Raw genomic sequence first — 72,089 nt, forward strand, 5'->3', positions numbered from 1 at the left:
AAGTGTTCCCATTAGTACCACATGTACTAAACATAAAACCACAAACATATCTTTGTACGATAAATTAGTATGTAATGAATGAGACATAGAGTGGATCCTTGTGGCCGAGGTTTATCATACCTTTGGGAGTTTCTTTTTGCATTTAAATCCACCCCCCCCCATCTAGAAGGCAAACACCCCTCTTAGTAATCCCTTAGTTTCTTTAGTTATTCTCTTTGTTATACGGGCATTGGGACTTCCCCTACTTACATACTGAAGATAGATAAATTGAAAAAGGCAAGTCCCCTAAGTCTAGGGAGAGGCTCCGCTTAATTATCTTATAACATCACGAATCCCCCCCCCCCTAAGGGGCTATGCTCTCATTACAACATAAGGGATTTACATGTTCCTTGATAAGGGTGTATTGTCTATGGTTGAGATGTGATTGATGCTTCAACGACTATGTTTTCTTTACCAGGTTGGTATTGAATCATAGGCTGAAAACTTTGAATAAAAGATGCTCACTTGATACGCCTTTTTGAAATCAATGGTTCAGACAACATTCAACTCTTTATCGCAAGCACTATAATTGCTCTCTGCTGGCTTTGACTTGTAATAAGCTGACTCAACTGTTGAGACGGATGGAAAGGAGCATATTTTTCATTGCGGTTTCTTTGCGACAACACCTGATGATGATCAATGAAGAGTGTTAGGCTCATTGTGGTGACAAGTGTGCTATCTCATTCACATCACTGACAACAGTTCCAATAGTTTCCATGGTTGCATCCAACGAGATATGGAGGACGTTTTCTACGAGGTGCATGTGTATCTACACTCTCTTAACTGTCTTCAAACGCAATTTAAAAAAGAAAAAAATTAAACGATTTATTGGTTAGTGCGGAGAAATGTGTTTGCGAGGGGAGGGGTATTTATGGTTGTTTTTACTTCCAAGCGGAAAGAGAACAGAAAGACGGGCACAGGAAATCAACTCAGAGCAGCTCTCGGAAATCTTCGTAATCTCTCCCATTGCAGAGCTTGGAAGTCATTAAATCTCAGTCTCTCCGTGATCTCCTTCCCTTTCGCCATGTCCAACCCCGACCTGTTCGACGCTTACTTCCGGCGAGCTGATGCCGACCGCGATGGCCGCATCAGTGGCCAGGAGGCCGTCACATTCTTCCAGGGTGCAAATCTCAACCGAGAAATTCTGGCCAAGGTCCACTGTCTCTAACCCTCACACAACAAGATCTGCTTGATTTAGATTGCCTTTGTTTTGATGGTTCTGCTGCATCGGAAGATCTCTAAAATGTCTTACTAGCTATGTTGCACGCGAAGCTGCCATTGCCATTGCCTTTGCCTTTGCTGTAGTGTAGCCTTGCCCTAGATTTTTCTAACATGTTCTAATGGATTTGCTGCATCAGAAGCTGTCATTACCATCGCTCTATTGTTGCCTTGCCCTTACTGGACCATTTTTTGTAGGGTAGCCTTGCCCTCAACATGGATTTCAAGTCGCCATTGCCATCACTGTAGCACAGCCTTTCTTCAGAATGTATGGGCAAACATACCATCCTTGTTCAGAAACACATGGGAGATTTTGGGATCTCTGATTAGTGTAGATTTTCCTCAGAATGTATGGGAAAGCATCTTCACATAGATACACATGGATGTTTTGACATGGGGGCACTGCAGCCTTTCCATATAATGCATGGGGAAACACAACACATGGGAGCTTTAGGAAGTGCTTTCACCTTCCCTCTTTAGGGCTACGAGTGGGATCTAATCAACCTAAAATGTTTGATTCATAACTATCCAAGTTGATGTTTTGATTGCTGTATTCTTAGAACGCTGGAAAACATAGAAGGTGTTCCTACTTAGCAAACTCTTACATGGGAGCTCTAGGAAGTGCTTTCACCTTCCCTCTTTAGGGCTGCGAGTAATCAACCTACAATGTTTGATTCATAACTATCCAAGTTGATGTTTTGATTGCTGTCACAATTCTTAGAACGCTGGAAAACATAGAAGGTGTTCCTACTTAGCAAACTCTTGAAAAGTAGACAGAATCTACAGCAAAATCCAGTAGCTGATAGCCAAAACATCTTCTAGTTCTTGCAGGCATCACTGCAATGTGGTACCATTTTGGTGATAGTATAGGGAACTGCTGCTTTGTGGTAATGGAAACCAAACTGCTTTTGCAGATTTTCTGTTTTTAGGGACCACTGTTCTCACTTGAATCTTCATTGGGATTGGCAGATTTGGCAGTATGCTGATCAAGGGCAAACTGGATTCCTTTCTAGACCAGAATTTTACAACGCACTTAAGCTGGTTACGTTGGCTCAGACTGGTTGGGAGCTGACACCAGCAATTGTGAGCCGTGCATTACAAGGGTTGGCTGCATCTCAAATCCCTGTTCCACAAATACAATCGGTTCCTGGTCCTGCACTGGTCCCGCAAGTGGCGGGGGGAGCTGCAAAGCCCGTTGGCCCTCTAGGACCTCCATTACAACAGTCTCAACAATATCCCACCGGAGCTTCCCAGCCCGGCTCATATTTGCCTCCAGGACCACATTAACATCTCAACCTAGACCTTCTGCCATACAAACCTCTGGCGGATCAACAGGCAACTCAGCTGAATGGGCAACCAGCAAGTCATCGTTGTGGCCAGGTCCTGCTTCCAGTACTAGTCTCACCAATCAAAATATCCAGGTAAAAGCAGCAAGTGCAGCTCCTTCTTCTCAAGGGGCATCACATGATGTATTTGGGGGAAGCACCCTTCAGGCGGGAGCTAACTTGAATGCTACGAAGGCCCCACCTTCTAGTAGTGCTGAGCCAGACCTCTTTGGAAGAGACATCTTTACAGCTGTTCCAGTGAAGCCACTGGTGGCTTCACCTCAGCAAAATATGTCAGCATTGCAGCCAAGTGTGACAGTACCATTGACAAACTTGTCAGCTACTCAGGCACCTCAGCCAAGGGGAGTACAACCACATGTTCGCACAGATCCAGCATCCTTTACATTGGTTCTTACTCCTGTTGCACCAGCTGCATCCAACCAGCTCCAACCTGTAGCCATGCCAGCCAGATTGGATTCGCAGGATCAAGGGTTTGGAACAACACCTGGAAATGATGGGGCAAAGATGTGGTCCAAAATGACAGATTCAGTAGTGCGGCGCTACACCAAGATTTTCTTTGAAGTGGACACTGACAAGGATGGGAAGATTAGTGGTATACAAGCTCGTGATCTGTTCCTCAGCTGGAAAATTCCCCGAGGTTTGATATGTTTTCTTTTCTTTGGACCAAAATTGTCACATTCTTATACCATTCCAAGTTTGTCATGCTTTTAACAATGCTCTTTACCATGCGGGCTTCTTGACAACACCCATTCTAAGGCATTGGCTCTTTTTCAGAGGTTTTGAAGCAGATTTGGGATTTGTCTGATCAAGATCATGACAGTATGCTGTCTTTGCGCGAGTTTTGCACTGCACTTTACATAATGGAACGGTATCGGGATGGCCATAAGTTGCCTGCAGCTATCCCGTCTGTCTATTGTTTTGATGAGTCTGGTATTCAAGCTCTTCGTATTGCTGAGGCCCAGGTTGCAGTTGCTCAGAATTCTGCAGGCTACACTATACCAGCTTGGCAGCAGAATGCAGGTATGATATGCAGTTTCTTTCGATGCGAAGTTGGCTTTTGCAAAGAGCTACATGATAAACCAAACATGCTGGTGGAGTGCTTTTATTACTAATAATAACTGTGATAGAAAGTATTGGATGCTCTTGTAGTTTTAAATTATAATATTGTTGACCTGTTTTTGTGTTTGGCCCTCATTCAGGTGTACTTCAGCCTCTAGGGCAGGCCATGCCTGGTTTACCACCCCGGCAAGTTCCTGTAGGTCGGATATTACCTCAAGGACCAGTCCCATCTCCTGCACCAACACCAGCACCAGCAGCACCAAAAGGACATGGTTTTATTCCTAGCCAAGCAGTACAAAAACCCAGAGCCCCAGTTCTGGAGATGAACCTTGTTAATCAATTAAATGCAGATGACCAGTTGACACTTCAGACCAAGCATCAGGGAGCAGTGGATGCTGAGAAGAAGGTGCACTTAAGTCCTTTGAACTGCATGAGCTTGTTTAGAGAAGTTTAGACCATGTACTTTCGCTGATGCCATATACAAATTTTTATGCTCAACTTGATTGTATTACTTTTTGTATGAGCAAGCCATTAGGATATTAAAGGCTTGTAGAAAGGGGCTGTAAGTACAGGGTAGATGCAAGACCTGGCTTGAAGATGTTGAGAGATGTAATCGCGGTGTTGTGTGTATGTGGGAAAGCACCCTAGAGGTGCAAGATATTGTGGCAAGATAAGAATGCCACATGTAATATTGTATGGTGTGTGAAAAGAGTGGAAAAGGAGTTGCCACTTGGATGATGACATGTAAAGTGAGATAAGGTTAGAAAGCCTATATCATTGTATGGTTCATTGTGAATGCAATAGTGCAATAGAACTTGTGTTGAGAACTTGAGTGTGCAATCTCTCTCTCTCTTATGGAGTTCTTAGTGTGGTTTAATTCACCCTAATTATGTTGCTTAATCTATGTCTATCACCATGATCAATCCCATTTTAGGATTGTTTAACATGGTATCAGAGCTCCAGTTGTATGGGTACACAGATGTTGATTGGGCTGGTAGTATTGCAGACAGAAGATTTACCAGTGGTGTGAAGTAGCTTGGTTTCAGAAGCTACTTGGTGACATGGGAGAGCCTGTGGATAGGGCAGTTGTCATATATTGTGACAACATGAGCAGCATACAGTTGGCCAGTAACCCAGTATATCATTCTAGAACGAAGTACATTGAGGTGCATTATCACTTTGTGAGGGAGAAGGTTCTAGCAGGAGATGTAGATCTGGTATAGGTCAGCACAGAGAATCAGGTGGCTGACATCTTCACGAAGGCATTGGGCACAGAGAAGCTCCACAGGTTTAGGAGCTTACTTGGAGTGTACAGTGTGGGATTGAGCTCGAGGGAGAGTGTTGAGATATCGAGCTCAACTAGTACTATGGCGGACATTGATGACCCGCCTGGGTGATAGCTTCCGCATTTACACCACTGACATGGCTAGTGAGATTATGAGTGATATGCGGCCAGTGGGATGACAGGCTGTGTGAGCCATGTTGGATTATCAGAGACTGGCATAGTTATAACACCAGCTCATTTAGTCGAGTTCACATTACGGACCGACCCTTGTATGTTGTAGTAGTTGAGTACTAACCCATACAGTGTATACTCTTATCTTTATGTTATGTTGGTTGAGTAGAGAAGAAGATGAAAGAAAATTCAGCTAAAAATAAAATAAAATAGCGATTGCAGTTGTGCAATGCTACATTGAGATGGGTGACGGGTGAGTTGTGGAACACCTCGATTAAGAGGGGGTGTTCAGAGATGTAATCGTGGTGTTGTGTGTGTGGAAAAGCACCCTAGAGGTGCAAGATATTGTGGCAAAATAAGAATGCCACATGTAATATTGTATGGTGTATGAGTGTTGACCAAAAGAGTGGAAAAAGAGTTGCCACTTGGATGATGACATGTAAAGTGGGATAAGACTAGAAAGCTTATATCATTGTATGGTTCATTGTGAATACAATAGTGCAATAGAACTTGTGTTGAGTGTGCAAGCTCTTCTTCTCTCCCACATTCTCTTTATGGTATCAGAGCCAACAAGCAGTTTGCAGGTTGCAGCGCAGGCGGCAGTAGTAGCAGCAGCAGCAGAGCAAAAGGCCCAAAGGCGGCTTGGCGTTGGGTAATGCAATTGGATGTAAAGTATGAGAGAAAGGCAACCAATAGTATATCATTGCACAGATGCCCACCCAGCAAGAGCTCTGCTGAAACTGGCATCTATAGAGAGACCGCCTCACGAACAGTAGCAAGCTGCACAAGGCCATATCAAGGCTGAAACTGGCCTCATCCAATGCCCATCAAGTGTCTGCAATGAGCAAACCGCTCCGGAGGCAAACTCTTTGTCAACAGATCAGTCGGGTTGTCATCCGTATGAATCTTAACAAGCTGAATTTGCTTGTTCTCTATCACCTCTCTGATGATGTGATACTTCACATCCACATGCTTCGTCTTTGCATGAAAGACAGGGTTCTTTGCCAACTGGATGGCACTCTGACTGTCACAATGCAACGATGGAATATCCCCTGTATAACCCAAATCAACCACTAACCGAGATAGCCATAATGCCTCCTTGCAAGCCTCTGTGGCTGCAATATACTCGGCCTCTATAGTAGATAAGGCTGTGCACTTCTGCATCCTGGATATCCATGACACAGCACCTCCTGTGAATGTAAACACATAACCGGTAGTAGACTTCCGGTTATCTGGATGACCGGCATAATCTGAATCCGTGTAACCATGCACTAATGCATCCTGTTTGCCAAAGCAAATACACATATCCTGTGTGCCCTTCAAGTATCTCATGACACCTTTCACTGCTTCCCAATGCTTCTTGCCAGGGTTGGCCATGTATCTAGAAACCACTCCCACTGCAAATGCAATGTCCGGCCTAGTAGCAACCATGGCATACATGAGACTGCCACAAGCTGAAGCATACAGAATCTTGGCCATATCAGCCCTGCCACTATCTGACTGTGGGCTCTCCATAGCACTGAGTTTCACATATGGAGGCAAAGGAGTACTAGTCTTCTTTCCCCCGTCCATATTGAACCTCTGCAAAACTTTGCCAATATATTCCTTCTGAGACAAATACAACACATGCTGATTTCTGTCCCGAAGTATCTGCATACCCAAGATGTGATTTGCATCACCCAAATCCTTCATATCAAAGGTTTGATGCAGCCTCTTCTTCAAGGCATCCATCTCTTTACGAGATTTCCCGGCAATCAACATATCATCAACATACAAGATGAGGATCAATAGACTGCCATCCAAAGCTTTCTTGGTGTATAAGCAGTGATCTATGTCACTTCTCCTGAAATTCTGGGATTTCATGAATGTATCAAATTTATGATACCATTCCCTTGGTGCCTGTTTGAGCCCATAAAGACTCTTTTTCAGCTTGCATACAAGCTTCTCCTTTCCATTTACTGCATAATCCTCTGGCTGTTGCATATATATCTCCTCATGGAGATCACCGTGAAGAAAAGCAGTCTTCACATCCATGTGAATCAAGTCCAGATCATCATGTGCAACCAAAGCTAACACAGCTCTAAGTGTGGTCATTTTGACCACTGGAGAGAAGATCTCCTCAAAGTCCACACCATATTCCTGCTTGAAGCCCTTAGCCACTAACCTGGCTTTGTATCTTGGCTTTGCATCTGGTGCAACTTTGAGCCTGTAAACCCATTTGCATGGCAAAACCTTCTTGCCTGCAGGCAAATGCACCAACTTCCATGTTCCATTTTTGTGCAGAGAATCCATCTTTGACTTCATGGCACGCTCCCAAAGAGCCTTGTCTGCCCTCTGTAAAGCCTCCTTATAACAAGAGGGCTCCCCACAGTCAGTGAGCATCAAGTAGTCAATCCCTGGAACAAACCTGTCAGGGGCTCTAGAGGGTCTAGTGGACCTCCGTACCCAATGACCATCATTTGCAGGTTGCTGTCCAGCCTGCATATCACCCATTGGTGGCTCCTGTTCCATGCCATAAGGCTGAAAAATCATGCCCGGTATCTCCTCTAACTGTGGTATATCCATAGGGATATCTTCTGCCATCTCTGGCTGTCCATTTGGACCATTTTCAGCACCATTTAAGGGCTGGTTTTGCTGCTGTAATGGTTGATTTACAGCCCTTGGTTGTTGTCCATGATGTCCATCATCATCAAAGATGACTCTGCCAGGCTCCTGTTGCCTTGTAGGCTCCTTATACATGCATGTTTCATCAAAAATGACATCATTGCTGCGTATAATCTTTCTATTCACGGGATCCCAAAGTCTATACCCCATTTCACCTCTGTCACCATATCCTAGAAATATGCATTTGTGAGACTTAGGATCAAGTTTGGTGCGCATTTCCCTGCGTATGTGCACGTACGCAACGCAACCAAAAACTCTCAAGTGCTTGTATGACGGAGGCTTCCCTGTCCATACTTCTTCTGGCACTTTCCCACCAAGCCTCGTGTTAGGTGACCTGTTTATAAGATGAACGGCTGTCATAACAGCTTCAGCCCAAAAACCATGAGGTAACGCAGCATGTGACAACATAGAACGGACCTTCTCCTGTATGGTCCTGTTCATCCTCTCTGCTGTCCCGTTTTGTGGAGGATCATAAGGAGTAGAGAGCTCCCTCTTGATGCCTTTAGCATCACAAAAGTCCTGAAACTGTTTGGACATATACTCTCCACTATTGTCAGAACGCAAAGCCTTCAGTGTTTTACCAGTTTGATTCTCAACAAGAGCAACAAACTTCTCAAACACTAAGAATGTATCACTCTTCAAACCATGGTTGATATATACGTACGTACGGATCTGATCCGTACCGTACGGCCGTACTGTACGGATCCGTACACGTACGGATCGATCCGTACGTGAGGTTTTTTTTGGCTGAAAATCGACGAGCGTGTATGAATGGGCGCCCGCCTGGCGGCTGGCCTTTGGGTACATACTAGGCCTTTCAACTTTGATTATTGGACTCCAGAGAGCGTGCGTTACAGAGAGGCGAGAGCAGAAAGTTTTCGAAAAAGACCAGGCGACCACAGCGTTGGAACTTTGGCGCCAGGCGTGCGTGTAGGTAAACTGAGCATCTTCCTCTCTCTCTCTTTCTCTCCCTCTTGAGTCTTGAGTCTTATCTCTTTCTCTTGCATATGTGCTGCGCACTTGGCAGGTGCAGACAAAAGTCTCAAGAGCCATCATGCCTAAGCCAACTAACCCGTATTGGCAAGAGCACACCAATGTGATCCGCATTGTCAACACGCCAGGGCAAGCTGGATCTGGCACGCGACGATGGCAATGCAAGTATTGCAACTTTCAGCTCACCAGTACCATTTCTCGCGTCGTTATGCACTTGACAGGCATTGGCACAACCAATAACTGTGCAGGGTGCAAGGCAGTACCAAAGGACATTAGGGATAAGTTGATTGCTGAGAATTTTCCAGCAATGGGTTGCAGGGAAAAAGGTGAAAGGTAGTCAACAGACACAGGATGCTCTCCATGATGCACTCTTGGGAGACTTGGGTGGTTCTTCACAGGTTCAGGAGGAGCAGCCCACTGGCAGTAGGAAGAGGGCTCGTACCATGCATGAGCAGTAGGACTATGTGGAGGATGATGGAGAGATGCATGCACCAAGGCAGACTACCTTGCCTTCTCGAGTGGCCTCTCTTTCTTGGGTGAAGGAGGGCCAGAAAGTGGCTGAGATGGAGATTGCTCGCACTCTCATTGAGTGCAACATCTCCTTTCATGTCTTGAGGACTGAGCAGTGGCAGAGGATGGTCAGAGCCATAGCCCAGGTTGGACACACAAAGGATTGGTCGGGGTTGGAATACAATAAGATGCGGACCACTACGCTTGAGGAGCAGAAAGCATTGATAGATAAGGCATTGGTACCAGTGAAGGCAGGTTGGGGGCAGTTTGGGTGCACCATCATTTCAGATGGCTGGAGTGACATTCGTAGGCGACACATCATTAATATTCTTGTGTCGTCTTGCCTTGGCACGTACTTCTTGCGTGCTGTTGATGCAGGAAAGGCTGGAGAGCGGATCACAGGTGAGTTTATCTATGAGCACATCCGGCAGGCTATACTTGAGGTTGGCCCAGAGAATGTGGTGCAGGTTATTACTGACAACGCCTCCAATTGCAAGGCTATGGGTGAGATGATTGAGGCAGAGTTTAAGAACATTGTTTGGACTCCATGTGCAGCTCACTGTCTTGACTTGTTGATGGAGGACATTGGGAAGTTAACATGGGTGTTGCCTATTGTTTCCGATGCACAAAAATGACTACTTTTTTCCGCAAAAAGCACAAGGCATTGGCTATCTTTAGGAGTCACAGTACACTTGACATGGTGCGGCCCTTGAAGACCAGATTTGCATATATGTATCTTGTGTTGGAGCGACTCTATGCAGTGAGGGATCCACTTCTACAGACAGTAGTGGACCCGAAGTGGAGAGAGATGCATCACGCACAGGAGGAGTCCACTAGATACATACAGCGGCGGGTGCTTGATGAGTCCTTTTGGTCGGAGGTGCAGGCTATGATAGTAGCATTGCAGCCAATTTATGTTTTGCTGCGTGTCACAGACATGGAGGGCTCCACCATGGGCCTAGTCTATCATCTCTTCTCAGAGATAAAGACACACATCAGAGGCTGCAGATCACTGGCGCTTGATCGGTATGTACTTGCTTCTGCAATGATTACTCTAGAGTCTAATTTAGTATAATACTATAATGTATAATAGTAAATACTATAATCAAAATTCAGCCTGTTAACTAATGTTGCGTCAATGCTTTTACAGTCGGGAAGAGATCTTGGCTATTGTAGACAAGAGATGGACATTTATGAGTCGGCCCATTCATGCGATGGCTGCATTGCTTCATCCTTTCTACAAGAAGCCAACTCTTTTTAATGACAGGAGTCTACTACAGGGCAAGGATGCGTACATTGGCTTGATTTGCGAGGAGGATGAGCAGTTGGACATTGATGCAGAGCTCGCTAGCTATGAAAATAATTTAGGGTCATCCTTTACTAGAGCTGTGGCGTTGAGGCCGGAGGCAACGAAGTTCTCTCTTACATGGTGGCAGAGTTATGGAAGACAAGGTCTTCCAAAGCTCACTCGTATCGCTTTACGTGTCCTCTCACAGGTAAAGTTTTCTATCTTTACATTTTCCATACATGTGTTATGGACCTGGGACCATGGTTCATTGTCCAATGTCTATTGTCTATGACCATGTCCAATGTCCATTGTAATTTGTCACCATTGACACGTCACAATGCACATGTGACATGCAGGATTGCTCTGCTGGTGGATGCGAGCGCAATTGGAGCGCTTATTCGCTAATTCACACGAAGATCCGTAATCGACTCAGCACTGCACAGCTAGAGAGATTAGTCTACTGCCGAGCAAATATGAAGCTTGTGCGAGATTACCACGCTTTGGGGACACCCAAGCAGGTTAGAAAGTTGAAACTTTGGGCTAGCGTTTATACATATTACAAGCGAATATTTGTAATTACTAATTACTACTTTCTACGCTGTTAATAATGTGAACACTGAATTGCATTTTGTTTTTTAACAGACAGATCCATCAAAATTGAAGTTGGTCTCGGAGGGGAGTGCAGAGGAGACTGAGCAGCAGCAGCAGCAGCTTGTGAGAAACGATCAGGAGGAGATTATTCGCATGCTGCACAGAGAGCTGGAGAGTGTGGATCGACGTGTGACGAGGTCACGTGCGCGAGTTCTCAGTCTCCCGTTAGTCGGGCGAGATGCAGGTCCAGAAGTTTCACGACGAGAGACCATTCGGCGAGGAAAGCTTCCTGTCCGTACTCCTCGGAGACGGGCAAATGAGGCTGTTCCTCTCATTCAGCCTACGGAGGATGATGATCCAGGACAGCAGAGTATGATGGCAGAGCCAGAGTATGATGAAGAGGGCAACGTCCTGACAGATGGGGACTTGCTCTCTTCAGGAGTGTCATCATCCTCATCCGATGAGTTTTGAGATTCAGAGAGTAGAGTCTCGAGAGTCGAGTCGAGACTCTTTGTTATTGCTTAGTGTTTTTTACTTTTGAGTCTTGACTCTTGACATCAGACATTTATGATTTGTTATTTGTATGCTCTAGTATGAGCCTTTTAGGTTGACATCAGACATTTGTTATTTGTATGCTCTAGTATGAGCCTTTCTACGTCTATTTTGTCTTGACAGCCATTGTGTCAAGTATATGATGTGTGTTTTGAAATTAGTACATACTACATGCAAATTGGTTTATTTTGATTCTTGAATGTTTCAAACTTTTATGTACCTTAAATGCAGAAAGGTGTTGAATGTCCTATTGTTTGCCAATGGTACGTATTTTTACGTACATAAAAAATTTTACTGTACGGAACACCGTACAGTACGTACATATACACAACGTACAGTACGTACACATCAACCTTGCTTCAAACGAAGAGGATAAACCCACACCTTGCGTGTGGCATCATCAATAAAAGACACAAAGTATTTTGCTCCTCCCAAAGAAAGCTGAGGCATCTCACATACATCAGTATGCACAAGCTCTAACTGAGCATCTTTCTGTCCAAGAGCTTTCTTGTGGGGGCACTGTAGTTGCCTACTATATATACAATGCTCACAAAACTGAAAACTTGAAAACTTTAGAGAAGGCAAGTAACCCAAACGAGACAATTGCTCCATTCCTTTGACACTCATGTGTCCCAACCGGCTATGCCACATAGAGATTTCCGGCAGCTCGGTTGCATTTACATTAGCATGGTGACAAACACCTGCATGCATGAAGTAAAGAGTGTCCACCTTAGAGCCTCTGGCAACAACCAGTGAGCCCTTACTAATCTTTCACTTTCCACGACCAAATGTGGTAACATAATCAGCATCATCAAGCTGTCCAGTAGAAAGCAGGTTCTTCTTGATCTCAGGCACATGCCTGACATCATGGAGCATAAGCTGTGAGCCATCTGAAAACACAAGCCTCACATCACCTCTGCCAAGAATCTTGCATGCATGGTTATCACCCAAATAAACCACTCCTTCATTGCCAGCAGTATACCTGACAAACAAGTCTCTGCAACTTATGACATGAAAGGAGGCACCTGAATCAATGATCCATGAGTGCATACCATGACCACCTGTAAGAAGTGAATGGGCATCAAGTGAAGACGTAAATAGGACCTCATCCTCACTGCCACCTGCATGTGACACATTGATTTCTTCAATCTTGACTCCACTTTTGCCCTTTGGCTTTACATCTTTGGCTTCATCTTTCTCTTTGTCTTTGCCTTTTCCCTTTTCCTTTTGATCATTTTTCCATTTGTAGCATTGCTTTTTAATGTGTCCCTTCTTGCCACAATAATGGCATTCCAAATCCTTTTTGGAGCGAGACTTGCTCCTTCCCCTTTCTTGGCTTTTACCCCTTTGCTGGGATCTCCCACGTGCATTCATTGCATTGGACTTTCCAACAGAGTTGTTTTTCCTGTTCATCTCTTCTTGAAGAAGAGCACCCTCAACATCTGCATATGACAGCATAGCATGCGAATTGCTAGTGGCTGTCCTGAATGTGTTCCAACTCTCTGGCAAAGTGCATAACAGAAAAGTGGCTTTGAACTCATCGTCCATTGCCAACTTTTGATTAATGACCTGGCTGACAATACCATTAAACTCATTTAGATGGGCTGCCATAGACGCCCCTTCCTTCATCTGAAGACCTATGAGTTTCTTCAACCAATACACTTTGCTTGAGGCACTTTGTTGGGCATACAAGTCCTGCAATCTCTGCCACATTCCCCAAGCTGTCTTCTCTTCACGAATGTTGAAAAGTAATGAGTCTGACACAGACACATGATAGTAGATCTTGCCAGCTCATCCATATCTTCCCACTCTTCAGCAGTAAGAGAAGCGGGCATTACACCCCTTTCTTTGATAGGCTTGTGCTGCTTTTTCTGGAGCAACACATTGTAGCACTGGGTTTGCCAAATATCATAATTATGCGAGCCTTCAAGCTTCTTGATGTGAAGCAATGAAGAGCTCTCACTTGTGGTTGCCATAGCAATATGCAACCTGTCAATGCCTGACTCCCTGCAAAATGTGCAAAAACTGCACCAAAAGCACACAAAGTGCTCACAGTTGTTCTCCCAAGCTTTATCTCCCACTGCGGAAGCAAGAATGCAACTTTTCTCCCACTTTATGTGATGAAATCACCAAAATCTGGTTGCTGCAGATTTAGGACAGCACCTTAAATGTGCTCTGTTGCCCTTCCAAAGTACTGTACAGCAATACTAAGTGCTCACCTGTGATGTACCAAACCTGTACCGACAAGTACAGCAGCTGAAATTGAACCTTTTCCTCACTCAAATCAGTGTACAGCCATGCTAAAACTTGCACAAAGCTGTGCCAAATCTGTACCAGCAGGTACAGTAGCAATAAATGCTCTCCTGGCTGTCCAAATGAGTGAAAATCAGACTTTTACAGTCCCAAACACTGCATACAACAGTTCGGAACAGAAATTGGTCAAAAGCCCCTTTGACTGCAAGCTGATTTATGAGGATTCAAGGCATAAGAGTCTTGCCTGCTGCTTTGCCAAGCTTAACAAGCATAAAATCTTGAAAAGCCCCTTGATTTTAGATCAATTGCTGATCATACATGGTACATTGACGCACATGAAGGCATCCAGAGTGTTCACGATGCTTCCCCCTGGCCACATATACATCAAATACATGAAATCCCCTTGATTTACAGGCACATTGAGTGCTTAACAGGCATCAACACATTGCCCAAAGCATCAACTGTGAGTGCCTGCATGCAAATCAACCAAATTGGCACAAAAGCCCCTTGATTTGCACTGCAATTTGCTGCAATTTTGCCCGAATGTGCGATTTCTCACATCATACAGCATGTATGAGTGCTTAATTGCACAATTACATCAAAAGCCCCAAATTTCGACATCCAATTTCCTGCAAATTGATCCTGATTGTGACCAATGTCACCCAATTTTGCCAATTTTGCTCAAAAATTGAGCAATTCGGCACCTGTACCTGCTCAATTGATTGATTGTACTTGCTCAATTGCAAATCCCCAAAAAAAAATTGAAGCAAGATACCTTGTAATTTTTGATTTTTTTTTTTGTTGCAGAAAAAAAATTTGGTGCTGCTATTGATGCTGATGCTGATGCAGTTGTAGTTGGGCTTGGGCTGGTCATAGACGTGGCCCTGTTTGGGCAGGCGAAGGACCAGACGGCACTACCACGCTTGGCGAGTCGTCCATAGTCATCTTCTTGCCGAAGATGCCAGCGGGGTTCACAGGGGGCCCGGCCTATGTCGTGAAGCTGGCAGAAGAGGGGATTGGCGGTGGTAGCTACGGCGCCTGTTGAATTGATGCACGAAAAAGCCTGCGTACGCCTAGTCACGCAGACCACCACCCGGATGCCTCAACGCGCTCGAATTTGCGCTTCGCCTGAATGCGCTGGCCTCCTTTAGTGGCTCGCTCGCCAGCCGATTAGCGACCAAACGCCTTGGCTTACGTGTCCGCTTGTGTAGTGCGTGTGTTGATTCTGCTGCTCGCTTTAAGACTCTCCGCAGCCTGTTCTTTTCACGTGTTCGCCCAGCCCTAGACCACGTGCTCGCCCAGCCCTAGACCACGTGCTCGCACAAAGGCTCTTCACGACTGCTGGCTACCTTCCTAAACCGATTGCTACTGCACAGAGATTCGAAGGCTGTGAAAACGAAATCTATGCAGCAGAGAGATTCAAAGTATGTGTGAAACGAAATCTATGCAGCAGAGAGATTCAAAGGGCACCGGCTCTGATACCAGTTGAATGGGAGAAGAGAATTAGGGTTAGAGTTTCATGTGGGAGACATACACAGAGAAGAAGGGAGAGAGAGAGAGAGAGTTGTGGGGATAAGTCAACTCATGGGAATGAGTGTGTGACTCCCCTATCACACATGTATATTGCACTAGTACACATAGTGCACTTAGTACATTAAAAGTACTAAGTGTACTATGTACTATAACTTATGGGCTTGTACACACTATAAGGGTGGGCATAGTGCCTTTACCCCAACAGCTGCGAGCATCAAAGCAAATGATAATATTTTCTCACAGATATCGTGAGCAGTGGCAACGATTGCGGGGCGCTATATGATGTTGTAGAAGCAGCGAACAACAAAAGAAAATCTTGTCATGTAAGCTCAGAGCTTGAGCTATGGTGGCAAAGCACCAGAAGGTAGTAGGCAGGAACAAAAGTAGCGTAAAGAAGCGCATTGTAGCAAACACCTTACAGAGCATAGAGAAGCTTGAAGGAGATGAAGACCACGTGATGCAAGGCCCATGGCATATAAGGTGAGTTGGATTTGTCATGTATACTAGAGAAAATGTCTGGTGTCACGCATGTTGCTTGTAGCAACATCCACATGTTGCGCATAGAGATTATCCACAAAGTGAGAGACTTTCTCATCTCCTTTAAAGTTTGAATTTTAACCCTTAGTCAATGTAAGGGTGCATTCACACCATTGAAGGTTAAACCTTGTTCACATACTCCAAAGGCAACTGAGAGCATTAATAATAAGTGATCAATTTTGTTTTGGAAAATGTAAAGATAAACATATGTGTTCACACATGGGTCCCTTGCTCCGACTATAGTCAAAATGGACCTGTAAAATGTTTTAACCCATGGTATAAAGGTAACCGTGCCCGAGCATGCGTGCTCAAAACGAGAATTTTTATATTCATCCATTGGTATAAGGGTTGTCCTGCCCGAGCTCACCGAGAAGCTCAAAATGGTTGTCGCATGATGTGTGCATGAGCGATGCACGTGTGAGGTGCATGCGCATGGGTTGGTTCTCACCTGAACTTATATGTTCAAATTGGACTCAGTGGTTCCGCTGTGAGCGAGTCGGCTCAAAATGGACTTGGTGTCTAAGATGGTAGACACGGGCACATGTTTAGTTGATGGACACTCCAATGTATCATTAAGGGGGAGTGTTGAGAGGTAGCGATTGCGGTTATGCAATGTTACATTGAGATGGGTGATGGGTGAGTCGTGGAACACCTCGATTAAGAGGGGGTGTTGAGAGAGGTAATCGCGGTGTTGTGTGTATGTGGGAAAGCACCCTAGAGGTGCAAGATATTGTGGCAAGATAAGAATGCCACATGTAATATTGTATGGTGTGTGAGTGTTGACCAAAAGAGTGGAAAAGGAGTTGTCACTTGGATGATGACATGTAAAGTGGGATAAGGCTAGAAAGCCTATATCATTGTATGGTTCATTGTGAATGCAATAGTGCAATAGAACTTGTGAGTTGAGTGTGCAATCTCTCTCTCTCTTATGGAGTTCTTAGTGTAGTTTAATCCACCCTAATTATGTTGCTTAATCTATGTCTATCACCATGATCAATCCCATTTTAGGATTGTTTAACAGAAGAGACTTGGGATGCTGAAAGAAGTTTAGAGCATGTGCATGGGGTGATGTCACATAGTGTTTTGTGCACAAGATGATTGTATCTGTTATCTTTTTTTACATCCTTTGTAACCGGGATCTAACCAGGCTTGTGTTAGGATCTTTAGGTTTTATAGTAAGTGCAAAGAGTGCTACGGCAGAGTTAGGATCTTGAGCGAACAGACCAGGGAAGTACTTTGGACTAACAAAAAGGGCTCTTTGGGTAGCATTAGGACCTGATGTGAAAAGACTTGAGAGATGCAAAAGGCAAGACTTTGTCCACTTGCTACATGCTATGGAATGCATTATGTAGAAGTCCTTCAAGGGGGAAATCTCAACCAATCAGGTTCCTCGTGTTGCTAACAAGGTCTCATATGAGTGGCAGTGAAAAACCTTTAAGGAGATGCATCTGGAGAAGTTAAAAAAGCATGTCTTGTGTATGTAAAAGTCCGTACTCTCCGTCCCTCAAATTTTCTGTAGCTGCACAAGCATGTTATATTATCTGAAAAATATATGGAGTTCTATTGGTGGTACTTTTTCCTTACTGCATTCGGTTTTCTGTGTTCAATTGAAGCTCAGTTGTGCTCGTTGTTCTAGGTCACCGCGTCTTCAAATTTATTTTACATATTGGTGAAGTGCCATTGTGCTGGAGCAGGTACTTGAATTGGAAAAGGAAATCATGGACTCAAAAGAAAAGATGGATTATTATCGCTTGAAGCTGCAAGATATTGTATGGTTCACTTGCTTTATTCTCTTCATATTTCATTTGGTTCTCCTAGCAGTCTTTTTTTTTTGGAATGTTGCAGATCTTGGTGCAATACATCGAGTGTTTATTACAAATATGTTGGTCAATTTGCAGGTGCTTTTTAAGACTAGATGTGATAATCGCCTCAATGAAATAACTGAAAGAGCTGCTGCTGACAAGCGTGAGGTTGGGTCTATCTAGTCTCTTAACTTGTTTTTTGTTCTTGTATGTTGTGGAGTAGGTGAATCCTTTCACAACTGCAACTTTGATCAATCATCATGTTCAACCTTGAAGGCTTGCTTGTCTAGTTGTGTGAGTCAATCAAATTACATGTTTTTGCTACCAAACGTTATCAAACTTCCATTGGGCATCACGGAGCTATGTAATATGTGGTCTCATGAAAAGAAAACCTTCTTTCATGGAAAGGGATTACATCACCAGGATCTTACTTTCATCAAGATATGCGTTTAAACCTCTTTTATGTTCTTCTTTCATGGATCACCAGGATCTTACTTTCATCAAATGCTTATGCATATGCGTTCCTCTTTTATGTTATGTCAGAGTGAGAACTTTACCTCTTTCTTTGAAAGAGTTGTCAATGATGATGTCATGTGAGGTGTTCGAGCATGTTGCTGGAGTGTGCCAACAGAATAAATCACCATGAACTGCAAAACTTATGGAGAAAGTCATTGCCCATTTGTAGATTCAAAATGACACATGGCCAAGATAAGAGGGAAAATTTAAAGAGTGCATTTGTGTGTAGCTTTTTCGCCACAAACTCAGCCATGCTATGACTATGGCCTTCAAGGCTTCTATAGTGTGAGTTAAGCAGAGCAGTCTACATCCATGAAAGAGACTTGTACACCAGTTTCGAGACAGTGAACAAAAAGAGAGAAGGCTAAAACATATCCTTTAGGGGACCACAAGTGAAAATCCTATAGGAAGGAGTGCTGCAAATATTTGTACAGCGGCCGCCGCCACAGCCAGACAAAAAACTGCTTGCTGATTGCAGGCTGCTGGTTGCTATTATATATTTGTCATGCCTTGCTGATTTTCTTGCGAGAATCCTAGCCCTTGGATTGGTGTGGAGTCTAGAAGAAGAAGAAGAAGAAGAAGAAGAAGAAGAAGAAGAAGAAGCTAACCTTAATTGATAGGCTTGGATGTAGTTGTACGGTGCATGAATCCTATTCGCATTATTGTGAGATTTGTGAGTTAGTTTGATTTGTTGGTTGGAGTTTGTTTGTTAGAAGTATAGTGTCCTGCATAAAAAGGTACTCTTTCTGGGGTCTTTGAGCGGAGGAGGGGGAGCGCATACTACTTGCATTATTGAATGTGTTTTTTTTTCCTTGGAAAAAGATCCTTCAATTAGTTTAAGAAAAACAGCTTTCTTGGCTGAAAGCTGTCCCACATTCTCTTCCAGAAATCTGAAAGGAAACGCTTTGAGAGGCCCTTAGATTGCCAATGTGCTGTTGCTGCCGGTGCGCCATCTATCTCAGGCATCTGGATCCTGCGGCCTAGCCGTGCAGTATATGCAAAGAAGGGGGCATCCAAAGTCTCCTCCTGATCCACTAGATCATGCCAAGTCCACTCTCCTAGGTCCCACTGAAGGCGCGTGAGGTCGGCACTCCCATATCAATAGCTGCCATAATCTCTCCCTGGCCACCTTGGCTGGTGCTAGATCAATATGCCATTCCCGTGCCCGAAAACCAATCACCCTCACCCTCTGCAAGGTGTAGCCACTAAAATCCTCCAAGTGAAGCTCAGATCTCTCTAGTCTGCCATGGGATCCAATAGAGAAAGTGAGTAAACCACTGTCCTCATCTGCTCTATGGACCGCCACAAGGATATCGTGTTTGGTAAACACGCCTAGCCACATTGGGGGGGTGACGGGTTGGGTCTGGGGGAGTCAGCCACTCTTGAGGGATAGCCGCGTCAATGTTGATGCTGAGCCTATCTCTACCCCGGATCCCTGTCAGGCCACTCTCCTGCACCTCCGAGGGTAACTGCCTGTGGGCAATTCAATCCCCAAGAAACATGCGGTTGGGCCCCTAGCATGTGGCCACTGGGTAAACGGATCAAAGGGTTCCAGTCCAAAGGCTACCGAAGCCGCTCCTCTGAAGCAACTGGAGCTATCTATCTGAGGGCAGGTCTAAGATGATCCCAAGCATGAAGTAAATTGGCTACAAATTTGTCCTCAAAAGCCGGTCTAAAACCACGAGCTCGCATCTCTCTGAAGATCCATCTGGTACTCTGCGGGCCAAGGGCCCCCAAGACTCGAAGTGTGGGCTGAAATCCTGGCCAATAGGAAATCCTTCCAGGGCTCACCACCGGGAAGGACGCCTCAACAATCAGCTTGCCCAGCAGGGCGCGGCTCTGGATAGCCGGGTTGATGAGGCCTAGCCCCCCTCTGCGACGTGGCTGAATGATCACTCTCCTTGCCACCTTGGCCCGGGCTGGCCTCCCATCACTTCCGAGTCCCGACCCATAAGAAGTTCCGGATCAATTGCTGTACCTGGCCAATACATGCCTGAGAAAAGGCCCAGCACGAAGTGATGTACCACATGGTGGCAAGAAGTACCTGGATCGCCACCACCCTGGTGCTTGCTAGGGAGAGCCTTGTCGGGCTCCAATATAGAAGCTTCTTCCGAATACTCAGAAGAAGTGGTGGCGAGCTGCTGCTCGGGAGAGATATCAATGCCAACTTGGCAATCGAGATAACAAACTGGCGTGCCCCTCGGGATCCACTGGAAATCCTCAAGTGGTTGCCAAGTCGGGGCGGGTGCTGAGCCAACACAAAAACCACACGACTTGTGCCAGTTGATATGTGACCGTGATGCACGGCAGAAAATCTCGATTGCCTTTGCAAATCTTTGTAGATTCTCCACATCTCCTGTAAGGAAAGCTGTTGTGTCGTTTGCAAACTCTGAGTCCAGCAGCTCCTCTTGCGTGCGGAGGGGAAGCCGCAATCCTTGAAGCCCGGTCTCCTGGGCAGAGAGAAAACTACTCATGGCCTCGGTGACAAATAGGAAGAGGTAAGGTGCCAAAGGACAGCCTTGTCTAACCAAGCGGGAGAGGGGGAATCTTGTTAGTAGTCATCTCCTATTTGTACACTATGTCAGGGCCTCTGTTGTGGGTGTGCCCGCCCGTTTTAGTGTCTTCCCATTTTTCCTCACTCTCCGTATATTTTTTCCTATTTTTTTGGAGGTGTGTATGGGCTGTCGGCTGCCTGCAGGTGTTGCCTGACTCTTCTGGTGTTGCCCGACTATCCCTCAGTGCTGGCCGACTGCATATCTTCTAGCTGACTGAGCCTTTTGCTGGTCGTGGGCAGCCTATGGGCTGGCCGACCAGCAGCCAGGGGACATATAAAATGGCCCCTTGCCCCCACACTCGAGATTTTAGTACATTTCCGGGATTTTATGTGGTATATATAGCAGAGTTACACAGCTTCTCTCTCTCTTTCATCTGTGTATTGCTCTCTACAGCAGTTGTCTTCATTTCCGCTGTGCATTCTGACATGGTATCAGAGCCCCAGGTGGCTTGAAGCTTGGAGATAGGGGGACGTCGAGGGTTTGCTGATTTGAGGTGTTGATTGGAGACTGTTTGGGCTGTATGGGACTTGGAGATCGGGTAGAAGGCGGCCATTACCGTTGGACAGCCACCTTGCATTTTATTTGCAGCCTCTTCTTCTTCTTTTTTCCCACCCACCCTGCCTTCACAAGGCCTTGTGAACCCTTGAGATGGCAGATTTGCTTGAGATGGCTGAGAAGCACGTGAAGATCTCCACACTCCCCACTTTCCCGGTGGACCGACAGTTGGACGGGAACAACTACAACATATGGAAGGTAATGATAGAGTTTGTTTTGGAGTCTTATGACTTGGCTGATTTCATTGTTGTTGGGGTTCCACGGCCGGAGTTGGAAGATGGGGAGTTACCCTCTATACGGAAGGAACGGGAGGCACATGCACAGTTATGGGATCGTGTTAATGCTCGCGTCGGTTCTTTCATCTTCCTGAATTGCACACCACAGGTGATCAATCATATAAAGCATATGACGTTGGCTGGAGGGATTTGGCAGCATTTGGCTTCTCTGTACAATAGGGTATCACCCATGAAGAGGATCTCCTTGGAAGTTCAGATGCGGGTGATGAATCCTGCAAAGTTGTCGACGATGCGGGAGCACATCAACAAGTTGCAGGCTCTTCAGCAGGAGGTTCTCCAGGCTGGGAAAGAGATCGTCAGAGGATATGGCCATCACGTTGTTGTCCCATTTGCCCTCTCTGTACTCAGCATTTTACTCCTCTTTGATCACCAGTGGCAGGCTCAATGGCCTCACATGGAAGGAGCTTGTGCCAATGGTCTTGGACCAGGAAGAGCGATTTACGAATCCTCCAAAGGTGGAGGTTCTGAGGCCTTGACTGGCCAGCGGTCGAAAGGCTGTAACAACAACAACAAGGGAAAAGGTAAGCCTTTATCAGAGAAGTCTTCTGAGAAGAAGCCTGATTCAGATCGTGAGAAACTGAAGGCCGAGAGGACCTGCAATGATTGTTACGAGAAAGGCCACTATTGGAGGAAGTGTCTCAAGCGGACTGGGAAGAGTGCCGATTCTTCAGCTTCAGCTGCAAAGACTCCAGCCTTAGTGCACTTGGAGATGTTGGACACCGATGCTTCATCTTCTTCGAGCAAGGAGGCAGTTGGCTTCACCGCCAAGGATACTCGGGAGTGGATTCTTGATAGTGGTGCTTCCAGGCACATGACTCCTTCCCGTGACTTCCCTCAGGATCTGAAATGGCAGTCAGGTCACATTTTCATTGGCGACAATTCTACCATACCGATTCACAGTGAGGGCCGGATGGAGATCATTCCCGATGGCAGAGGAGGGAAGCATTCCTCTCGTGTTCTTTACGTGCCCGCACTTGGTTTTCATCTGTTGTAAGTGCATGAGGTTTGCAAGACGTGGAGTTTGAGGAGCATTCTATTGCTCTAAGGGACCAAGAGATTGGCGAGGTTGTTTGGGAAGGCGGAGTGGAGAATGGTATATACAAACTCTCAGCACTCTCCTCATTGACAGGCTCTTAGATTGGTGACTTGTGGCACTTTTGGTTTGGCCACTTGAATGTGGATGCGCTGTGGCGAGCTTTCCGGGACTAGATGGTGGTTGGCTTGCCAAATGTTAGCAGCAGGCAGGGACGCTGTAGTTCTTGCATTCGTGATAAGTAGCATAGGGAATCTTTTCCGAAGCAGGCTTCCAGGCGGGCTTTGAAACCTTTGGAGTTGGTACACACTGACTTGTGTGGACCTATGCAGATGCCATGCTTGGGAGGTTCTTTGTATTTCATGCTGCTTGTGGATGATTGTAGTAGATTCTCTTGGGTTTATTTTCTTTCACAGAAGGACCAAGCTTTTGCTCGGTTCAAGGAGTGGCATGTGATGGTGGAGAAAGAGTCTGGCTTGCAGATAAAGACTCTTAGGGCTGACAAAGGAGGAGAGTTTTCTTCCAATGCATTCGTGCGGTTTTGTGCGGAACATGACATCAAGTGGGAGTTGGCCAATACAGGTTCGCCTTCGGAGAATGGAGTAGTTGAGCGTAAGAATAGGACTATGGTGGAGATGGCGAGGACGATGTTGGAGCATCGTGATCTTCCTCGGCTGTCCATATCCTCAACCATTCTTTGACGACTTCAGTACCGAACATGACTCCCTTTGAGGGGTATTTTGGTAGGAAACCAGATGTCTCCCATTTTCGTGTGTTTGGGAGTGATGCATATGTTCACATTCCAAAGAAGCAGAGGGGGAAGCTTGACTCAAAGTCCCAAAAGCTTGTTTTTGTGGGATATAACTCTCTTTCCAAGGGATACACGTATGATCCAGAGAGGAACGAGGTCGTCGTCAGTAGAGATGTGGTTTTTGATGAGCATGTTCCAGTTTCCTCTGTTGATGAGCCGCCACTTCTTGGAGACCCAGATGATTGTGATGATGATTTCCAATCAATTGTTCCAGCTGGACAGCCTCAGTCAGTTGAGGAGGTTTAGCCCGAGGCTGGAGATGTGTCCCCGCAGCAGCAGGAGGCTCCGCGTTGTGTTCGAGTACCCAGGTGGTTGGTAGGCACCCTTTGGGAGTCAGGTGTTTCGGAGCTTCTCTCCGAATGGACCACAGACGACGGACCTCGAAGATCGCACAGAGTTCGTTACAAAAGTCATTTAGCGGAGCTCTTACAGGTAAACTATGCTGTGATGTCTCATATCATGCGGGACATAGAGTCCACTTCCGTCAAGGAAGCCCTTGCATAGGATACTTGGAGGAAAGCCATGCAAGTGGAACTGGATGCCATAGAGAAGAATAAAACCTGGGAGTTGGTTCCAAGGCCGTCGAAACGGTCTGTCATTGGTGTCAAGTGGGTCTTTAAGACCAAGTATATGTCAGATGGGTCAGTGGACAAACACAAAGCCAGAAAGGTTATGCTCAGCAGCATGGCATTGACTATGATGATACCTTTGCACCGACAACGAGGATGACCACGATTCGGAGCGTTCTTGCCCTTGCTTCTTCTTAGCGGTGGCTCGTATTTCAAGTGGATGTGAAATTTGCGTTCCGTAATGGTGACGTGCAAGAGGAGGTGTATGTTGAGCAGCCTCCAGGCCAAGGTTGCATTCAATGCCATTTGGATCTGATCCAAACGTTTAGAACGATACGTTCACTAACGTTTGGAAACGTTAGTGAACGTGGGTCCTTGGGATTTTGATTAATGTAGGTTAAAAAAACCCATGCTCCAAACGTTAGTGAACGTGGGTCCTTGGGATTTTGATTAATGTAGGTTAAAAAAACCCATGCACGTCAACATCAAGTTTTTTTTTCCCTGTTTCTTACGTGCGTGCGGCTCTCTCTGTGTTCGGCGGCGGGTGCTCGTGGGCTGGTCGTGCCGACATGCTGGTCTTCTCTGGTCGTGCTGCAGCCTGCGCTCGTTGCCCAAGGCCCCAAGTCACTCAGAGTCACTCTCTCTCTCTCTCTCTCTCTCTCTCTCTCTCTCTATCGAGAGGGTTTTGGGCCGTTACGCAGGGTCATGGAGTTTGAGGATCAAAGATGCATGGGATTGTTTCTACTTGAGCTCAGGAGACACAGAGAGACCCTCTTGGCAGACAGGAGGCCGAGCCATGATGTACCTAGACAGAGGACCCTGACAGATTTCTTCGGCACGAGCACTAGCAACCCAGCCCACACACCTCATGATACCTCCTCCATTGGGCCATCAAGGCACCGACCACGCTCCCAGGGAGTCACCACTGATAGAGCAGTTATCTTATGTTGTGCTTGTCGGCCATGCCCACTAGGATCCCGACCACTGTATCCTCACCATTGCCAGATCAGAGCCATTATTGCTCGGCATCGGAGGCGCCTACCTCGCTTCTACGACCTCTCCATTCTAGACAGCCCCATGGTGGCGGAGATACTTGACGATCTAAGGAGAGGGCAACACTTCAACTGATCAGCATACATGGATCTACTTGATATACATTTTTCAGTATTTTCTACTTAGTATCATCTCGGAGTCTTACAGTTCTGTTCTTATAACTGTAGGACAATTAGTTTATTGTACTTTTTAGTCTCATTTAGTTGTTCTCTTTGATGAGACACCAACCTCAGATGTACTCTCAGTTTTGGTCTCATAGGCCATTATGGCCTCTTAGAGACGTTAATATATTATTTCATTTCATTTCTCTCTCTCTCTCTCTCTCTCTCTCTCTCTCTCTCTCTCTCTCCCCCACAAGGCTCTCTTTGCTGCACCTCCCCGGACCCCTTCACACAGGCTGAAATTTTATTCGCTGACTTCATTGACTTCACTGACTTGTAAGTTGTAAGTTGTGCAAAATTGAAATCCCTACACACAGGCTGAAATTTTTAGCCTTCTAGATATTCCAGGCTGAGATGCTAGCGATAATCTCCCAAGAACTGTCTAACCTTTGTGCCGGAGGGACAAAGTGTGAAAGTGGCAAATCCTGAAGACAACACTGCCGAGCAACTCCTTGCCTAACCATAATGGCCAAGCTCCTGTCAGTCCCCTCGAATCTCAGTTGTGGCCCAGACTGTGTCAACCAAATGATAGAACCAAAAGAAATGATAGCATCCCTCTTAATCCTACCAAAGAGGTGAGCAATCGCAGACCAAACCCTCTGTGCTTCCCTGCATTCCCATAAACAATGGTAAACTGACTCCCCACTCTTGCACATCTAGGGCATGCTGGGCAAGCACCAGTAACTGACCTCCACTGATTGGTGGCCAGACCACCATGAAGAGAAACCCAGGTAAAGGAGGAAATCTGTGGCTTCCTATAAGAATGCCACAATCTCTGCCAAAAAACCCTCTGAATGTCAGTCAAAATGCCGTAAGATCCCCAATGGGGTCTAAGAGGAGGGACACTCTGAATGTGTCCCAAGATAAGATGTCTGGCATTCCGCACCGTATAACTGAAAAAAGGCATGCTTTTCAAGGGGTTACAAGCATCCTTCCACACCCACTCACTGGGGTCCCAATGCAAATGTTTGATAGGGCAGCCACCATACAACCAAAGGCTAACACTCTCTGTGATCATCCCGGGGGGGGGGGGGGGGGGGGGGGGGGGGGGGGGGGGTCAACAAAAACGTGCTTCCCTAACCTGCCAACAACTCTGACTGGACGAATCTGGGGGCCCTCAATAAGGTCTTGCACGTCACATCTCTCCAACTGCCATCCATCATGTACAGAAAAGAAGACCGGTACATCATCCTCCCTAGGCAAGGGGAGACCCATAACCTTGAAGAGGAACACCTGTCCCAGAAAAAACCCCAAACCAAGAATGATGACGGTCTTCTACGAAAAATCCAATAATCCAGTGGTTGGGAATGGCTGCGTCAATCTGTGCAATGTTCCGACTAGAGCCTGGGGGTCAACAAAAACGTGCTTCCCTAACCTGCCAACAACTCTGACTGGACGAATCTGGGGGCCCTCAATAAGGTCTTGCACGTCACATCTCTCCAACTGCCATCCATCATGTACAGAAAAGAAGACCGGTACATCATCCTCCCTAGGCAAGGGGAGACCCATAACCTGAAGAGGAACACCTGTCCCAGAAAAAACCCCAAACCAAGAATGATGACGGTCTTCTAAGAAAGATCCAATAATCCAGTGGTTGGGAATGGCTGCGTCAATCTGTGCAATGTTCCGACTAGAGCCTGTCAAATGCTGCGTGAGATCCAATCTCTGAACCTTGGTGAGGCTCTGAAACCTCTTCCAGGCCAACACTGTGGGGCAAAGCGTCTCCTAGCCAGCCCAAAGAATATGCATAGCTGCCCCAAGAGGCCTACCATGCACATCTAAGATCAAATCATTCCACAGAATGGGCTACCGGTTAACTTCCTCTGTTGAACGCGGGGGAATGTGTACCAAAAAACTCCTCATGCAGTCCCAGGCCCGCAGGAGGGACCTAACCAAGGGGGATGAAGGGGAGCGGTGAACTGCATCCGAAAAAATAGAGCGTGAGCTGAGAGTCTAGTCACCTCCACGAACAGGGACACACTTCATGATTTGCTGCATGAGAAAGTCCTTCCACGGCTCAGAGCCTGGAAGAAAGCCCCTAACAACCAGCTTACACAGCAAAGCTTTACATTGCACCTCAGGGTCAATGATATTCAATCCCCCTTCCTGCGTGGGCCTGATAATGGTTTCCCAAGCAACTCTAGCCCTGGTGTGTGCATTTCCATCAAGCCCTGACCAAAGAAAGTTCCGAATAAGGCGACGAAGCTGTCCAATGCAACCCTTATGAAAAATCTAGCACGAAGCGATAAACCAAGTCGTGGCTAGCAAAACTTGGTTAACCACCAAAGCTCTGGAGGCCAAGTATCCCAAGTAATGCACCTGGAACAGATAAAATTCGGACTTCTTTTCATTGACGTAGAGCTCGTTGCTTTCCAGCAACTTAAGGACTTTCTCCACATCAATGTCATGCTGCTCAACCGTAGCTGAAAATATGAGTATGTCGTCCAGAAATATGAACACACACTTTCCAATCAAATCCTGAAAAACACGCATCATCATGCGGTTAAATGTAGCTGGGGCGTTCGTCAAGCCAAATGGCATGACCACAAATTCATAGTGGGCTCATTCCGTACGGAAGGCTGTCTTGGGGATGTCCCCCTCCACAATCCGTACCTGGTAGTACCCACTCTTTAAATCCAATTTTGAGAACACCTTTGCTCCATTCAGCCTCTCGAGAATATAGTCAATTCGAGGCATCGGGAATATGCTCTTGATAGTCAGCTTGTTGAGTGCACGATAATCGACACACAAACGGGAAGACCCATCTTTCTTCTTGACAAATAAGATCGGTGCTGCAAATGGCGACAGGCTGGGGCGGATGAAGCCAGCTTGCAACAATTCTTGGAGTTGGCGGTCCAACTCCGATTCCATTGCCTTGGAAAGGCGATATGGAAACTTGCTCGGGGGTTCTGAGCTTGGGAGGAGGTCAATCTTGTGGTCCTTCTCCAGTCTGGACGGGGGGAGCTGGGAAGGGAGGCTGTCCGGAAGAAAAATCTTTTGGAACTTTTCATGGAGAACCGAGTACTTCTTGGAAGCACTGGCCACCGTCTGGGCTGTCTAGATGTAAATCATCGCACACTGTGCGCCTTTCCTGATTGCTCGCTTAGCATGCAAGTGGCTTATGAGCGGAAAGTTCGGAATTCCTGGCTCACACTTAATGGTCACCGGGGCGTTTGACACATTCCGATTGATCCGGAACGTGTGCTTGTCCCATTTGACATCAGGGAGAAACTTGTGAAACCACTGAATACCCAAAATTATGTCTGCTCCTACAAGAGGGGCAACCATAAAATCACGCACAAACTCTATGCCCTGAATCACTAACTTAGCACCTAGAGCTTCATACTTGACGCTCGTTGTCATGCGTGTGCTAAAACCCTCAACCTGTTTGTTGACCGAAGTCAGCTCGAAACGGGCACGCCTAGCGGCCTGTTTTGTGACCACATCCTCCGTGCTGCCGCTGTCAAACAAGACAATGACTCTCTGGCCACCTATGTAGCCAAAGGACTTGAGCAATTCGTTGTGCTCATACTCCTGGTCATGGGCGCTCTTCTGCTTATCTTCGAGCTCCCGACTAATAATTGCTCCAACTGAAGCACCGGGGTTTGAAGAACTAGGGGTAGCCGCTGGGGTCTGTGTGGGAGCTGAGCTCACCACGGAAGCTGTGGAGGCGGCGGCGGCGGGCTTTGGAGGCTTCTTAGGACAATCCCGAGAAGTATGTCCTTTTGTATGACAAAAGAAACATCTACCCTCCTCCTTGTACTGAGAAAGTTCCTCAGCACTTACCTTGCCACCTGTCGTGCCTGCCTCCGCTTTCTGGTCTGGAGTAAGCTTAGACGCATTGTTCGAGTTCTTGGAGCCAGAGGCTCCCGGGCTCTGTCTTGGGGAAGACCCCGTCTGGTTCTGGCTTTTGCCCTCTGAGACAGTAGCCCTGGGAGAAGCCGTCTGGGAAGTCTTGGGCTTGCCACCATTATGTTTCATTTTTGCACTCTGCGCAAGCGAGAGTGCGTCCTCAAAGGTGGCTGGCCTAAACATACGCACCTCCCATTGGATTTGCGTGTCGAGGCCATACAAAAACTGCCCTTTCTTGTTCGTATCAGATAAGCCTAATTGCAGACAAAAGGTCAAAATTTTATTGGCAAACTGAAGGACTGGTTGCGCGTTCTGACGCGCTCCGCTGAACTCGTCTTCGAGTCGCTCAAGGTAGTGGGGCGGTAGAAACCGCTGCTTAAGGTCGCGGACAAACTCGTCCCATACATAAGTTGCCATACCTGCACTGGTGTGGGCATGAGCCCACTAAGTCCACCAAGGAATGGCCTCACCTTCCAAGTACCAACTGGCTAAGATCACTCTAATCAGTATCTGTTTTCCTAACTGCGGCAAAGTAAGCTTCAAATTGATGTAACCATGAATAAAGAGTTGTGGGATCGAGTTTACCATTATACTTACTAAAGTTCATTTTCTCAGGAAAATGATTCGAGGGCGCCGCCGGTGTCAATCTGGCGTCCAAAGCTTTGAGGTAACGCTCGTGCTCCACGCGTCCCATGGCTTCGTCTTCTCGTTGTCGGATCTCCAATGCACGCATCTGCAACTCAAGCAAAGAGCTTGGCTGCGGCTGTGACCCCGCGAGAGGGTCCCTGTGTCGAGGATCTGGTATCTGGGATACAGAAGGAGAGGGAGGAGGAGATGGAAAACGCGACGCTGGAGAGCGGGTACCTTCCTCCAGAGCCAAGATCTGCGCCTTCTGCTCATCCAACTTGGCTGTTTGTTGTGTGATTGCTCGCATCATCTGCTGGAACATGTCTGTGACACTCAAGCCTGGTGCCCTAGCTGGATTGCCTGGTGCACTCTGGTCCCATGGTTCTTGGTCTCTCTCGTCGTCGAAGCTCACCATAGCAGGAAAATGTAATTCCTTTCTGGAACGCAATCTGACCATCCACTATCTGTGTGGGAGACGTCCGGAGGCTAAAAACCAACCGTCCTTCGAGGGACAGGAGCCACCCCGAAAGGGGGTAGCCCATCGGCGTCCAAAAACCAACCACACGAGCGAGAAAAAATTCTGGTTTCTTTGCTGAATCTTTGTACTTGAAGTTGGCTCTGATGCGACTGTAATATGCAGAAGCTTCGGAGAAGAATCGGTAACTTCAATACTCAGAATTCAGCACTCTTTCGCGACGGAAATTAACGCACAAACTGAAAGGAGAAGTGCAGAAAATAGAGAGAGAGAGAGGGAGAGGTGGAGAGGGCACAATATTGGGTTCCAATTACCCTCCGTAGGGCCCCCACCACGGATGGTGTATTTGCTTTATTAGAATGATGAGAAATCTGAAGGAAAATACAGCAATCTTTTCTTGGGTGGGAATACCCTGCCCTTGACCTGAATCCTTCACCCCTTTGCTTAGCACCCTCTTGGCTTTGTCTAGCCTCTTATGCTTGAGCTCTTGGTGGATGAATGGGATTGTGGGCTAAGCCTTTTATACTACTCCTCATGAGCAATTGGCCAGCATACATCCAGGTGGCCACCATAAAAGTCCCACGACTTATGCAAATTCAGCAATAAATGCTAAAATAAATCCCATAAATGCTGCGTTTTATTCCTATCTAGCTGGGAGGTGATGCGCTTGCATTCCAATGGCTGGGCAAGCCTTTTGCACACATCCACAAGGGCTGGGCAGCCTGTATGGGCTGCCCCATACTTGCCCTACAGCCATGTAAAGGCTGTAAATTCCTGGAATTTGCCTTATTCCTGCCCTAGGGCTGTCCTACAGCCCCTCCATGGCTAGTGGTTTCAGCCTGGGCCTTCTTGGCCCTCATGGAGATGGTTCCACACCATTCCCATGCCCACACTAAGATCCGGGGAAGCCCTATGGGCTGGCCCCTTGTCCTAGACACTTACTACTCAGTGATCTGGCATCCGGTACCGTACCAGATACACAGAATCACTGACATTATTCTAGAGGGAGACTCACAGCGCGGACTGGCACTGTTTCATGTGCAGGACAGTGCACACTTGACCTTGGACTCATGTACAGGACAATGCACACCTGACCGCGGACGACTGAGATGGATCCCTGGCTGACTCATCCCGGACTGGGCTCACATGGGACCAGTTCACCATCCCAGGTCCTGCACCTTCTGTACAGAAATGTCTACGTGGCATCCAAGTGCGGGATGCACGTGACAGCTGGAATGCGCAGCGAGAGGGGAGGGGCGGGCAGCAGAGCGAACGGGGGGGGGGGGGGGGGGGGGGGGGGGGGGGGGGGGGGGGCAGCAACGTGACCGTGCGCGGGGGGGGGGTGGGTGTGTGGAGTGGGTGGGGTGGGTGTGGCTCAGGAGCTTGTGCACGAACATAAAGTCCATTATTGAATGTGTTATTTGTGAATTGTTTTCGTTTGGTCCTTTTGAAAGAAATTGAAGTAAACTACTAAGGTATCTTGAGCCTTCTATAACAGCCACAAAGAAAGGGTTACTTCTTTAGATTGAACTCACGTTGCAGATGCGATGTGTGGTCCACACATTCTGCTGAAAACTTCAAGATTTCTAAGATAGGCCCTTTGTCCTATCCCTAGTGTTATCCTCAAGTTATGGTTTTGGCACTAGCTCTTCTTTGCTCATGCTATTTTTAGCAGCTGCAGTTAAAAGCACCTACTATTTCTAGACTCTACTAGTATTACCATCTGCTTCTAAGTGCAGAATCTGGATTGGAATTTTTCATTCAGTCTTATTGTACTTTCGGGATAAGTGTGGGATATCTTTTGTTGCAGCTGCAGTTTTCTGAACCATAACCTTGTGCAGGTGGAATCTTTGGCAAAGAGATATGATGAAAAATTCAAGCAGGCAGGGGAATCTCAGTCTCGTTTACTTGCTGATGAAGCAGCCTTCCGTGACATCCAGGTCAGGCTGAAAGAATAATCTCTTAGATATCTTGTTGGGTTGTATATATCATCTTCTACTTGAAGACATGGGTTTGATTGTGATTAGGAGCGAAGGCTGGAACTTTACAATGCAATAATCAGAATGGAACAAGGTGGGGATGGCAATGCTTTACTGCAGGTAATGGCAGTCTTTTTTTGAAAGTGATGTTTGAACCATTCCCCCATTGTGTGTGGATCTTGATGAGTTATTTTTCCTATTCACCCGGCATTCTTGCGTGCCCACCCTGTTTTGTCTTTTCCGAGTATTCTGTGTAGCTGATATACTTAAGCTGTATATTAGTTGATGCAGTTAATATTTAGATGCCTGTGCCAAGTTCTTTTATGTAATGGACCATGGATCCTGTACTTGCAGTCTCGTGCAGATCGGTTACACAATGATTTGGATGAGCTAAGGAAAGCGTTAAATGCAAAATGCAAGCATTTTGGTTTGCGAATAAAGCCCACTTCTCTTGTAGAGCTGCCTTATGGTGAGTCCATTAAACCGGCATTTTCAGTTTAGATTGTTCAGATGACTTCGGTGTGCCTTTTGTTTTTGGCAATGTAAACATGTAATGAAGTTCTTTGCACTCAGGTTGGCAACCAGGAATGCAGGAAAATGCTGCACAATGGGATGAGGATTGGGACAAGTTCCACGACGAAGGTTTGTTCATTAGTAAACTCCTGGCACAGTAAGGGCTAGATTAAGCTCCTTTGTTTAGAATACAACTCTTGCTTTTATTTTTCTTAATACAGGTTGCATATGAGCTATATCGGTCTTGAAGGCACATACATGTGCTGCTCTCTACCTCAGTTGTTTGGCTGCCGAAACACCACCTGTATGAATGATTTCCGTTCGTAGTTGCATCAGCATGGCACGTGGAAGGGAGGATAACTTCCAGACACTTTTTATTGGAAGAAAGTGTCATGGATGCCATTTGTGTCACTATATCGTGCATAAGAGTAACACATTGAATGTGTGAATCCATGTTGAGAGTAGGAAAGGAGGCCAGGGTTGAAGGAATTTCAGCGTTTCCTTTGTGCACATGCAGGAGTCACCTTGATCGTCACAGGAATCCATGCTTTATCCACTTGCATCTATAGATATATGACCATTGGCATCTAGGACATTGGTGCACCCAACAACGTGCACATGTCTTGCCAATAGGCTGTGACCATCTTCCAGTGAGAGTGTCCAATGGAGGGGAATTTGTAGGTCCTTAATGGCACCTTTCAACCAAGGTAGCTGTCAGACCAAGGATACCAGTTGTAACAGCTGACATAGCCACAATCTCCAGCTGCTTGGTCACGGCAGATAGGGCAAGGCTATATTTTGTATTGTTATGCATTTGCCGTTGGCTTCGTCACTTTATTCGCTTATTGCATAGCAATAAATTATATGTACTGCTGTATCAAAGAATTAGACATGTTTATACTGCTTTGAGGATAACCGCTTTCACAATTATCTGGTATATTGGCTGGCCTGTCTTGAACCAGGAAGGCATGCATGCTTTACTTGTAAAAAGTTTTCCCCCTTCTAAACAAATGAGCTTTTCTTTTATGATGTTTGTATTAACAAGATAAGATTATTCGCAAAATGTGATGCAGGCTTTGTATATGTTCAAGGATTTATGGAGGAAGGAAGTGTTGGGAGTGATGCATCCAAACCACGAACTATTGCTAACTGGGATGATGATGGTCGGGTTGAGGATGGCTTTGAGGATCCTGGAAGTTTATCTCTACAAGCTGACAGTGATGATGGAGTGGTCATAAATGAAGACATTAGTCAGCACGAGGAGCCATCTCCGTCTAGTCGAGGGCATCTTGAATCAGGCGTTTTCGGTGATCCAACAGCAACTGGCAAGGATTTACATGAGTGAGTTGCTTGTTTTGGTCTGTGTTTGTCTTTCATGGGGGCATTCTTGTCTGTGACTCCTCTGTTATTGTTTTTATTGGGGGTAGTGGCTGGCTTGGAAAGTTGTGTATTTGCAACGTCAGGCTGGATGGCACATAAATTTGCATGTTTGCAATCATTTCATGTATTGTGTATAGCCGAACAAACAGAGAATATGGTGAATGAAAGGCTTGGGAGTTTATCAAACAAATGCAAAATAGCTGGATTTAAAGCTAGAGCTTTATTAAATGAGAAATTTGAGAAAAGTGGTGCCAAGCATAGCACTAGGTGATTTTCACAAAATGGATAGACTGGAGGCTTCCATTACCCTAAGGTTTTGGGGATGGCTAGACCAATTTGTGGAAACCTCCAGTTAAGCGCACATTGGCGTGAACACAACTGGGATGGGTGGCCCCCAAGGACATGGTCCCCCACCCAATTTCCAACATGGTATTAGAGCCATGGGTTGAAGTGTAACCTTTGAGCCACAAGAGAAGCGAAGTTGAGTCTCTGAGCCAAGAAAACATGGACAAGTTTAACTTGTGAGCTAAGAAAAAGTGGACAAGTTGGCACCAAGGGGGGGGTGCTAAGAAAAGTTGCCAAGCATAGCACTAGGAGACTTTCACAAAATGTATAGACCGCTAGGCCAATTTGTGGAAACCTCCAGTTAAGCGTGTATCGGTGTGAACACAACTACCCAATTTCCAACAAGAAAATTGTTGAAGTTGGACTTTTCTGGATACACGTAAAAATGCTGCACGAATGGGCTTAGGGTTATTATGACACAAACAGGTGAAGAGTTGAAAAAAGAGCTCATGGGCACCATCTTAAATCTTTGCTTATCGTCCATTCCTGGCTGTGGGCAGCAAGTCTGACCTGTGGGTGCTAAGTTCTTGCCTCTTCATCAAGCACCGATATCCTTGTGTGTGCGCGAGGAAGAGGGGGACATGGTGGACCTAACATCTAAGTCACAAGAAATGTTTCGAGCTTGGAAATTTTATATTCACACATTTTTAAAAATAAATAATGTGTGTGTGTAGAGCTTTTGGAAAGCAAATAATGATAAAAAAAGCACAAATATTGACTCAGAAAAACTATCATTTACTTACATAATTATGTCTGTACGTAATTGTGTGTGTGTGTGCGTGCGTGCGTGTGTACGGTCAATACATACTCCATCAAAAAGCAAAATGAGCAGAAGAAGGGAGAGAAGATTCAATCAACTGCAATTGGGTGAGCAACAGGCTGCGATTGGGTGAGTAATGGGCTGCAATTCTGCGCAACATGGGAGGCACAGGCAGCAAAATTGGGGGAAATGGGCAGACATTGAGGGAAATTAAGGTGCACTTCGTAGGTAATAGTGTTCACAAGAAAACATCAAAATCCCTCTCTCCCTTGTTCCCTTGCAATTCTGTTGAGTGTGTGCGTTTGTTTTTTTTCTAAAGATAGTTCAACTTTTATTTGGCTATTTTCTAAAGATAGTAATTAAAGTTTTATTTTTCTATTTAGTATCACTGCACTTACTCTTAGATGCTAATGACATGAGTTGTGTACAATATACATGGAGTTCATTATCATTAAGGTACTGTTTTTTTTTTTTTGGGGGGGGGGGGGGGGGTTGGGTGGGTGGGTGGTGAGAGAGGGTATAACGATTCAAGTTTGGAAAACCAACCACAGGAAGGGTATAACAGTCTCTTTAGTTCTTGTCAAATCAAATATGTGCAAAGAATGTGCTGTGTAAGATTTCATGTCAGTACTTTGATGGAGAAGTTTTTGGTCAATGAAAAATTTCAAAAAAGCAAGGGCGTTAAAGCTCAGTCACTTTATACAGTACCATTGTGCTGAATAACAACTTGAGGCGACCAGCTAGTCCAACTAAACAGTGAAGTTTGAATCTCTGTCCTTTCTCTACTGAATGCTTTGTCTCAATGCTGTTTCAAATGTGTTTGTTTGAGAAAGTGCGGCCTCATTAAGCTAGAGTGTAACAAGTACAGTATAGCTATCTTTTTGGAGTCAATCACAATCTGCGTGTTCCTTTGTCCCCTTGGTAGCAGTACCTGTGAGGCTGGATAGAAATCCCAAGCCTCATTGGGATTTCTATCCGGCCTCACAGTATCTACCTCATCTCAAGGTTGTTGGTTGAAGTGGTCTTTGGCATTGGGCTTGCTGGCTGTAAGCTGGTAGCAGCACTGTCCTTGAAAAGGTAAACTAAGGCCAAAAGGTTCTTGGCACTGGAGTTGCTATTTGCTCTGATCCCTCTCTTGTTACAAATAAGATGTGGCGTTCTTATAAGGAGGGAGTCTACATTGCCTCCATCCATGCGGTGGCTAAATACTTCTATCATGCGAAAGATCTGTGTAGTAATTAGTGCTCGTGTATATTCTTGGGTATTCCTTTGTTCGCTTTATCATGAAAGAAAGTGAAGCAAATAGAAAACACAGATGTAGGCCTAGGTACAAGACCTGTAAATGCTGGAAACTGATGTTTATTGCTGAAAATTGAGCATGAGGGAAGCCCGTAGGTGCTGTACAATGGTAAGAAGCAGAAGCAGCTGCTAATGACCTCAACTGGATGCAAAAGAATGAGATGAAAATGAGGGAAAGGATGAGAACCCTGATATGTCCCTCAGAGTGCTGGTCGGCCAGCTGTAGCAGGCCGACAGCAGGACAATAGCATAAAATGCTATAAAATACCTAAAAAATGGTAGAAAAATGCTGAATAATATCTGCTAAGATATGCCGATGCAGGGCCTCATAAATGGCCAATACAAGCATGAAAATGGTGATGTAGACCATCTGGAGGTGTGATATATTCCAACATATCATTATGACATTGACTGACCCCATATCTTTTGTTTAATTGGCGAGTATGTAAAAAAAACGACTGTTCTTTCCTCTCGTGGGAGTCTTTCCTTTGGTGTGGATTGCCTGATGACTCAAGGAGTGCATGGAGTATATGGTTTATGCAAACACACCATTCCTTTGAATGTCTGTTTTTATGTGCCTGATGATTCATAACTTACAATGTTTGTTATAAGTTTGTACATGCATGCAATCGATCTAATGCTACATGCTAGATTACTGTGCATGCGGCATGAGTCATACACGATTCATCAATGTACATTTGTATATGCGTGTATTTAATGTGAGCTTTTGTGTGTTGAGTATGATCCTGTCACCAAGATGCATCAAAAAAGTTTAGTTCATGATTCGAAATGTTTCTTTCGTCTTGCAGACACAATAATAATGGTTTCTCTTCTTCACAATTTGGAGCTGATTCTAATTCTGAGAATGGAGGCGATTGGGCATCGGTCTTTAGCCACAGGAGTGATGACGTGGACTTGAACGCATCCTGGAGGATAAATGACACTACAAAAACTAAGGTTAGCTTTACTGATATTGCTGTGTCCAAATATCAAGTGCAAACTGTCTCTATGTTTTATAAATCAGTGTTTAAATAAGTCCTCTTGTGTTGATGCACAGGCTCTGGTGGGCACTGGCTTTCATGCAGGGAAGCCCAGCTCTGGTGCCTCCTTTGAGTTCAGTGATCCTTTTGACATGCTGTCTAACCCAGGACATGCTAAGGATGCGCAAGAAGACCTACCTTCATTCAGACCCATTCGAACGAAGGAAACTTCCTCTGTATTTTTTGATAACTCGGTTCCAAGCACCCCTCTTTACAACAACACATCTCCTGCTCGCAGTTCTAGTGGAGGTTTTTTTGATAATCACTTGTCCAGTCGGGAACAGCTTGTCCGGTTCGACTCATTTAGCAGTAATATCAATGATGTTAGCCAGCCCTCTAACAGCTTTGCGAGGTTCGATTCCTTTAGCAGCATCCATGATACTGGACCGCTGGCACGGAATTCCACATCATCATTTGATGATAATGATCCATTTTCAGGCACTGGTCCGTTTGGAGGTGGCCAGACTCCCAAAAGGAGTACAGATACATGGGGCTCTTTTCGCTAGCCATGAGTGCAATGCAGTGCAGTGCATTGCTTCTATTCATGCCAAGTTGAGGGTGGTTTATTTTGCTTATACAAACCACTTTTGTCAGTGATGAGTTCCAGAGGGTGAGCGAGTGATGTACTACAGGCCAGGATTCTATCTTTGAATAGATGTAAGTAATATATGGCCAGCTTTGAGGTTTCTGTAATCTAGTTGAAGGGAGTATAGCTGTTGGATTTAATGGTTTGCCTCGACTGTGAATCGAGATTTTTGTGTCAATCTGTAGCATACGAGGTGTTGACATTTCTGAGACATTAACATTCTTTCAGTTTTTTTATACATAATATACAAGATACACGGATATTGTTGTGGCTGGTTGTATACTATTGTTGATTGTAACAATATTGAAGGCAACAGGTATCATTCAAATATGAGAGATTGCAATAATATTTGTTACACGACTGGCATCTTCAAAGGTGGTGTAGTGAAGGTATATTTTAAGCATGTGCATACAATGTGTGAACAGTTTTTGCAAAGAAAGAAAAGCCTGCGAACAGGTGCTATGCATTTGTCCTACTCACTAGCCTTTCTATTGTCGATCGGGTGAATGCATTGGGACACCACTCGTGGTGAGGAATTTTTGGTGTTCAAAGGGACATTATACATTGTCTTTACACCCACAATTGGGCACTTATGGCGTTAGTGGGGATGCCATAGTATCTAGTCCATACTATGCATGATGGAGTTGATGGTTTATTGTCTTGTGGGTGACTTCCATGAGGTTATAAATTGCACTTTCTTAGGATTCATCCAGGTATATATTATACATTGTCTTTACACTGGTAGCATAAGATGGCTTTTGGCAATGAAGACACCAAGTGGCTACATGGTTGAGCCCGAATTATGGGGAACCCAATTTAACAAAATTTTATTTTTGGGGTCTGAATTATATACTTGTGGAACTCAAATGCAAACCCTAGTCTGATATGTTGTGGATTGTTGCTAAATGGTAAGAAAGCCGAAGCTCCACTGTCTTACCAGGAGCTTTTGCCTCTCAGGAAATGTGAGCATTTTTTGATGCAGCCATTGCAGCTTGTGAAGGTTTGATATCCGTTTCTCCGATTGCCCTGATTTGTTTAAGATCGTTCTATAGTACTTATGATAGAAGGTCTTCCGAAAGTCTAACATCTCAATGAAACCATGAAACCTGCCAATGTGGGCGGAATCACGCAGGGTTGATGATCTATTTTTGGTGGGCATGATAAAAGGTGAGTTGAGTCCAGATTCAGGCTTTTTAAATTTGTATCTCATACCTCTAGTACTATCTGAAAAACGAGTGTATGCTGAAGAAGGGGCTCACTTTGTATTACCACGCGTGAGTTGTTAGGGCTAAGCTATAGGACAAGCAGCTTCAACGCAAGGATGCTTTGTTGTGGAGTCCATACACATTGCTTCAAATCAAGGTACAGCCAACCCATCATATTTTGTTAGGTGTTTGCGTTTAGAAGAAAACAAGAGAATGAAAGCCAACTTCCAAGGCTAATTTTTTGTTAGGTGTTTGCGTTTAGAAGAAAACAAGAGAATGAAAGCCAACTTCCAAGGCTAATTTTTTAAAGCTTATACCGTGTTGTATAGGGAGTCACATCACATTAGTCTGCTGACCCCACATCTCCAACCTCCAAATTCAAATTCTATCCCAACCTTCTCGAACCTCAGCCTCCTCTTTTCGAACCTCCAAATTCTTACCATTTGGCAGCTTTGTGAAACTCTTCCTTAAGATAATATATAGAGATCATATCAGTTATAATCTTTAATAACCGGATATAACAGGGGCCTACAAGGGCGGCACAAATGCAATTGTTATGAACCAGGCATTGAGTTACATTGCATTTTGTTAATGATTTTTCATGTTTTGGGATGAACTAGGCATTGACTTCCTCCATTCACTTTGTTAATGTGTTTTAATGTTTGTGGTTGAAATTGATCCACATGGCACCCTTTAAAAAAAAAGGGGTGAACCCAAAATTGACACGGTTGTTTTACATGGATGAAAATCCAAATTATGGGTGAACCCAAATAACTCCTTTCATTATTGTACTCTTGTGATTGTGGAGTCCTATCATCAGCTATAGACCTTAGTCCATTGCCTTCTCCTCTTTTGATGAGTTGCGCGTTGATGGTTGGAACCTATAATATCCTTGAGAATGTAGTGTTGTATCCCACATAGCTTCATAGCCCTTCCTACTAATCTTGGATTTTTCACATGAATAAGTGAACACAGTATCCAAGCACTTTATTTTATTATAATATTATAAAAAAAAGTATTGATTTTTGCTACCTTTTCTTTTTGAGTCTCTTAGCACACGAAGTATGTGTATTGGTGTGATGAAGTGTTTAGAAAGAAGAGATTTTTTTTAAAATGATGCAAATGTAATGGTCATGAATATAAATAGCAGACGGATATATGATTTAGGTTAAACAAACAAAAATTGAATCAAAAACATATTAAAGTATATAAATAGATGTTGAGAATGAAAAAGAAATTAATCAAATAGAATACCTACTTGATTGCACGGATCTATTTTTGATGGCTCCTTCATGTATTGATTAATTTATCAATGCTTCAAATGTTCTTTTTGAGTTCTTTTTCCATTGATGAACCTTGAGAGAATTCATTTATAGAAGAGTTTTATTTAGGCTTATAATTTCTTTTTCAAAAGGTGCTTTTTCTTATACACCTCTAATAATTTTCTAATTTCTCATTTCCAAAATTTTCTCTAATAAGGATCTCATAGGCTGAAGTTCTTGATAGTTTTTAAGTAAGGAATCATGATAAGGGCTTAAGTTAAGTACTCATTTCTATGAGTTCTTTCCTCCTTACTTAATTTGTGGCAATCCCCTAAGAAGCTATTCACACCATTATTATAGTCTTGTGGACTTATTGAAATGAGGATAAGTTTTGTTGATACTATCAATGGGGTAAAGAGACATGCTCCACCAAATACATATGTATGTCCATGTGAGTGCCCTCACCTCATTATCATCAAATACATATGTTTGTCCACTTGAGTGCCCTCATCTCATTATTACCAAATACATATGTATGTTCGTCTAAGTGTCCTCATTATCATCAAGCCTCTTCTACCTTCTAGATTAGTAGGCACACCATATTCTCCACACAACTAAATATAAAGTGTATATTTTAGAGAAATTTGTAGGTGGATGAAGAATCTGTGCTGACTCCATATATATAGGTGAGATTTGATTAGTTTAAAGAAAAGTAGATAGTATTAATATTTTATTAAATGGTGGGTTCCCATCACTCTTTTTTAAAATTTTGAATAGGCGCAATGACAATCAGCAAGGGCCTGGATGGATTTGTGGCGACTTGGTGCTCACATTGTGCCATCTAGAGGTCTTCTCTTAGTCTAGGTGGTGCTATATTGCATCTTCCACAGTCCACAATCAGCAAGGGCCTGGATGGATTTGTGGCGACTTGGTGCTCACATTGTGCCATCTAGAGGTCTTCTCTTAGTCTAGGTGGTGCTATATTGCATCTTCCACAGTCCACAATGCCTCATCATAAGATATCTTTGAAATATCCAAAGTTCAATGGCAAGAAGAATGAGGATTCGAATACTGTGTGGCAACTTTTGAGATCATTTGATTATAGCTTGTGTCTAGCCTATTATACCCACAATCTAGAAGTGGAATGCATTTAGTGGTACTTTTGATGGTGGGCCAGGCCACTGACTATTATACTCAGTATGCTCTTAATCATTTTCTGACTTATGTAGGCCTTACGAGATGCCTTTCTTTTTTCATCACTTTCGGTAAGGACAAGATGTCCTCTCAGGTGTAAACTATGGTGCTTAGAGCAGTGGATGACTATGATGCTTAGGTGTAAATTGTAGAATCTGTCCAAAAAATTATAGAATGTATATCTCCCAATATTAGAGGTAAAAAGTCCATGGGAATCATGCCACATGATCAAGAAATATCCTCTATAGATAGACCTTGTTGTTGCACATAAGTAAGTGGTTTCCATGTAGCCTCATCCGTAGGTAAATGCTTCCATTTGATGAGAAACTCATCTATGCTTCTTTTTCTCAACTCTGTTGTTCTGCTTCCCACAATCCTCTCTAGTTCATAAATGATCTCCCCTTCTTCATCCACTTCATGAGGTATAGGTGGAAGCTCTTCCACTTCATGAGGTATAGAACCCATATGCTTCTTGATATTAGATACATGAAACACATTGTATCTAATCAAGCTTGTAGGCCAAATCACCAACCCTTTTGAGTACTAGGAATGGACCATAGTACCTATGAGCAAACTTATGATTGGTAGACCCCTTGAGAGTGTTGTGACGGCTCTTGGGTAGCTTCAAGAGTACATAATCTCCTTCTTGAAAATTGACATTGTGCCTATGCTCATTCGCATGACCTCTTGGTCTTTCTTCATATTGCTCTTACATAGTTCAAAAAGTTGCCTCATTCTCTCCAACTCTTCTTTAGCCAATGGGTTGACTACCTTGCTTCTTGAAAAGCTATTGAAGGCACATGCACTTGATACCCATAAAGAGCCTCAAAGGGAGACATCCTAATGCTCAAATGCTTGCTTTGAATTATGGAAAAATTCACCAAGATACAACCATTCATCCCATGAGCTTGTATATCATGACAATAATGCCTTAAGTACACCTCAAGCCACGTGTTGGTACATTCCGTCTACCCATCCGTTTGAGGATGATAGGCTGTAAATGGAGTAATTTGTGTGCCCACGTTCTCATACAAAGATCTCCAAAAAGTCCCCATGAACTTGGTATCTCTATCACACACTATGTTGAGTGGCAAACCATGCAACTTGAATACATGCTCCATAAATTGTTTGGCAATTTGAGATGCTCCATATGTGACCTTGGAAGCAATGAAGTGGGCTGTTTTGGTAAGCCAATCAACCACCACAAATATTTGATCCCACCCATGCGGCGTAATCTTGGGAAGAGACCCGTAATGAAATCCATTGATATGTGAGTCCACTTCTTTTCTGGAACAGGTAGAGGATGGAGTAAACCACCGGGTAGTTGGGATATCCTTGTTTCTTTGACATAAAGGACATTCCATCACAAACTTCTTGACATCACTCCACATGCCTTTCTAAAAGAAACTTTTGCTCAAGTTGGCATACGTCTTTAACACACCAAAATGACCCACAAGTGGAGAAGAATGCATCTCATGAAGCACCTTTGGTATGTAGGATGAGGTAGGAACAAGATACACTCGATAAGAGATTATTGTGAAGCTTGCAATGAGGAATATCTTCATGATTACCTTGTTATAATTTCTTGTAAATGTGGACATCAGCCTCATTTAGGAGGTATTCCTCTTGAATCCCCTTACTCCAATCACTATAAACCTCCATAATTGATGCCATAGTGCAAGCCCACATTCTTGACAATGCATTCGCTACTACATTGTCCTTGACCGGTGTGTATGATATCTTAAAATCACAACTTTGAAGAGTGGCCAGCCACCTCTTTTGCTTGGAAGAGAGAGTTGGTTGGAATAAGAAAAATTTCACCACCCTCACTTCTCACCTTGAAGTGGGAACCATACAAGTAATGATGCCACTTCTTAATAGCATGAAGGATAGCAAGCATCTCTTGCTCATAAACATACAATGCCATCTCCTTTTTGCTAAGCTTTCTACTCTCAAAGGCAATAACTCTATGCTCTTAATACAAAACAGCCCCAAGTCCTCTTCCACTTGCATCCGCTCTCACATAGAAAGTCTTGGAGAAATCGGGACAACCAAGAATGGGGGCCGATGTAAGCAAAGCTTTGAGCTCATTGAAGCTTTTGTCGGCGATAGAATCCCAATGTGTGGTAGAATGGGGGCCGATGTAAGCAAAGCTTTGAGCTCATTTTTTGTCGGTGATATAATCCCAAAGTGTGGTAGCTCAAGGCTCCAAGGTTCATTCAAATGTCAAATGGTCAAAAGATGCAATAGTGGCCCATGAGCCCCTTTTACACTTAAGCCCATGACCATAAATCCCAATTTTAACTAATGAAGTTACTACATTACACATATCATAGGACATAACGCCAAAGGATCAAGCACACAAGATCAAATGTACACGATGTCCAAATAATAGAATGTACACATTGTTCAAATAATAGAGTGTGCACTCTGGTCCCAGATAAGTGCACTGGGGCAAACAGGCCTACAAAATGTTCACTCGAGGCAGGTCTAGAATGTTCACATGGCCCCAATAAAGGACATAATGTGCACACTAAACCAAATGATTCAAACATAATGGCCACACTAACCTAAATGAATAAAAAACAGTGGGACTATAATGTTCTACCCTATGAAAGGATCGAGTGAGAAGACTAGCCCAATTCAAAAAAAGCACAGTGGATCTAGAACTTTTACACTGCTCCATTAGGAAACAGAGTATGCTCACTAGCGCAATCAATAACACAAAAATACAAACACATTTTGCCCAAAATTCAAAATGAAAGTAAATAACTAATTACAATAATAAAATACCTAATTTAATTAGTAAACTTAAATTGAAAAACAAAAACTACCTAACCTAAAACTCTACCTAAATAAAATAAAATAAAATATAATAAATACTATAACAATAATTATAATGAAATCAAAATAAAATACTAATAAAATACAACAATAATCCTAAATTAGTACAAATTTAAAGTAAAAAAAGAAAACTACCTAAATTAGATTCTCTCTCTCTCTCTCTCTCTCTCTCTCTCTCTCTCTCTCTCACACACACACACACACACACACACACACACACACACAGTGGCATGGGCTAGCTAAGCATAAGCCGCCTACGCATAAGCTAGCTAATCACAAGCTAAGCTAGTTATGTGTAAGATTTTCAAATAAAATGAGGAGATTTCGGACGAATGAGTAAATTTATAGCATATCTTCTACAAAACTAGTGCATATATTTTGTTATTTGACCAGTAATTTGAAAAAATACATAAATAACATAGAATAATTCACATTTTAAAAAAATTGGGACAAACAATGCAACCTAGAAGATTTTTGTGAACTTATGTGTGCTTGTTGAATTTGGTTTGTGATTACTTTTTATATGTTTGAAAACTTTATTTGTTATTATTTACATTCAAGAGTAGTTGGTTCTTTGCATTGTTTTTCCGTTGATTATAATTATAACAAGTTAGCTTAAGTTTACATACACATGAATGCAAGCAAAAATCTAGAAAGTTGTTATAAAAGGAGATTAAACATAATATAATAATAAGATCAACTACCTCAAACTATTTTCAAACCTACTAGTCTTGCCTTTATGTTGAATTTTTTATGCACCTATAAGATATTAGCTTAATTGCCTTTTTTAATCGTGGGCGCATATTCTCTTCAACTTTTTTTGTGGGTGCATTAAATAATTAATGCCCACACCTTAGGTGAGCCTAAGGTTATGAACTTTAGGAAGCGCCCCAACGTCTTCCGCAACGCCTTCTCAAGCCCCTCGAGCGTCTTCCGCACTGCCTTCTCAAGCCCCTCGAGCGTCTTCCAGAACAATTAAGAGAGAGAGAGAGAGATCGTACCCTAATCTACCTGCAAAAGAAGAGAGAGAGAGAGAGAGAGAGAGAGAGAGAGAGAGAGAGGAGGTACGATGTAATGCCTTTGAAGAGAGATACGGAGAACGAGGAGACGCATTTCAACAATACTAAAAAAGGGGAAATTGTATAAATGTATTACTAAAAAAAGCCTCTAACCAAACCTTTGCAAATCTAAATAACATTAATTAAACCTACTAAAAGAAGCACACAAATTAATTAATGCCCACCAAAACAATGTTTTGGGGCCTTATTCACCAAGGGATGTTGTCTTCTAATCTTTTCACCATTTTCTTAAAATCAAAGTTCATAGGGAGGACCTTTAGGTGGTGACAATTCACTTGAGTGTGGGGCCAATAAAGCTAGTTGCATACATCATTTGCCCACCATGGTTATAGGGCGTTGATTAGGTTGTTTAAGCATAAAGATATTATCATTAAAGTTTTGCAAGTGCCTTTTACTTGGCTTGTAAGGAATCTTTACCACAAGCAATACACACATGAGAAAGAACAGTTAACATGCATGGCCATAAAGCACAAAGAGCTCTACATATTGAACTAGGATACATGGGTAGCCTAGAAGCCATACACACATGAGAGAGAACACATGCATGTTATATAGCACAATGAACTCTACATGTTGAACTAGGATACATGAGTAACCTAGACGTATTTAGATCTCGTGTCTGCTTGTTGTTGATACATTTTGCAATTAGTCCTTGTCACATGAATGCCAAGACGATCTCTAGCTTTAAGCAAGAAAACAATCCAATGAAGATTGAACATCTATAACTTGTGAGAGGTACATGCCAAATTGTGAAATTCTATTGTTTCTCTTCTTGCACAGAAACAATACCAAATGCTAGGTAGTTTTCAATGTAAAAAATTATAGAGTTACACTTTATAACTTGTGAGGTACATGGAAAATTTTGAAATTCTATTTCCAATCTAATGAGTTCATAGCATATGTGATATTTCGTAAGAATCTAAAAGCAAAGAAAAAAAGAAGTGTTACACAATATAGAAGGTGGTGGAGAGAAGCCCAAGTTGGCAATCATGATACACACTAGAGGAGCATCTCTTCCTATGCCAAAAGAGGTACACTACATCTATTTATCTCTCTACATTTCTATATTGACTGAATATTTTTATAATGATCCTATCAGATATCTGGTATAGATGCAAAAAAGTTGCTTGAAGCTTGTCTGATGATCTAGCCACCACTCTATGCAAATGTGCAGAGTGACCCGGTACGGCACACACCATGGTGGTACTTTATACATTGGGTGGAGAGCTAATGTTCGAGAGATTGATTCCCTAGGAACCTCTTTTTTGATGGTCTAGCTGAGTCTAGCTGTCGCTTTGTATGAAGTTTGTTGGGGTTCGATTTGGATATCTATTTTGATGGTGGGACACTCCTTCTTCAAAAGTACATGATGGTGGGGGGTAGGAGGGGCATAACATCACTCTTATATATCTAAGGCCACTCTCTTTGTAGATCTCTCTTGTCTTACGGTGGGCCAAGGCGTAACATCTCTTACTTTGTAAATTTTTAGGGTTAATTATGTTTAGGTTCTAGGGTTTTAAATATGGTTATGTAAATTGATGATTATAATAATCTTTCAATAATTTATATTTTAATAATTTAAATATTAAGGATTTAACTAGTGTCACCTAGGTAGTTTTCACATTGATTTATTGGTTTTAATTTAAACTATTAAGGAATCAACTAGTGACATCTAGGTAGTTTTGGCATTTAACTTAATGGTTTTAGAGCACCACTTCACCCCGTTTGTTTACTAAGCTTATCAGAAAACTTATTGATTTTGGAATAGCACTTTATCCTGAATATTTACTAAGCTTATTAGAAATTGCTAATATTGGTTTTCCATATATATATATATATATACATACATATATAGTATCTTAGGAGGGGGAAAGGACAGAGTAAGGAAAACCCATAAACCATTCTTAGAGAGTTTTCTTTGTGCGCTTGATGCATCCATCCTACAACCCCACTCTTTAAAGTAACCTCATGTATCAAATAATAGCCTTACATATACTGAATTTATAGTCAAAAGGATGCAAGGGCATTCATCCTTTCTTTGTTTTTTGTTTCCTTGTATGTGCTTGGTGTATTTTGTTTCCTTATATGCGTTGGTGTATTTTTTTTCCTTATATGCACTTGGTGTATTCCAACATAGATGTAGTAGTTGGTTAGTAGATCTAACAAATAGATGTGTTTGGGATACATCAAGCACATAGATTGTTTTAATATAGCTAGTTAGTAGATCTAACAATAGATGTGTTTGGGATAACACAAGCACATAGATTTTTTAAAGTAACCTATGTGCCTCATGGACCATGTTGTAGCAATCGATCTTACATTTTTAACTCAAAGAGTAGGATGCAGTGCGGGCACATGCATTACTTCTTGGTATTTTTTTTTGGTTATATGCACTTGCTGTATTCCAATAAATTCCAAATACACAAAAAAGGTAGAGGTAGTAGACTATATACATAGATGTGTGGAATAGTTTGGGATACATCAATCACATAGATTGTTTTAATCTCTTAAAAGTAGCTTACACATATGTATCCCATCGTAAAAATCCATATTGAATTTTTAACTCAAAAGGAATGCAGTGTCCATGTGCATGTCGCACATGCATTGCTTCTTGGTAGTGTGTGTCCCAAATACACAACAAAGGTAAGGTATAAAACCATATAAACTTTCTTCTAATAGCATTATATGTAAGAAAAATATTGTTGAAGTCAGTTACGGTTACTATATGACATTCTCATAGTCTTCATGTGAAGTAATTATATCTGATTTGTTAACACTTTACCTTAAAATATGAGTGACCTATAAACAAATATTAAATTCTCATCAACTTAAAGGAGAATTTTTGGTTTTTATTTGGCATGTTTTAAACTTAGAGGATAAGTAAATTAAAGTAGAAAGTTTTATGCCACGAGAGAGAGAGAGAGAGAGAGAGAGAGAGAGAGAGAGAGAGAGAGAGAGAGAGGAATACTAGGAGTGAGTGAGGTATACTAGGAGTTACTTATTGTTTTACTATTTATAGGTATGGCTTGGACAAAGAATGTGCATGGTAGACCATTGTGCCAACTATTGGTGCATGGTAGAATGGCCCAAGGGCCCTTCCATACCCCCATGTTCATGGTGGAATGGTCCTAGGGCCATTCTACCACGTATAATGTGCTTTAGAATGGCCCTAGGGTCATTCCACCATGAACAAGGGGGTATAGAATGGCCCTAGTCCCATTCTACCATCCACATTCTTGATTTTACATCCATGCATGGGATAGAGAATAGAATCGGGACCATTCCATGCCTAATATGGTTTAGAATGGCCCTAGGGCCATTCTTCCATGCACAATGTTATTTAGAATGGTCCAAGGACCATTCTACCATGCACAATGTGCTTAAACGAATGGTCCAAGGACCATTCTACCATGCACAATGTGCTTAAACGAATGGCCCTAGGGCCATTATACAATGCACATTGTGCTTGGTAGAATGGACCTAGGGCCATTCTATGCCCCCTTGTACTACATCAAAACATCAATGTGCCTAGTAGAATAGGCCTAGTGAAATTGTATGCCCCCTTGAGCCAACTATTGGTGCACGGTAGAATAGTCCCAAGGCTGTTCATCCATGCACAATGTGCTTTAGAATGGCCCTACCATGCACAATGTGCTTGAAATAATGGCTCGAGGGCCATTCTACAATACACATTATACTTGGTAGAATGACCCTTGGGTCATTCATTCTATGCCCCCTTTTGTGTTACATCAAAACATCAATATGCTTGGTGCCAACTATTGGTGCATGGTAGAATGGTCCCAAGGCCATTCCTCCATGTACAATGTGCTTTAGAATGGCACAAGGGCTACATCAAAACATTAATATGCCTTATGTGCCAACTACTCGTGCATAGTAGAATGTTCCCAAGGCTATTGTCTACCAGCTACATGCATAATATATCAAGAATGTTAGGGCCATTTTATTCCCTCTTGTGCTACATCAAAACATCAATTTCCTAGATAGAATGGCCCTAGGGCCATTCTATACTCCGTTGTGCCAACTATTGGTGCATGGTACAATGGTCCCAGGGCCATTCTCTACCCCTGCATGCATAGAATACATCAAGAATGTGCCTGGTAGAATGGCCCTAGGGCTATCTTGCCATGCACAATGTGCTTTAAATTCTACCATGGTAACCCTACTTTAGAATGGCTCTTGGGCCATTTTTCCATGTAGAATGTGCTTTAGATTGGCCCTAGGGCCATTCTACCATGCACAATGTGCTTGAAAGAATGGCCATTGGGCATTCTACAATGCACATTGTGCTTGGTAGAATGGCTCTTAGGCCATTCTATGCTCCTTGTGCTACATCAAAACATTAATCTGCCTGGTACAAAATGACCCTAGGGCAATTCTGTGCCCCCTTGTGCCAACTATTGGTGCATGGTAGAATGGTCCTAGGGCCGTTCCTCCATGCACGATAACGTGCTTCAGAATGGACCTAGGGCCATTCTACCATACATAATGTGCTTGAAATAATGGCCTGATTATTCTCTAATGTACATTGTGCTTGGTAGAATGGTCCTTGGGCCATTCTATGCTACCTTATGCTACATTAAAACATCAATCTACCCTAGGGCCATTCTGTACCTCCTTGTGCCAAGTATTGGTGCATGGTAGAATGGTCCTTAGGGCCATTCCTCCATACATAATGTGTGCTTTAGAATGGCCCTAGGGCTACATCAAAATATCAATCTATGTGGTAGAATGTCCCTAGGGCCATTTTGTACCCCCAGGGCCATTCTCTACACCTTGCATGCATAATATCAAGAATGTGCATGATAGAATGGTCCTAGGGCTATCCTATAATGGCCCTAGGGGCATTCATCCATGCATAATGTGCTTTAGAATGGTCTTTGTGCTACATCAAAACATTAATCTTCCTGGTAGAATGGCCGTAGGGCTGCACAATGTGCTTGAAAGATTGGCCTGAGGGCCATTCAACAATGCACATTATGCTTAATGGAAGGGCCATTCTACACCCCGTTGTGCTACATCAAAACATCAATCTTCTTGATGGAATGGCCCTAGAGCCATTCTGTACCTCCTTGTGCTAACCAAGTGCATTGTAGAATGGTCCTAGGGCCGTTCCTCCATGAACAATGTGCTCTAGAATGGCTCTAGGTTTACATCAAAACATCAATATGCCTGGTAGAATGGCCCTACGGACATTTTGTACCCCCTTATTGTCGGTGCTTGGTAGAATGGTCCCTAGGGCCATTCTCTACCCCTTACATGCATAATATCAAGAATGTGAATGGCCCTAGGGCCGGCCATTCATCCATGTACAATGTGCTTTAGAATGGCCTTTGTGCTACTTTAAAACATTTATCTTCCTGGTAGAATGGCCTTTGTACTACTTTAAAACATTTATCTTCCTGGTAGAATGGACCTAGGGCCATTCATCCATGTACAACATGCTTTAGAATGGCCTTTGTGCTACATTAAAACATCAATCTTCCTGGTAGAATGGACCTAGGGTCAATGTGCTCTAGGGTCATTCTACCATGCCCAATGTGCTTGAAAGAATGGACCGAGGACCAAGGGCCGTTCTACAATGCACATTGTGCTTGGTAGAATGGCCCTTGGGCGATTCTATGTCCCTTGTGCTACATCAAAACATCAATATGCCTAGTGGAATGGTCCTAGAGCCATTTTGTACCCCCTTGTGCCAACTATGGGTGCATGGTAGAATAGCCCCAGAGCCGTTCCTCCATGCACTATGTGCTTTAGAATGGGTCTAAGGCTACATCAAAATGTCAATCTACCTAGTAGAATGGCCCTATGACCATTCTGTACTCCCTAATTGTTGGTGCATGGTAGAATGGTCCTATGACCATTCTGCACTCCCTAATTGTTGGTGCATGGTAGAATGGTCTTTGGGGCCATTCTCTACCCCCTACATACATAATAAATCAAGAATGTGCATGATAGAATGGCCTAGGGCCTTATATAGCCCCTTGTTCATGGTAGAATAGCCCTAAGGCCATTCATCCATGCTGTCCACCTCATCATTATAGTGGACTAAAATGCACAATGTGCTTTAGAATGGCCCTTGTGCTACATCAAAACATTAACTTGCATGGTAGAGTGGCCCCAGGGCCATTCTATACCCCCTTGTACTAACTATTGGTGCATGGTAAAATAGTCCCTAGGGCCATTCTTCCATGCACAATGCGCATTAGAATGGCCCTAGGGCTACATCAAAACATCAATCTCCTTGGTAGAATGGACCTAGGGCCATTCTGTAGTACCCCCTTGTGCCAACTATTGGTGCATGGTAGAATAGTCCCAGGGCCATTCTCTACCCCTTGCATGCATAATATATCAAGAATGTTCATGGTGGAATGGCCCAAGGGCCATTCTATACCCCCTAGTTCATGGTAGAATGGCCCTAGGTCCATTCTACCATGCACAATGTGCTTGAAAGAAAGGCCCACGGGCCATTGTAGAAAGGCCCATGGGCCATTCTACAATGCACATTGTGCTTGGTAGAAAGACACAAGGGCCTTTTATGCCCCCTTGTGCTACATCAAAACATCAATCTGCCTAGTAGAATGGCCCTAGGACTATTCTATTAGTGCATGGTAGAAAGGTCCGAGGGCCATTTTTCCATTCACAATTTGCTTTATTCTAATATGCACAATGTGCTTAAACGAATGGCCCAAGGGCCATTCTACAATGCACATTGTGCTTTGGTAGAATGGCACTTGGGCCACTTTATGCCCCCTTATACTACACTAAAATATCAATCTGCTTGGTAGAATGACCCTAGGGCTATTCTGCACCCCCTTGTGCCAACCAACTATTGGTACATGGTAGAGCCATTTTGCCCCCTTTTACTACATCACAACACCAATTTGCTTGTAGAATAACCCTAGGGCTATTCTGCACCCTCTTGTGCCAACCAACTATTGGTAAATGATAGAATGGTCCCTAGGGCTATTCTTTCATGCACAATGTACTTTAGAATGGACCTTGGGCTACATCAAAACATCAATCTGCTTGGGAGAATGGCCTTAGGGCCATTCTCTACCCCTTGTGCCAATTATTGGTGCATGGTAGAATGGTCATAGGGCCATTCTCTACCCCTTGCATGCATAATATATCAAGAATGTGCTTGGTAGAATGACCCTAGGGCCATTTTATTCTCTCTTGTGGTACATCAAAACATTAATCGGCCATTTTGTACCCCCTTGTGCTAGCTATAGGTGTACGGTAGAATGGTCCTAGGGCCATTCTCTACCCTTGCATACATATAATATAACAAGAATGTGCATGGTATAAGGGCCCTAGGGCCATTCTATACCCCCTTGTTCTTGGTAGAATGGCCCTAGGACTATTCTTCTATGCACAAAATGTGCTTTAGAATGGCCCTAGGGCTACGTCAAGACATTAATATGCTTGGTAGAATGGCCCTAGAGCCATTTTGTACACCTTTTTGCCAACTATTGGTGCATGGTAGAATAGTCCCAGCGCCATTCTCTGCCCCTTGCATGCATAATATATTAACAATGTGCATGGTCGAATGGCCCTAAGGCCATTCTATACTCCCTTTTGTTCATGGTAGAATGGCCATCTTCTATGCACAATGTGCTTTAGAATGGCCCTAAGGCCATTTTACCATGCACAATGTGCTTGAAAGAATGAATGGCCCTAGGGCCATTCTATGCTCCCTTGTTCATGGTAGAATGGCCCTTGGGAATCCTAACATTAACCAAGTTTGGATAATTCGGGATGGGCTGGCTGCATTCAATGTGTGCAGGCTTGGCCATTCCATGACCACGTGTTCTAAACTAAAACATCAATTTGCATGATAGAATGGCCCTAGGGCCATTCTACTATTCACATTTTAAATTTCCCTCTAAAATTTAAAAATTTCATCGAATATTTTCTCTAAAATTTTGAAATTTTGAAATCCCCCCCAAATTTTTAAAATTTGAAAATCTTCCCAAAATCATGGTTTAAAGTTCAAAGCACAAAAATCAAAGTTTGAGTTTTAAAATTCAAATTCAAAACTAATTGTACATTTGAGATCAGTTTGATATTTCAATAAATAGTCTTCCCTCCCATTTTTAAACTACTGAGCACACGCATCAAGGAAGAGGAGAGCACCATCTACATCGACTTGCTCCATTCAATTGTTTCAAACACAAGTGTACATAACCCGCCCTTTCTGTGTATTGTTTTTTTTAATTTTAGTTAATTATTAAGTTAATTAACTACTAATTAACTAAAAACATAATAATAATTACTTAATTAAATATTAATTAAATGTTAACTAATAATTACTTAATTAAATATTAATTAAATGTTAACTAATGATTACTTTATTAACTAATAATTATTTAATTAAAAATTAATTAAATGTTAACTAGTACAAAAATATGAAAACTAACGTGTTTGTAAGTTTCTTCTTCTTCTTCTTCTTTCTTCTTCTTCTTTTGTGTTTTATTCTTCTTCTTCTTTCTTCTTCTTGTTGCTTGTTGTATACAAAGTGTGTGTGAGAGGAAGAGTATGTGTGTGCGCGTGCGAAACAAAGAGAGAGAAGTAGAGAGTGTGTGTGTGTTTACGCGTGGGTAGAGAGAGAGAGAGAGAGAGAGAGAGAGAGAGAGAGAGAGAGAGAGAGAGAGAGAGAGAGAGGGCATGTGGCGGATAGAGAGAGTGGGCGAGATAGAGGGAGGAGGGTGAGAGGGAGGGCAAGGGTGGAGGCGAGAGAGAGGGCAAGGGCGAGGGCAAGAGACAGAGATGAAGGGTGAGGGCAAGAGAAAGAGAGGAAGGGCAAGAGAAAGAGAGGGAGGGTGAGAGAAAGAGAGGGAGGGCGAAAAAGAGGACAACATGGCGAGAAAGAGAGGGAGGGCGATGGTGATGGTGATAGGGGGAGGGCGAGGGAGGGAAAGAGAGGGAGAGCAAGGGAGAGAGGGTGAAAGAGAGAGAGGGGGTGAGAGAGAGAGAGGGAGAGGGAGGGCGAGAGGGCGAGAGATAGATAGAGCGAGGGGGCGAGAGGGCGAGAGATAGATAGAGCGAGGGGGCGAGAGGGAGAGAGAGGGAGGGGGCGAGACGGCGAGAGGGAGTGATGAGAGAGAGAGAGAGAGAGAGAGAGAGAGAGAGAGTGTGTCTAAAAGATTAGGGATTGTTTAGTTTTTTTTAAACTTTACAAAATATAAATTAAAATATAGTAAAAATTAAATAAATTTACAAAAATAGTAAAAAAATTTACAAAATATAAATTAAATAAAAAATAGTAACAACTAAGTAAATTTATAAAATATAAATTAAATTTATAAAAATAGTTACAAAATATAAAATATAAATTAAATAAATTATAGAACAACAAGTAATAATTAAATATAAAATTAATCAAATCAATAAAATTACTAAAATTAAATAATAATAGTATAATTAGTAGATTAAAAATATTAAAATTAGTAAAAATTAAATAAAATTTAGTAAATTTTAAAAGAAAATAGTTAAAAACAAATCAAAATTAGTTAAAAATCATAAACATTGAATAGAACATAGTGTAAGTAATAAAATCAATAGAATTTTTTGACATTGGTAAATTTTTACTATAAAATTATTTTTTATTAGAATTAGAAATAAATTAAATTAAATTAGTGAAATGGAAAAATAGTAAAAATGTATATAAAAATAAAATTATGAATTAGAAAATTTTAAAAGAAAATAGTATAAAACAAATCAAAATGAGTAGAATTAATAAAAATTTATAAAATTTGATATTTTGGGAAGAATTCAAATTTTAAAATTTTGGTAAAAAATTTAAATTTTGAAACTTAGAGAAAAGAGTTTGATAAAATTTATAATTTGCGAGAAAACTTTAAAATGTGAATGGTAGAATGCTCTAGGACCATTTAATACTGCCATGTGTATGGTAGAATGGCTCTAGGACCATTTAATACTGCCATGTGTATGGTAGAATGGCCGTAGTGCCATTCTATACTTCTTGTGCTACACTAAGAGAACAATGTGTATCGTAGAATGGCCCTAGGGCTAATCTATGATTCCTCGTGCTACACTAGAACAACAACATGCCTGCTGGAATGTCTATACCCCTTGTGCGACACTAGAAGAACAATGGCCATTCTAGAACTAGGGCCATTATAGAACAACATTATGTAAGATAGAATGGGCATAGGGCCAATCTAGATCCTTTTATGCCAGACTAATAATATCCATGTTAGAATGGCCCTAGGGAAGTTCTAAGACAACATTTTACATTATAGAATGGCCCTAGGGCCATTCTAAACTCCTCATGCTACACTAGAACAACGATGTGCTTGGTAGAATGGCCCTAGGGCCATTCTAAACTCCTCATGCTACACTAGAACAATGATGTGCTTAGGCCCTAGGGCCATTCTAAAACCCCTTATGCTATACAAGAAAACCAATGAGCATGGAAGAATGGCTATTCTATACCCCTTGTGCTACACTAGATATAGAATGGCCCTAGGGCCATTCTTTGCCCCTTATGCTACACTGGGGTAAGAGTGTGTATGGTAGAATGACCATTCTCTACCCTTTGTGTTACACTCAAAAAACCATGTCCATGGTAGAATGACCTAGGACCATTCTATACCTCTGGCATGCATGGTAGATATAAAATGGCCCCACGCTATTTTAAAACCCTTATGCTACACTAGAACAACACTATGTATGGTAGAATGGCCTCAGGGCCATTCTAGAACCCCTTGTGCTACATAAGAAAAACAATGAGCATGGTAGAATGGTTCTAGGGCCATTCTATACCCCTTGTGTTATAATAGATACAGAATGGCCCTAGGGCCATCCTATACCCCTTCTCCTCCACCATAACAATAGTGTCCATGGTAGAATGGCCCAATAACCATTCTAGAATCCCTTGTGCTATATAAGAAAGACAATGAGCATGGTAGCACTTATGTGCATGCCACTTATTGGCCACGGGCGTTCACACTGAAGTTGGGCGCCCAACATTTAAAAAGTGAACTAATGAGAAGTAACTAGACATCTCTCATGAAGTGCATAGGATGATGTCCTCTATACAAGCCATTACATCCCCACCATTGACTACAACATAAAGTGCAAATGTGAGATTAGGGCATGTTACATGCATCTAAAGTCTTGCTTTGGGCGGACATTGCATGGTTTGGGTGACCAATTGATAGTTCTTGAAGTCAGTGACCACCCCTTTTTGACTACAAACATCCAAGCCCTTTTCTTAGCTCTTCCACGAGCTAGATGTGTCTTCTTAGCTTGTTTTGTTGATGATGAATTCTTCATTATCCATTGTGTACAAGGTCTTGATAAGATGTTTTTGGTGGTGCCCGTTAACCTTGGGTTAACATTCCCCCTTCCCAGTTCTAGGTCCATCTCCTCGGATCTAGCAATGGTTGGTGGTCTTGAGGGTATTGTGGTGAGGGCACTGATTTATGGATAGCAAGAGGGTAAATTCTTTATCAAAGGCAAGATTGGATGTTGTTGTTGATGAGGCTATTGCTACAGATTCTTGAGTGGTCTTTCAGACTAGTGTCAAATGTCTTGTTGTTAATGAGGATGTAGTGGTTGTGCAAATGCAAGTGCCTAGGATAAGATGCATAAAGCGTGCGTAATGCATGTGCAAGAACCTACTTGCTTATATGCATCACAAGATTTAACAATTTATGCTGTTCAAAAAAGATATATAAATAGGAAATGGTTATTGATGAGACGAGGCACTAACTACACGTGCTCTAAGTGGAAGTTTTTGTGCATGGTGTAGTTTAAAATTTAGATTTGATGTAGATATAAATCCCCTCGTTTTGGGAACAACGTGATGAAAAGATTGTTGGAGGTAAAGGCAGATGTCATTGTCGAGGGTACTCATTTTGTGCACATGCATGTGCAAGAGTGCCAAATGCATGTGCCCAAAAGATAGACCATCTATATGCTTATATGCTTAATGAAATATTCAAAACAATATGTGGTGCAAGAGAAACATGAAGAGGGATAAGGCTGCTAGAGTCGAGGTTCTATTAACAAGAGCACTGTGCATGTTTAAACGTGTTATGTGTGGGATGTGAAAGTGCACAAGTGCTTGTGTGATGTAGATAGTGGCACAAAAGTTAATAATATCTCCTCTCGCCTCCATACAAAGAAGTGCCAGTGTTTTGGATTCTTATGCTTGTCCCTCTAGCACAAGCTCGGCGCAAGCGACACAACTTTAACTCTTATGCGCACCTCATCCACTATGTGCGACAAGACAAAACTACAACAGACTCAAAGATTATAACAAATAATATAATGAGTTAGCTCAAATGTAAATTTTAGACCTTTTAGGCTCTCCACCACATTTTAGGCTTTGAGTGACTCAAATGATTTGTGAGTGCATGACTCCCCCCTCCCTAATGTTGGTTGTGGCCATTTGTTAATTGGAAGGGTTAGAGAATAGCTTGTTTTCAAGATGATTATTTTGTAGTAATCACATTAGAGAGGTGAGGTTGAGGTGGAGGGTAGTTTTGAAATGAAGCCTTTAATGACCATCTCCTCCTCAAGTGATAGTTGATGGAGAATCTTTTCTTTCCCCTTGTCTCTATCAACTAGCTTTGCTTTGATTTTCCAATGCTAGTGCATCTTTGTTGATACAAATGATGGAAATGGTTGTGCCGAAAGATGTCTATTATATTGGGGTACCTTGGATGCCTCCTTGGATTTTGTGATGCTTTGATTGCTCCTAGTATGTTGTTATCGAGAAGAGTTGGACATCTGTGGTTCCCTAGTTTTTCTTTATCCAAGAATGAAAATTTGTGGGCTCTTTGTGGAATCTCTGATGCTGCTGACGTGCTTGTGAACTTTGGAAGTTGATATCTTGTTTTTGTGTGCATCTTCTCCTATTCTTTGATGTTTGGGGTGGTTGATCAGATTTGGATGAAGCAAAAGAGTGCATGTGTTTTGATGAAGCTGAGACATCCTTCTGGAGTTTATGGCCCTTTAATGTATCTTTATGGACCGGAGGTTTCTTTGTAGAGGTCTTTTTTATTTGATTAGGTACTCACACCCTATGTCGAGTCCTATTCTTTGGAGAGGGAAGGGTTTGGTATTCTTTCTAAAGAGGAGAATGTTTTGGAAAAGTTCATGTAATGATGGAGATGTGGAGTGAAAGCAAGGACATTATGAGGGTTGCCCGTTAAAGTCAAGTATCAATGACACACAGGTATTGTCGAATCCAATTTTTACCGAGCATAATTTCTTCATTTAGGTATCCTGTAGGCAAAACCACAAAACTGCCTTCTACAGGATTATTTCCAAGAAAATACATGATTAGAAAAATTTCTAAATAAGATTTTAGTCCACTTAATCCTTGGCTCAAAGAATCTGTGATATGTAGGTTAGGTGAACCTAAAAACAACCATGCTTTCTAACATCAAATTGTAAGACGCACTCCGATTAAGATTTGCTAACAATTGGGTGCAGCCAGTCTTGATGGATACAATTATCCAAGTGTGAGCGAGAGGCTCATGTTGAGACTTTGTGAGTTTTAGGCTCGACTCAGGTTCATAACTATTTGTATCCATTGTGTAGTAGGTGTTGAAGCTTGGTCCTGGCTTATCACGCCAGGTGATTGCTTCACAATTTTCCATTGTATATTTATCCTTGTAGTCTTAGCTTTGTGCTTTTCTATAGTGGAGGATGTGGAAGCTTTGACCAAGGGTCCCTCTCCCCCCTCCCTTAAGGTTTCTTTGGTTTTCTCGGCCAAAATTTTAATGGGTTTGATCTTTTACTTTTTTGAGTTTTCTCGAGTATCCATTGTAGTTATGTGAACTACATGTGACTTTTCGAGGAGACTTAGAGATGACTAGAGCTCAATTAGGGTACCTTGTTCCCTTTTTAAGGAGTCTTTGAGCTCTCAATTTTTTAAGCTCAAATTCTTGTATATTCCCATAGGGGTTCCTAGATTTAAAATAGCATCCATCATCATGATAGGAGCTATTTCCTTTCCATTATCATCACAAAAACAAGAACGTACGTATCCAATTTTTGCTAGGATGTGCAACCAATTCTCATCTTCTTTAGGTTTGGGAAAGCCATTTGCATTTAAATTCAATTCAATAGATGAGAGATCATCCATTGGAACTTTTTCAAAAAGGCAAACACTCTTGGCCTCTTCTTTACTTCATTCAGTGTAACTGAATTATTATTGTCAAGTGGGTGTTTAGTCATTGGATGATAACTCCAATCTTGAAGATTGACCTTCATGATGTTATCCTTGTTTTGCAAGAAGATGTGGTCAGTGCCCCAATCATGGATCATCTTCAATTGTCTCATAAAAGGCCTGCCTAAGATCACATCGTAAGTGGTTGATTTCTTGAAGTCCATGATTACAAATATGTGATCAAAAGTCAATCCACATGAGGTTCAATTTCTCACTCTTACCACTCCCATGGGTAAAGTGAGGTTACCATTAGCCAATTTGATCTTCAAAGTGGTTTTGTCGGAGTGTAGGTGATCCTCATTTTTCCCACTGGTTTTTGGTAGCGATACTTACTCTAGCCTGCCATCTAGGATTGCTGTGGGTGTTTTGGTTTGTAGTCTCAAAGGTAAGGTAGCATTAAGTTCTTCACCATCAAAGTACTTGCCAAGATTGCTTTCTGATATGCACTCGTTGTATAATTCCCTAGGATTGTCATCACTCTCACTGCCTTTAGTCTCTGAGTGAGTATATTCATTAGGTTTGAGTCCCAAGCATACGTCCATCCATTCCTTTACATCTGCTCGAGAGCTGAATTCTATGTTAACCTTTGGCACTTACTATACTTGTGGGGGTGCACACCTCAAAAGGGAATGCCCTTATCGAGTCAGCAGAAGCTACCAAAAGCATCTCAATGATGTCATGATGGTGTCTAAGTTGTGGCAAAACTCACATCATACAAGTTTGCCCCAACAAACCTCCCCCAAGAAGTGATCAACTCAATGGAACATGCTAAGTGCACTAAGAGCAAACAACTCTTTGGTGATCACCGATGGTATGGTCCTCACACAAGCCCAGGCGAAGTCCACGGCTCTTCATAGCCCAAAAGACAAGGAGAGTGATAAAATCTCGCATGCTTCTACAAAGCGTTCCAAAGGACAAAATAAGCGAGAAAGGAAACAACGTACAAAGTTAGACTCTCAGTAGAACGCATTTCTAGAGCTGAAAAAGAGGGTAGTGTGATTATTGAGAGTGACACTGAGGATACAAAGAAATCATCCGCAGTCAAAGCGTATCTTGATTAGTCGAGATGTTATTTTTGTGGAAGATGTGCAGCCTAAGCAAAAAGAAAGCATTAGCATTTCCAACTTGAAAGTGCATCGACAATGGTTAAGAGCCATACCACGTTGTGTGAACTCTTCACTTACGAGCACCCCCTCCCCACAACAAGTGTTTCAATGTGGTTGAGTGGCCTCTTATGCTCCCTTTCTCCAACAGGGGTGCTCTTCATGTGGTCGATGGTTTGCCTTAGCTTTTCAATGCATGTTGCACCCTCTCGATTTGCATCCTCGAGCTCCTTAATCTTAGCATGAGACTGAAGTAGGGCTTGGTGCAAACCACCTAACTTACCTTGAGCATGCAATTGTGAGGACAAGTAGAATACTCTGCCAGCATCACTTGTTGTTGATAATATCTTGCAATACCCGAGCATCCCATTGTTACCATCTCCCACATACTGAATAAATGAGGGCAAGTCTTTGAAAGTTGGTGGGTATCACACAGAAGGGTCCGCTTGGTATAGATTTCCATCAACCCACAAATCCATATTTGTGTGACCACCTTGTCTCTGTGCAATTTCTCTTGTTTAGTGAGATGACCCTTGCCCAATGTTATGGCTCACCCTAATCCCTCTTGAAACACATCCAGCAAGAGATTACCTGGTGAACCGCAACTGTTGTGAGGATCTTTCGAATGGCCGAGCTTGGAGACCTCAAGGCCGAGCTCGTAAACTTTGAGCTCTCCAAGACACTTATATGCCAAAACTATATCCCCCACAAGGACCGATGGGATACAACTCATACCCAATGTCGAGTATAGACTCTAATGTAGAATTTGTAAGGATGCCTAATAACATCTTGGCTCCCATTTATAGGATGCCAACCTTTGGCACTTATGGTCGTGGGCAACCAATGTTTATAAGGTGCCAAATACCAAGGTCTCTTGATAGGAGCTCATCTTCTATTAGAGGTTTGGGATTACCTATGTCTTTTGGTTGAACCAAAGTTGTAACCGGATTTGGTTGGGGCTTTTGGAAAACTCAAAACGATCTTCTTTAGAACTTTTTACTATCGTATCTAAGGTAGATTTGGGTACAAATTTATAAGTATCTGGTTGTACTAGTCCTAGAGGTCCCTCTAGTTAACAAGTTCTTGGGCTGTCTTGAATCTCATTGTTTCTTCTTGTTTGAGGATTTGAATATTTGGTCAATTTGTCAAGAAGCACTGAGGATTGCTTTCAATCGGGTCTCCCAGCTACAACTTATTGGGCCATGTTTAGAATTTCATCTTTAGGTGTGTCTTTTGAGGAAGAAGAAACCCTTGCTCTCAGCACTGTAACCAACAAAAATGCATTTGACAGCCTTATCATCCAATTTTCTACGTTGTTGCACAGGCACTAAAGCATAGGCCAAGCAACCACCCAAAGACATGCAAGTGACCAATAGAAGGCTTCTTGCCATGCCAAGCTTTGTATATGGAGTAACAGACTGCAAGGCCTTAGTGGGACACCTGTTGAGTACATATGCAGCACACATGATAGCCTCAAGCCAAAACGCATGTGGCAAAGCTTGGCTCTTGACCATACATCGTGCCATCTCCATAAGTGACCTGTTTTTTCTCTCAGCAACACCATTTTGCTGAGGGGTATATGGCACTGTACATTGGTGTTTTATCCCACGACTAGCCAGAAATGCATCAAACTCTTTAGACATGTACTCCCCCCCTCGATCAGAACGGAGGGTGCCCACAGTACAATTGGATACATTTTCAACCATAAGCAAAAACTATTTGAAGCACAAAAACACTTCGGACTTTGCCTTCAGTGGATATACCCATGCATGCCTTGAGTAATCATCAATGAAAGTCACGAAGTACAAGTGTTACCAAATGACGGAGTTTGCATAGGCCCACATACATCACTATGTACAAGTTACAATTTGCGAGTTGCCTGCACAGAACCATCCTTTGGAAATGCAGAACGCTGTATTTTGTCCAAAATACAGCCTTCACAAACATGTTTCAATGGTGCCTCAAGAGGGGGCAATGAAGCAACCATATCAAATTTCTGCAAACGCAGCAAACTAGCAAAGTTCAGATGACCAAAATGAGCATGCCATAGTTTTGCATCTAAAACTGCCTTTTCATCAGAAACTGCATTTGCTGAATCTTCCACACACTTGTCATAAGAATTGAGCCTATACAGCCTACGAAACAAGGTGCCAGATACAATAATCGTATCACCAGAAGTCAAATCATGAATAGTACATCTATCATCCACAAATTTGACTACAAGTCCAAGTCTAGCAAGCGCAGAGACAGACAATAGATTCTTCTTTATCCCTGGCACATACAAAGCATCTGAAAGTGTGAAAGCGCTGCCATTTGCAGTAGTAAGCATAATTTTACCAATGCCCTTCACTGGGTAAGAAGCATTATTGGCACATGTGACAGTATTCCCATTAGGGACAGCCTCAAGACAAGTGAATATATCACGATGCGAGGTAATGTGCTTTGTAGCACCACTGTCAAAATACCATACATCAGAGTCAACAAAAACTGGCAAACATGCATCATGTATAGATGGGTCATACTAGCAATACACGCTAAACGCCCATTCTGTATCCTGCACAACATTTACAAAATCTGCATTTGTAGAAGCATCCGCTATTGTGGCTGCATTTGACTCTTTCTTCTTTGCCTCTTTAGCCTTTAGCTTAGGGTAATTCTTAATGACATGATCAGTTGCCTTCCAATAGTTGCACCTGATTTTTTTCTTGCCTTTATCAAGAGCCTTCTCAGACCTATTGTTGCTACCTGTGGAAGGAGAAGAAGTTGTAGACCTACTAATAGGAGAAGAAACAATGGAAGGGGCTACCTTACCACTTCTTCTCTGCTGGGCAGCACAATAAATGCTTGATCAATTGCACGTTGTCTAGCCCTGTTTTGCCTGGACTGCGCTTCTTGCAAGAGGTTGTTGACTAAAGTATCATACTTGACAACATCAGGTCTGTCCTCTCAGTAACAAGTCTCCACGTGGAAGCAAAAGTCTGATATGACTCATGTAAAGCATCAAGAACAGTCTGCACAAGAGAATGATCAGGAATAATCTCTCCTGCAAAAATCAACTGTTCCTTAAGATCTTTAATTTCAGCAAGAAAAACATTCATGTCATCATCTTCCTGCATAATCTTCGATTCTAGCTCTTTACGCAGGTAAGAGATTTTTGCCTTGTTACGATCTGCATACAAAACCTGCATACAAACCAGCTAGAATATCCCAAGCCTGTTTTGCTGTTTTAGCTGAACGAATATGTGGGGTGATGTTACGTTTGACAGAAAGTGCAATCAAGACATGAGCATGCGCATCTTTACCATCCCAACGACCTTGTTCAGGAGTGGGTAAAACAACAGCAACAACAGTAGAGCTGCTAGAACCTGCAACATCCTCAACAGATCCTACATCCACAGAACCTGGACGTACGTCCATACCCTGCACAATGTTCCACACTCCTTTTGCAACCAAAACATGCTGCATCATATATGCCCAAAGTGGGTAGTTGTTGTCTCCATCCATTTGTCATCAGTAGACAACATGCGAAATACATCATTGCTGTTATCAGCCATGGCCACTGACTGAAACTGATGCAAAAGCTACCTGTAATGAAGCAAAGACTGAACAGAAAACAACTCGTGCTATGTAGCACGGTCCACAATAGAATACGTATGCCTATTTCGTAGAAAACTGCACTGTCGAAATTTCTGCACAAAATGACAAAAACACTTGTGCAAAACTTGAAATGCAAAAATGGAGCCCAAAATGACCTCAGATGCAATTTCTGAGAACGCATAGCCCCATGGGCTGATCCTCAGAGTATAGAGACCTGCGCGCTCGTGAAAGCTCACCTTTATCGGAGAACGTGAGTCGGAGGGTGCTAGCGGCGTAGCCTTGGGAGCCGATGCCTGCTCTGATACCAATTGTTGGAATTAGGGTTGCAGGAAAGCACACAAAGCTTGGAGAAGAAGAAGCAAGAATGCACACAACACACAGTGTATTTTGTGTGAATGTACAAAAGATAAGTTAGCCCTAGAATGATGGGCGTATATACAAGCCGGGGGGAAAACCTCCTAAAGAGGGAAAACCTCCTAAAGAGGGAAAAATTGCCCCGGCGGTCCAAAGTGTGTTCACACACATCACTGCCTATATATGGTAACAGCATGGTTGAGTGTCTTACAGGATCACATGGTTGAGTGTCTTTTAGGATCACCGGTTGTAATTGAACCTAATAATGCCAATCTTAAAAAAGAAACCAAAATACAAAACCCAGAGGAGTACCACTTCCCTTTTCAAAAGTAAGACATACTCTTTATAGAAGAGTCATTAGTAGAGACGAATTGCACGAATTATGTGGTTGAGAAAGCACGTGAGGAATTTGATAATTCTCTTACAAAATTAAAGCAGACTCTCAAAACCTCAATTGGAGGAATGCTCTTCTCTCATGGTGGGTGAAGCCAGCATAGCATCAGCACTTGCACCTTTAAGGGCTCAACATGAGTTTTACCAAGACATAAAAAGCTCCATAGAACAGGGCTGTAAGGATTTACAAGTTTCCAAATAGAACTTAGATAGAATTGTCAGAGGATCGAGTGTGCCATTGTACACATTGAGTACTCTTGAAAAAGCTGACAGCCAAAAAGAGGAAGAAAGTGAATGGGAATATGAAACAGAAACGGGATCTCAAACTAAAACACAAACTGAAACATCCATGGTTCCTCTTGAAGATTCTATCATGGTATGGTTAGATTTTCCTACATGCAATGATGTTAAGAGAAAACGCGCATTGATTAGCCCTTGAGCTAGTCATAACATCATGTCATTTTAGACACTTGGGTGTGATTGGGACAACCTAAACTCATCCCTACAGATAATGGACTTGCAAGAGGAGCCAATGGACAAAACATTGAAGTTCCCGGTTACTTTAGCTATGCTACTCAAACAATCATGGAGATGTGGAATTTAAATTCCAAGTTACCCTAGATTTCCTTGGGTATGATGTCCTTCTTGGTGGAACTTGGATATGTGACTCGTTATATTCAATTGATGAATCCATGTAAACAGTTACCTTGAACACTCTTGCTGTTCAATTGCTAGTAACGAGAGGAAGAGACCTTGGAGGAGTTGGAACTTCCAACATATCTTACTAAAAAGATTCCTAGGATTCAGGTTGGATTAGAACTTTCCAATAAAATCACCAGAGCTCAAGCACAACTTTATCCAACATGAGAACACAGCTCAATCTCATGACCCTCGAGTTATGGGATTTGTTAGGTTAACCAACACCCTCACGGCTCATCTTGAAAAAATTCCCTTTACACAAGACTTGAAAATGCCATGTTTAGGGTACTTTGAACATACAATGTATATTGAAACTAACCCCCTTACTTGCAAGTTTTTTGTGGTATGCCAAGATAACACCAAAGCTTGGATTTCCAAGCACATCAAAAAGTCCCCTAAGCATGTTCAAAGAAACAAACATCAGCACCAAAGGCATCAGCCACAAATTTATAATGTTCATCAAAGATGGGTTCCCGTGCACATGCTTCAACAACAAGGATACTATGATGGTAATCCCATCATATGGATGCCAAAATTAAACAAAGTGAAGACAGCCTCGCTATTGACTTTAACCCCAACAGCTTCACCTAAAGTTCGACAAGAATGGAGGCCCAAGTAACACCAAGCAAGTCACTCAACCACTCTCGTGCATTCAGCACCTACATAAGAGCTTGTGTGTTCAAGCAACCCCAATGGTAACCAACCAGCAGTCTTACCTACCGCCTCGACAACATTTGAGCCAAAAATTCAAGAATCGCTTCCCATGTCTGCAAACAACGGACAATGGAGACTTATGAGCGCATCAAAGATACTCACAATGCTCTTTTCACCCCTTTGGATGTGAAGTGTAAGTGCAGAAGCTACGAGGCAGACATAAGAACCTATTCTCTAAAAAAGGCGAGTAGCCACAAGAACCTGTTGCTCGCAAGGTGGTAACAAAAAAAAAACCAAACAAAGAAACAAACACAAGGGAGTCACACATATGGCCTACCTAGAAATGGTAGAATATCACAAGCAACTCCCAAGGATCTTCAATAGCCATTATATCTTGTTAACCTTATCGCTTACTATTCTTTTGGCTATGTTAATGTAGCAACTACTCCATGAGTACATATCCATACTCATGCACTGGGGAGGACATTTGCACCAAAGTCTCACTATCGACAACTTCCAGGTACATCTCTGCATGGGGAGGCCATGGTGGGCGAAAGCCTGGTCAATGGTACAACCCATCACCTGGAATTTTCCTTCAAATTACAAACCTCTCTAAACGATGCTACCATCTTCACAAATCAATGATCTCCAATCTTTAGTGAAGATATCTATATTAGCCTCGCAAGTCGTCGTAATTCTTTCAATCCTCGCCAATCAATGGCTACTTCAACACACAATAGTTCAGTAAGAGTCTATATGACTCACTTCTTGTATTTCATGTATATCTGCTTCATAAGAGCAGATAAATATACATAAAAACATAAAAAGCACATGGGAAGAAGCATGCAGGAATAGGTCCTACTCAACAACATTTGACAAGAATCCTGCCACACAAAAGGACTTCATCGAAGGCCAATTTCTTCAAATGATGAATGTCACTTCAATGAATCAAATGAGGAACTGAGAATCACCATCTCGTTCTAATGATTATGTTTACGTTCCTCTGGATCCTTCCTTCTCTTTTCTCCCATTATTAACATCTATTAGTTTTTCCACTAACACAACATGTAACCTTGCTTATGATTGCCAAAAACAAAGCAAGCAAAAAACACCCAAAAAAAACATGCTCACACAAATATAAAACTACAATCATTCGCAAAAAAAAACACCACCTCCTCACCCCATTAGGAATTCCTAATAAACCACTAACCTTTTCATTAACTAAATAGCTTTTCTTATTGCTTTCGGAAGGACAAACCATTGAACGTCATTCAACATCAAAGCCATCGACAAAGATTGTCCATTCTCCATACACAAAGGTCTTTAACGTCATCACGAGGACGCGATCAACATCAAGAAGGGGAGAATGTTAACCTATTCCTAGGGTTAACAAGAAATACCACCATTATCTTACATCAAGGAGTCAAGGTAGATACACCAAAGGATCATACATTTAAGATATGAAGCAATGGTGTCTAAATCTACAACTTGGACAGGTGCCCGTAAAGGTGTGACATAGTATTTATGGCGATTCCTGCTCTTAAGAGCATGCGGTAGCATGTAGGATGAAGTCCCAAGTGATGTACTTCATGGATATATTATGAGAGTAGTCATTGTAATAGCATTAGGTCTCTTATGAGCCTAAAGTGCCTGATCGGCCCCACAGTTTAAGTGAGTGTGAACACTTATGGCCATGTATATAAGTGAATTTCTCTCATAATACAATATACTCTACCATTGTACAATTGAGTCTTGCTCTTGCTAATCCTCTTGCTAATCTCTCTCTCTAATGCATGCTAGTGAGTGTGTGAGAGTGATGTGAGGTGAGAGGAGAGACGAGTATCCATGGTGCAACGTGACGATGTGACAATGCTCATGGGAGGTGCGGTGGAATTGCTTCTCAAGGAGTTAAGGGGGGTTAGGGTGAGTCATAACATTTTTGGTGTCATTGTTTGCTGGAGAGCCATCTCTTGGCTTTTTCTATCGCTTTTTCTCTAATCTATGCATTAACCATTTTCAATTATCTTGATTAATGGTTTTCCATGAAAAAGATATGGATTTAATGGAGATTTGTGTGATTTTGTGAGAAATAGCTCTCTTTTTTATTTTGTAAAAATAATTTTTTAGCTTAATTTGTTATTTTTGTTGTTATTAATGTGGTTTTTAATGTTCTTAGGGCTTGCACATAGTTTGTATTAGGCTTAGTTTGCATCCATTGCATAAAAAAAATACAATAGAATGCATTTTTTAGTGAATGTTAGCTCTCTTTAGTGTTAAACATAAAACTAAAATCATTAATTTTAGCTTAATTTGTGTGTTTTTTGTTGAAATTATTTGTATATTAAAGTGTTAACAAGCATTGAGTAACTTAATTCTTCAAAAAATTTCTCAAAACCATCAAAAAATCGTTGAATTTGACTAATTTCTTTTAATGGACTGGTTTTTGTCATTAAGAGTGATTAATCTTGTTCGAGGTAAAAAAAATTTAGAAAATGTGTTAATTGGGATTCAAATTAACCATGTAAGTAGTTGAAATTAGTATTTTTGAGTGTTTTAAAAGCATCTACATCCTTCAAAACACCTAATTACATCAATTTTGGAGGAATTTGACTCTCTTGCTTAATTTTACCTTAAAAGAAGAGATCAAAATTAAGAGTCTAATTAATCTCTAATTTTAGATTAATTTACACATTTGTTGTGGCACATAGCTTAGCATTTCCTTGCTCTATCCAATGATGTGCTCAATTGTGTGAATAAATTAGAGATTAGTGATTAATTAGTCTTTGATTAGTGTAAAAGAGAGAAAAAATTAGTGAAAAGATTAATCTTTAATTAGATTTTAATCACTTTTTTATATAACTCATTAAGACTAATGAGCATTCAATGAGTAGATGTCCATGAGTTGTCAAATTGTCCATTTTGGGAGTCATATATGAAGGGTGTAAGGGGATGTCATAAAAAGGTTGACTTTTTTTATTCCCACTTATCTCTTTGGAAAAATGCCCATATCTCCTTATTTTAAAATTCAAAAAATATTTCTTCCAAAATAAGAAAATTTAAATTTTCCACTAGACTAAAAAAAAAATGGTTCACGCATGAACCATTTTCTACACTCAAGCCCTAGGGGTCTGCACAAAAAAATAAAATTAAAAAAATTAAAAAAAGCGGTTCACATGTGAACCATTTTCTGCACTCTCATGCCCAAGGGTTCACGCCCTAGGGATCCGCGTGCCAAAAAAACCCGCATGAGACGTGTCTCATGGTTCACGGCTTAAGGGGTTCATGGCCTAAGCATCTCATGGCTTAAGGGGTTCACGGCCTAAGCGTCTTATGGCCTAAGCATCTCACGGCCTAAGGGTCTCACGGCCTAAGCGTCTCACGGCCTAAGCATCTCACGACTTAAGGTGTTCACGGCCTAAGCATCTCTCACGACTTAAGGGTCTCATAGCCTAAGTATCTCATGGCCTAAGCATCTCATGCCTTAAGATAAACAAAATTGATAAAATCTCGCTTCACACCGTGAACTACACCCTCCTAGTTCACGGCGTGAAAGGGGGTCCGTCGACTCTGGAAGATACCCCTGTTTGGAGGCTTGTATCTCCTAAACCGTGAATTCGATGAAGGCGCTCTAACGCTCATCGAAAAGCCGACATCGAGCTCTTCAAATTTGGACTTGACCGTCTAAAGTCAAAATCGATCATTTTGGCCTCTGACCAGCAACCTCAAAATTTGACCCGAAAATCGAGGCAAAAAACGATCCTCAAAGTACTAAAAATCACAAAAAACAGCGCGAAAACGAATTCAAACCATATTCGGGATACTTTTTGAGATTCTAAACGACAAAAATTACGAATGACTTAGAGAGACAAAGTTGTAGTACTCCAAAAATACTACAACTCTCTCATACAGAGTTTTTCCAAATTCCTTTTGGAACACCCTAAAAAACATACTTTCATCACCTATGCTGGTGCCTCCAACGAGGGATTTGCGAGATAATAGTTGGAACCCCATTCTTTCTTTTCCTCCTCACAAGAATGTTCACTTTTGTACTTTGCATGCTTTCATGCGTATCTTTGACCGCCTCTTAATGTGTCACATAGACTATGCTTTCACTATGCCTTGGTAAAACTTGACAAGATGAGGCGATTACAAAAGTAGAGAATATTCTCAATGAGATTGGTTGTCATGGTGGTAACGCGGAGATTCGCGTGAACCAAAAGACCTCAGGAGATTCTCATACGATTGTGCAAAAGGTTTCAATGAGTGGCGCAAAGACCAGAAGATTTCTCTAATGGCCTACAAATATAGGCTCTTAAGAATGTTCTAGCAAATGCACAGAGAGAAGGTGTGGAAATCATAGCTCCAAAGAGATGGGAGCTGTGGAAAGATCTTTGTGCTTGCACTATCTCAAACTGCTTGGATGCAAATATTGTTGTCTTGCGTGAGCAAGTGTGGGCAGATTTCAACAAGGTTATGCGGTTGATGAATCTAAGCAGCATAACTTAGGAACAACGCTAACAATTCAAGCGGAGTTGCAAAGCGTCATTAAAGCGGTGGTCAATAAATGGGGTGAATTGAATATCGTGCATTACATGGTATTCCATAGATTTCTAAGCTTTGCACTCAAGAAATATTCTATTAAGGCATTTTACAGAAATATGGTTATGTTCTTTGACTACAGCATTGTTGGATATGCTCCATCACATGCACACATGAAGATCCTCTTCTTGGCCAAGTTCAATCTCAAAGGTTGTTGTGAGCGGGAGTAAATGTAAGGAGGAGTAAAAGGATGAATGCCAAAGTCAAAGGGTAGATTCCCAGCTTGATGTAAGTAAGTGATGATGTAGGCAAGATAAGCCACATGGGATGATTGAGAGAATCAAGGGTCATGGAAAAGGTTGAGTGAATCAAGGAGGAGATGATTATGGGATGAACCTGGTCACATTTGATGTATCATTTCATGGCTATTTTAAGAGCCTCAAGCTAATGAGAATGTAAGCCGTTTTGTGTCTATCTTATGTCCTCTTTATAGAGTGATTTTAATTAACTTGTAATTAAATTAATTACATACAACAAAATGATTGTGTTTATCTTTGATCCTCCCTAGATCCTCATTTCAACATGGTATCAAAGCTAGATCTTACTAGTTAGGAGGATTAGTTTAGGGTTTTCTTTCGGATCTGGCAAGCTAATAAGCTGCGTCAATCTTCTTCGCACACACTTTTCTTC

The 72,089-nt window shown here is 42.6% G+C and overlaps 1 protein-coding gene and 1 pseudogene across 2 annotated transcripts; both read left to right on the forward strand.

Annotated features, from left to right (window-relative positions):
- The first annotated feature begins 923 nt into the window (after window positions 1-923).
- On the forward strand, window positions 924-38,526 carry LOC147605827 (uncharacterized; annotated as a pseudogene). Its single transcript, XR_015265104.1, has 13 exons — window positions 924-1,192; window positions 2,227-3,240; window positions 3,378-3,623; window positions 3,803-4,068; window positions 17,734-17,808; window positions 17,938-18,009; window positions 32,186-32,284; window positions 32,372-32,443; window positions 32,678-32,792; window positions 32,897-32,965; window positions 33,910-34,177; window positions 37,430-37,577; window positions 37,678-38,526. The product of XR_015265104.1 is annotated as an uncharacterized LOC147605827 (transcript).
- LOC147605828 (uncharacterized) lies at window positions 10,204-11,819 on the forward strand. Its single transcript, XM_086792975.1, has 4 exons — window positions 10,204-10,311; window positions 10,436-10,781; window positions 10,930-11,091; window positions 11,216-11,819. The coding sequence occupies exons 1-4, from the start codon at window positions 10,223-10,225 to the stop codon at window positions 11,633-11,635; spliced, it is 1,017 nt and encodes a 338-aa protein (XP_086649101.1). The 5' UTR covers window positions 10,204-10,222; the 3' UTR covers window positions 11,636-11,819.
- Window positions 38,527-72,089: the final 33,563 nt, after the last annotated feature.

Source organism: Cibotium barometz, chromosome 58 (assembly GCF_041138505.1).
Source record: "Cibotium barometz isolate CiBa-2024 chromosome 58, ASM4113850v1, whole genome shotgun sequence".
NCBI lineage: Eukaryota > Viridiplantae > Streptophyta > Polypodiopsida > Cyatheales > Cibotiaceae > Cibotium > Cibotium barometz.

Coding starts and splice junctions, on each gene's coding strand:
- LOC147605828 (XM_086792975.1), top strand. CDS start 10,223: ATGGAGGGCTCCACCATGGGCCTAGTCTATCATCTCTTCTCAGAGATA. Junction 10,782..10,929: donor CTTTACGTGTCCTCTCACAG/GTAAAGTTTTCT, acceptor TGTGACATGCAG/GATTGCTCTGCTGGTGGATG. Junction 11,092..11,215: donor CTTTGGGGACACCCAAGCAG/GTTAGAAAGTTG, acceptor GTTTTTTAACAG/ACAGATCCATCAAAATTGAA.